General features: G+C 44.6%; 6 protein-coding genes across 6 annotated transcripts; 4 read left to right on the top strand and 2 right to left on the bottom strand.

Moving 5' to 3' along the window:
- Positions 1–15,445: 15,445 nt before the first annotated feature.
- On the bottom strand, positions 15,446–20,260 carry PtA15_12A44 (uncharacterized protein; the record flags this gene model as incomplete). Its single annotated transcript, XM_053162060.1, has 2 exons — positions 15,446–15,846; positions 15,877–20,260. The coding sequence occupies 2 exons, from the start codon at positions 20,258–20,260 to the stop codon at positions 15,446–15,448; spliced, it is 4,785 nt and encodes a 1,594-aa protein (XP_053025614.1).
- Positions 20,261–21,134: 874 nt separating this feature from the next.
- PtA15_12A43 (uncharacterized protein) lies at positions 21,135–21,623 on the top strand (the record flags this gene model as incomplete). The annotated part of the gene is made up of 3 exons (XM_053162049.1): positions 21,135–21,186; positions 21,270–21,365; positions 21,496–21,623. The coding sequence occupies 3 exons, from the start codon at positions 21,135–21,137 to the stop codon at positions 21,621–21,623; spliced, it is 276 nt and encodes a 91-aa protein (XP_053025613.1).
- Positions 21,624–41,341: 19,718 nt separating this feature from the next.
- Positions 41,342–42,082, top strand: PtA15_12A42 (uncharacterized protein; the record flags this gene model as incomplete). The annotated part of the gene is made up of 3 exons (XM_053162038.1): positions 41,342–41,607; positions 41,676–41,844; positions 41,909–42,082. 3 exons carry the CDS (start codon positions 41,342–41,344, stop codon positions 42,080–42,082), a joined length of 609 nt encoding a protein of 202 aa, XP_053025612.1.
- Positions 42,083–46,991: 4,909 nt separating this feature from the next.
- On the top strand, positions 46,992–47,240 carry PtA15_12A41 (uncharacterized protein; the record flags this gene model as incomplete). Its single annotated transcript, XM_053162027.1, has 1 exon — positions 46,992–47,240. The coding sequence occupies one exon, from the start codon at positions 46,992–46,994 to the stop codon at positions 47,238–47,240; it is 249 nt and encodes an 82-aa protein (XP_053025611.1).
- Positions 47,241–47,748: 508 nt separating this feature from the next.
- Positions 47,749–48,450, bottom strand: PtA15_12A40 (uncharacterized protein; the record flags this gene model as incomplete). The annotated part of the gene is made up of 1 exon (XM_053162016.1): positions 47,749–48,450. The coding sequence occupies one exon, from the start codon at positions 48,448–48,450 to the stop codon at positions 47,749–47,751; it is 702 nt and encodes a 233-aa protein (XP_053025610.1).
- Positions 48,451–48,495: 45 nt separating this feature from the next.
- Positions 48,496–48,794, top strand: PtA15_12A39 (uncharacterized protein; the record flags this gene model as incomplete). Its single annotated transcript, XM_053162004.1, has 2 exons — positions 48,496–48,630; positions 48,708–48,794. The coding sequence occupies 2 exons, from the start codon at positions 48,496–48,498 to the stop codon at positions 48,792–48,794; spliced, it is 222 nt and encodes a 73-aa protein (XP_053025609.1).
- Positions 48,795–72,089: the final 23,295 nt, after the last annotated feature.

The raw sequence follows: 72,089 nt of genomic DNA, 5'->3' as shown, positions 1-72,089 counted from the left end.
GGCAGCACTTGCGCCTCTGGAAACTGTCCATGCGGACCTGGTCGGCCCGATCTCACCTCCATCAAACAGCGGGGCTCGATACTTCCTGACTATCGTCGACCAGTATTCCGGCTACATTCACACGGAAATTCTGAAGGAGAAGAGCGGTGCGACAGCGGCTATACTGGAATTCAAGAAATTTTTTGAGAACCAAACCGGCAAATCGATCAAGCGCTTAATAACCAATGGTGGCGGCGAGTTTGTCAGCAAGAATCTTGGCGAGATCCTGCAGGAGGCTGGTATTCAACATCATGTGTCGCCGCCTTACACACCTCAACACAACGGCTTCGCCGAAAGGGCTAACCGCACAGTCATAGAAATGACACGGACTCAGATGATGCAGGCCAATTTGGCCCTTAAATGGTGGGGTGAGGCGGTGAAGGCAGCCACAGCAACAATCAACAGCCTGCCCTCGTTGTCAAAGAGTCGAGCTTCACCCATCGAGCTCATGTTTCGAATGAAGCCAAATCTCAAGTTCTTCAGGCCGTTCGGTTGTCGCGCGTGGATCGTCAAGCCCAAGCAAAATCGAGGCCAGAAGTTTGGGCCTATTGCGTGGGACGGTGTCATGTTAGGCTATGACAACGATTTTTCGTCCTATCGGATATTCCGGCCTGATGACAGAGCCATTGTAACATCAAAGCAAGTACACTTCGACAAAACATCGTTTCCCCAATGTGCGGCTCTGCATAAAAGCCACAACGTGTACGGTATCGAGAAGCTGCCGTCTTTCAACTCCTCTGAGCCGCTGCCCTTTGCAGAGGACCAGGACTTAGTGGACCAGCAAAGAGCTGAAGATGACGAGCGCGAGGAAGAAGATGAAATCAACCAAATCCTAGGCGACACCCCACCAGGCCCTCATTTGGAAGAGCAAGACGAACTCACTGATGACGACGAGGCAGCTGTCCCTCGTCAGGAAGGTTCCTCCCTAGAGCCGCGACAACCCAGAATCATCAAGGTCATTGGTCCAAGGCATGCGACGCAGATCATTGGCGACATCGATCCGGCTAATATTTGTAACTACAGCCGCCGTCAAATGTTCCACACCACAGCTTCGACTGACCCGGCAAATCACAAGCAAGCCATGCGCTCGAGCGAATCACTGTGCTGGAAAGAGGCTGAGCTTAAGGAAGCTGCAAACATGATTCAGCACGACGTCTGGCTGCAGCGTGCTTGAGAGCCCGACGATGCTCCAATCCCGGCCACATGAGCGTTCCGAAAGAAACTCGGTCCTGACAATCAGGTCACGGAGTTTAAAGCACGCATTTGTGCGCAGGGCTTCCGGCAAACTCACGGCGTGAACTTTGAATCAAGATTCGCCCCAACCGGTCGTCCATGCGCGCTTTGTCTGTTCATCTCCTTTGCAGTGGACAATGATCTTGCGATACATCAACTGGATGTTTGCAGCGCATTTCTCACGTGTCCTCTCGAGGAAAAGGTAACTCTCTTACCTCCACCTGGACTCGACTTTCCCCCAAACACCGTCTTGAAGCTGAAGAAAGCGATATACGGTCTACGTCAAGCGCCCTTAGTCTGGTACAACCGATGTGGTGCTCCATTCCAAACCATAAGTAGTATTTTATTGCTTTCTTTTACATATATTCATCATTACATTGAACATTTCCCCATAACCCTTCACAAATACCTCATTATTATTGCATATTCAGATTCTACATCAAATTTCACATATAGTCCCTCATACATAGTATACCCTTATCTTCAATGGTTCAATAGTTATAGAGGATATAAGACTTACAGATAATCTACAGTCTTCATTAGTTACAATACTCAATTCATTAGTAACTTACTGGAATCATTACAGTACATCCCTTTTACATAATTACTTTCACATACTAAACCTTTTACATACATTCTTCATTATGTACTATGGCTATTGTACACATTACATCATTAGATCTGTGCTTACCTCTTTCAGTAGTGCTCATCATTACAAGTAGTTACTATGTTCTCATCACTTTTCCCCATTAGTACATTCTTTTATTCCCATAACCAGCATTCCCTTTTCAGCATTGCTCATCATTACATACTGTTACTATGTTCACATCACTCTTCCTCATTTGTACAACCTTCATTCTCATAGCCAGAACTCTTCATTGTCTGTGCTCATCCCTCCTTACTATAAGAATTGTCTTCCCCCCCCTCACTTGTACCTCATGCAGAGAAATATATACAGAATTTATAGATAATTTTGGATACAGAAATTATAAGTTCCCCACTCTCATCAATCCTCCATCTCTCTTACCCTCAGTAGTCAGTAGTTAAAGCTCATAGTACTAGCTCCTAAGATCAAGCAGAAATCAGCCACACCTTTTCTTCTTTTTTCTTACTGTTACTCTCATCCCCTCAGCATTAGTCAGGAAGGCAGCCTCATCAGCACCCTTGCATAGCTTACATTAGTACTAGTGTTGCTATCCATTTACCTTCCAAGCTCTATTCTCCCCTTTGAGTAGTTCCACAAGTGGTGTCCCAACAGTGGCCTTTCTATACTTCAGATATCTTCAGCTCTAGTAACACTTTTACCATCAGCTACATACTACTTCACCTACACTCCTCATACTCCTCTCTTTACAAATCAACTCCCTGCTTTTAGAATCAACTTCAACCAACAGTAACACTATCAGCACCTTCATTATCAATCTTCAGATTCAGATTCAACTTACCTGTTTCAATCATGTCTGCCCAAGGATCTCCCAACGCCAATGTTGCCCCCAGTCTTTACCCTCCAGTGGATCCTTCCAGTCACCAATCTTCTTCTACTGGTCCAGGTCCTCAGGCTCCTTCCAATGCTCCAGATCCACAGGGTTCTTCTATTCCACAGGCCAACTCCAGTTCTTGCAGACCTCCTCCTAGACCTCAGACTTCCAGTGCTCCTAGATTCACAGGATACAGGGATACCAATCAGCCATCAGATGATTCAGAGGATTTAAATGTTCCACCACCCCGCTTTTCCAGATTCCAGTGCCAAAGGGATCATTCAACTCACTCTACCAGGTCCAACACCCACTTCTTGAACAGAGAACCAGCCATGCCAAGGTACCAGGATCCAGTCAGCAGAGGAGTTAAGATCAAACCCATGGACAAAGAGCTCTTCTTTGATGGAACCAACATGCCTGTGGAGAAATTCATTAGAAGGTATGAAAGTGCTGGAAGAGATGATGGTGCTAACTCTAAGGAACTGGCTGGACAAATCATTGCTTTTATCAAAGGATTGGACCTAAAGGATGAAGTGGAAGACATGTCAGGCCATGAAAACTTGGATTGGGAAACCCTGAAGAAACAGCTACTCACCAGGTTTGGAACTTCTCAGCCATTGGTCAGATATACCAGGGAGGATCTCAGGAAACTAGTCTACAAATCTGCCCAGGATGGAGGAATCAGCACCTTGGAAACCTTCAACACATTCAGAAACAAGTTTGAAACCATCATTCACTACTTGGTAAGGATGGGGTACAGTACTAGCCTGGAGGAATTCAGACACCTACTTTTGGAAACTCTTCACAAGGATCTGGATCAAAGAGTTACTAGGAGCTTGATGAGGGACAATCAAATGCTAGCCTCAAAGGATGGAGGTGATATCTTGCCAGACACTGAAACTCTTCTTACCTACATTCACCAGGAAGTTTACTCAAGATCAGTGGTCAACAGAAGGACTGAATGGAGGGCAGAAGAGAAATTCACTTTGGACAACTCACCTAGGACCTCCAAACCTACACCTGCTACTCAGGGAACTGCTCCTACTGCTTCTATTTCTCTGGACAAACAAGTGGAACTCCTTACCAAACAACTTGCATCCCTTACTGCTGGCAAAGGACTACCTCCCCACATGGACAAACCTGCCAGGACCTGGCCATTCAAATGCTATTATTGTCATCAGGAAACCCATGGAACCAACAGCTGCTCTCAACTTGCCCAGGACATGTCTAGTGGTGCTGTTATCAAGGATGGAAGAGATTACAGACTTCCAGACAAATCAGTTATTCCCTGGATTCCAAGCAGACCAATCAGAACCCCAGTGGAAGAGTACTCTAAAACTAAGCTCACATCTTCTTTTGGCCAACTAGAGGAGGACCCAGTCTATTATCAAGCCCATAGTTATGAAGCAGACCTTGGAAAGAGGACTAGAAACAACTCTAAGGATCAGGATGAAGAGGAATCAGCCAAGGCAGACAAAAGGATCAGGAAGGAGAAACAGGACCTAATGGACATGGATACAGAGGACTTACTCCACATGACACAGCCCCCTACTCCTAGTGCTTCCAAATCCCCTACTTAAAAGGCTCCCCTCAAGTCAGATTCCAGGATAAGGACAAGGATTCAACTACTGCACCTAAGGACAAACCAATTAAGAAAACCTATTTGGAGAAGACTTTGGCCAAGGAGTACCCAGGAATTGAAGAGGAAGTGGCTAGTAGGATGTTGACTGCAGGAAAGATGGAGTTGGCTTTTGGAGAAATCTTTGCTATATCACCAGGAGTTACTGACTGTATTAGGAAGAAGATAACCAACAGAAGGGTCCCATTGGATGGTGTCAAATCAGCAAACTTCACAGACATGGAGGATGGAGAAGAACCAGCACAGGAGCAACCCACTACTCACTACTCCTGCCCCCTTGGATACATCACCATCACTATTGGAGGAGAGAAACATCAAGCACTCTTGGATACTGGTTCTATGGTCAACATTATTCCTGAAACTCTTGCACATAAACTTGGATTGGTACTCACTGCTAAATCTATGAAGCTCAAAGGAATTGGAGGCCACCTTACTGATATACCTGGAATTGCTGAAGATGTGGAGGTAACCATTGGGAAAGTAGTTAGGACAGTTCATTTCTGGGTAGCCAAAGGACCAGTTCAGATGATTATTGGAAAGCCTTTCTTGATGGATGTCTCAGCTAACATCAACTACAATGGAGCCAGAGGAGAAGCACTTTCAATCATGGATTCAGCTGGTCAGACTTTTTTGGTTCCAATCATACTCCCCAGTAATCAGAAGTGGGAAACCAGTATACCTTCCAATTCTGGACTGTTAAATTTTTTAGATTGAGACCAGGTTTTCAGTTCCCCTCTCTTACAACTGCAACCCTGGAAAACAACCAAAAGCAACAAACTGTAGTCACTCATTCAGCAAAATATAAATCAACTCTAAAAAAAATAAAACCAGTAAACCAACCAATGCCATTATCTCTCAATCCCCCATTGTCAAGGCCACCACTCTCAAGAGATCCTTACCTCACTCCTTTAAGCCCTTTTCCTCCACCATTCACTCCTACCTCCAAGATTACTCAAGAAAGGCTGGACCTCATCAATTTTGGACCTCCTGGATGGCTTTCTCCTCAAGAATATCTCCTGCTGGTATGGGTAATTGTGATTAGACAAGGTGCTTTGGCTTTTGTAGAAACAGAAAGAGGCCTTCTTAAACACACCTATGGACAGCCTTATATTATTCCAGTCATTCCTCATGAACCTTGGCAACAGAAACCAATTCCAATCCCTGCACCCATCAAAGACCAGGTTATAGAATTGGTAAGGGAAAGACTCAGCACTGGCCTCTATGAACAATCCTTTTCCAGTTATTCCAGCCCTATATTTTGTGTAAAGAAGCAGGATGGTAAGCTCAGAATTGTACATGACCTTCAGAAACTCAACAAAGTCACCATTAAGGACGCTGGACTACCACCAAAGACAGAGGAACTCATTGAATCATTCACTGGAAGGGCTTGCTATGGACTAGGTGATATTATGGGAGGATATGATGAAAGAGAATTAGGTCCAGAATCCAGACCTTTGACCAACTTTGAAACACCCCTTGGAAGATTTCAACTTACCAGATTACCCCAAGGAGCCACCAATTCAGTTGCAGTTTACCAGGCCCAAATGATGTGGATACTCCAGGATGAATTACCTCAACATATGGGAATCTTTGTGGATGATGGAGGTATAAAAGGACCAACCTCTGACTACAATGAAGAAACTCTAAAGGACAAACCCCAGATCAGAAGATTTATCTATGAATATGCCATTACTCTGGAAAGGATTCTTTTCAGGATTGAAGAAGCTGGACTCACCATCTCTGGGAAGAAATTTGCTTGCTGTGTACCTGCTCTGGATCTGGTAGGCCATGTGGTTTGTAAGGAAGGCAGAAGGATATCCATCAAGAAGCTCAACAAAATTGAAACCTGGCCAACTCCCACCACTCCTTCAGATGTCAGAGGATTCCTAGGTATCTGTGTATATGTTAGAATGTTCATTAAAAATTACTCAACCATTACTGCTCCACTCAGAAGACTCACCAGGAAGGACTCCTCTTGGGATTGGACTGAAGATTGCCAGGATGCCTTTGAGGACCTTAAAAGGATTGTTGGAACTGATATCACCCTGAAGAAATTGGACTATGGACCTAATGCTGGCTTAATCAAACTCTCAGTGGACTCCAGTGTTATTGCTGCAGGTGCTGTTCTTACTCAACAGGATTCTGATGGATTGGATAGGCCTGTGTTATATGAGTCAGTAGTCTTTTCACCCAGGGAATCAACATACTCACAATCCAAATTAGAACTCTGTGGTGTTGCCAAGATCCTCAAGAAACTTCAAACCAAACTGTGGGGCCAACATTTTCAACTCAGAGTGGATGCCCAGTGCCTTATTGGAATGATCAACAACCCTTCACTTCCCAATGCCCCTATGAACAGATGGATTGGATTTATTCAGTTATTCTCCTATGACCTTGTTCACACTCCTGGAAAAACTTTCACCTTACCTGATGGACTTTCAAGAAGGCCCCCTGATTCTGATGAAGATGACTGTCCTAGCTTTGATGAAGATGAAACCTGGATCAAACCTCACCCTGGATTTGGAACTAAACATTCTTCTTTTGGCCTGCTTCTGGGGACATCAGCTAAGTTGGGGGAGGGGGTAAGTAACTTGCAGCAAGGAATTTGGAAGCACCTCCAGGAATACCTTTCAACCATGAACAAACCTCCAGGATGCAGCAGCCTGGAATTCAAGAAAATTTTGCACAAATCAGCCAACTTCTTCCTTTCCAATGGAGTCTTGCACAGGATCAACATCTCTCAGTGGTTCTTGGACAACTGGATCTACAGATATGGAGCCCCTTGGTCAGTCACAGTGGATGGAGGATCTGAATTTGGACAACAATTTCAAAAATCCCTTCTGGAATCTGGAATCAAAATCAAAGTCACCACCCCTTATTATCCTGAAGCAAATGGTATGGTAGAAAGAGGACATCAGGCAATTAAGGATACCTTGGTCAAGCTCTGTGGAAAAGAAGGCAAGAAGTGGAGGAATTATTTACCTTTAGTTTTATTTGCAGACAGAATTTCCACCAAAAGATCAACTGGTTACTCACCTTATGAATTAGTTCTTGGACAGCCCCCCATCTTACCCATTGACCTAGAATTGGAAACCTTCTTTGGAGTGGATTGGTCAAAGGTAGAATCAACTCAGGATCTTTTATTGGCTAGGACTCAGCAGCTTGAAAACAGGGATACCATCTTGCAGCAAGCACACCAGCAGCTTATGGATTCCAGGAAGAACTCTGTGGACTATTGGAACAAGAAGAAAACATCAAGGCAGCCACTAAAGAAAGGTCAATTAGTAGTAGTGTATAACAAATCTTTGGACTCTCAGTTTGGCAAGCTCTTTGAAAATAAATGGAATGGCCCTTGCAGAATCAAAGCTCAAAACCCAGGAGGATCTTACATCTTGGAAGAATTGGATGGCACAGAATTAGCCAGAAGGTTTGCTGCAACTCATGTCAAGGAATACCACTCCAGGTAAAAACAAATAAGGAATAATCAATTCATCTCTTTTCTCTTTTCTCTTTCTCATCTTCTTACACAATAACATAACAACAAAATAAAATAAAATCTATAAACAAATCAGAAATAAATCAATATAAATCAGTCTCAAAAACACTCTCAAATAAAAATAACTAAATATAAAAATCAAAAGCTCACCTCTTCTTCTTTTATCACTACATCACCCTCTTCCATTTCACTTTTCTCCTTCTCTTTTCCCTTCTCCTTATCTAAAATCAAAAGACATCAAAAGAAAAATTAAAGCATAACATTAGTAAAAATCCTCAATAAAGAATAAAAATAGAACTTACCCTCAGCTCTTATCCTCTCCATTTCTGCTTCTACCCTCCAACCATCTTCCTCCTCTTCTACTTGGTCCCTCACCCTTAACAACCCCAGGGCATTCTTTTCCTCAGTTTCCTCTATCATGGCATCTATTATGGAATGAGTATCCATCTAAAAATCAAAATAGAAACAGGGAAAAATATCAGTATTATAATCAATCTTCTTTCTTTTCAAATTCTTATTCATCTACATACAGAATCCACTCGACATACATGTGCAAAGGCGTCGTGAAATCGGCTATACAACCTCAGACGTGCGTTTCGTGCGGCAACCGGGTCGTCGAGGTCCTCACGAGCAAAGGCGAGGAGTCCTTGCTGGATAAAGTGGCGCAAGGCGTAGATTTCTTCGGGTTTGAAACTGTCCCGCATGCCGGAGTTATATGCGTGGACGTTGTCTACGGCCGAGTGCGCTCGACGAATGGAAAACGGGATATCGTAAGAGGGGCTAATAACGGCTGCTTTGTCGAGTTGAGATGAAGTTATGGACGTGTTTGAAGAATAATCTAAGGAGTTATCGAGGTTTTCTTTCGGCGATGAGGGCGTTGTGAGAACTCCTTTTGGGACGGGTGGCAGTTCTGCGAGGGGGAAATAGCAGTTATAATATTTCAAGTATGTATGAAGCTTTTACAACTGTTACGGGTGGTTTGAAAGACCTGCCCCTCTATAATACTACACAAGAGTTATCACAACAAATTTATTTTTATTGTTGTGGCAAACTAATGATAGAGATAACTATATGTAGCAGTCTCTAATCAAACCTAGATCAAACTTGAATTCAGCGGAAATGTTGAGTGGATACAGGGGAAATGGAGTTGGTGGTGGAAATCAGTAGGAACGTAAGATATGTTTTATATGGTTTATATGTTTATTGAGTGAGAGAAGTATGTGCTGAGATATAGAATGTTGCGAAAAAAAAAAGACTAATGGAAGATGTGAACTATTCAAAGTGTCTTTTGCCCTCCTCCTCAACCTTCAGTTAAGAGTACAATGGGTTAAGATCACTTTGACTTGTTAAGAGCACAAGTGGTGATGCTTGCTACTTGACTACTTATATATCCTCTGAGGTATGAAAGATGTTGATGGGCAACTTGATTGAGATCACACTAGTGGATTTATGTTGATTTTAGCTTGTAGCTTCTGAGTGAGATGTGTGTTCTGATTAGGATTGCCTGAGTGGCATCCCCCACTGAGGAGGGAAGACATGCTCCTTATATAGTAAAATGTGAGGGATTTTTGCTGGTGGGGAAGTCAGTTGAGGGATTTATGCTGGTGTGACTTCTCCTGTGAGGGATTTTTGCTGCATGGAAGCTTCCATTGAGGGATTTTTGCTGCATGGAAGCTTCCGTTGAGGGAATTTAGCTAGTGAGCCTTCTGATAAACGTGTGATCCAACATGTGACTGATGATGTCATGCGAACATACAGGGGTACGTGTGTGCACCTGTATAAACTACACCCTAACTATGTACTTGTACCTGATTCTATACTATGTACTACCAAATATAATTCTATAGTATTTAATTGAGTTATGTCACAAACAGTTTAATCCAAACAACTTTTGACTGAGTGGAGCTAGCCTAGTGGTTCAAGTGAGTGACTAGGGTTTAAATGACCTGTAGAATCTAATCATGCAATAATACATCCAAGAATATGCCTCCTTCTCATACAGTGAACCAAGACTTTATGCAATTTGATACTTGAAACAGATTTGGCACACCACATCCACCCCCAACTTAATGCTGTCCGCAGCATTCCTGTTTCAAGTATCAAAAGCAAGAAAGGGTACAAAAGAAACAAAGAGTAAAAAAAAATCTACATCTACTTCAAAGTTCCTAGACATAAACCAGCACTTCTATCTTTCCTTTTAACACTGGAATCAAGTCCTGCACAATATCCATAACCAGTAGCTCAAACACTTAACACTTCTAACTTTGTAGATATATCTAATCCAATAGTTATATCCATTTACCCAATATCTCTAACCTAAACTCTAAACTCCAAAACTAATCCTCATATATTGTAGCTACTAGTGTATGAACCTTGCTTAAACTTCCCTTCCTTGTCAAATGAAAGTCTATCCGTCCCATGATATGTCTTCAGTCCTTATCCATGATACAGATCTTTACTTCTGTCTCCCGACTTTTCATTGCCTATTTTGATTTACCGTTGAGATTATTTATACTCTATGATTTCTGCTTAGATTCTCTTTGATTTTTTTTTTTTTTTTTTTTTTTTTTTTTTGAATGTACACTTAATCTATTCTTCCCTGTCTTCTGCATTTTCAATGTTCTCCTCCTCCTCTTCTTCTTCTTCTTCTTCTTCTTCTTCTTCTTCTTCTTCTTCTTCTTCTTCTATAGTGTCTTCTTCTTCATACAGCTCTCCTCGTGGATAAAACTTCTTCACCTGATTAGCAGCATATCTTCGTGCCAGCTTGGTCCCATCAAGTTCTTCAAGCTCGTAGGGCCCGTTCATTATCTGCTCTATTACCCTATAAGGTCCATTCCACCTGGGTTTGAACAGCAAACCCCACTGATTTTCCAAAGCTTTATTATACACTAAGACCATATCCCCCGGTTTAAGCGGTTCCCTTCTTCGATGTGCAAGTCTGCGGTCCCAGTATTTCACGGAATCTCTTCTAGCTTTTTCCAATGTTTCCTTGGCTTTCAGGATACTCTCATCTCTCTGAGCTAATTGATCTGCTCTTATATGAAGTAAGTCTGCTGTAGTTTTGATCTCTGTCCAATCCACACTGAGGTAGGTCTTAAGCTCCATATCCACTGGCAAGACTGCTGGCTGTCCAAATTGTAGTTCAAATGGGGTGTATCCAGTTGACCTCTTGGTTGAAATTCTATCAGCTAAAGTTACTAAGGGTAAGTATTCTTTCCATTTCCGGCCGTCTTCTCCACACATTTTTATTAGTGCATCTTTTATTTCTTTATGTCCTTGCTCCACCATCCCTTGAGCTTCTGGGTAATAAGGGGTCACAACTCTAAGCTTTATCCCAGTTTTCTTCATAGCCAACTGTAATTCTTTCTTAAATTCTGCCCCTCCATCAACGGTAACTTCCTTTGGTATTCCATACCGACACACCCACTCGGATACAAACCATTCTGCAATTGTTTTTGATTTGAGATTTGTTAGACCCACGGTTTCTGCCCATCCGGAGAAATCGTCTCTTGCAACTACAATGTATTTCCATTTACCAGCTTTGACATGTACTGCATCCATGCTTACTCTTTGGAACAAAGTTGAGGGGGCAGTAGATTTTCCTTCTTCCTTAGGTAAATCCTTGCTCCTCTTTTGACAGGATTCACATGATTGAACCCATTTCCTGGCCATCTTCTTCATTCCTTCCCACCAAAACCTTTCTCTCACTCTTCTGTAGGTTTCCAATACACCTCTATGCCCTAAGTCTTCATGTAAAGATTTTAGGACCTGAACCTGAATATGTGGATTTGAGACCACTATTTGATTGTAAGGTATCCGCCTCCTTTTTAGTTGACCCCCTTCCACAAAGAACATCACAGACCTACGCTTTATTTTGATGAATTCATTGTCTTCACAATTGGTGGGTCTTTTCCAAGTAGTCAAATATTCCTCCATTTTCCGCCAAAATTTTGTTTGTGTGTTGGCCTCTATTTCCACCCCAATAGTCGTCAGATTAATCTCCTTAGCTCCAAAGCCTGGATGAGGGGTTACCCAAGGTTCTTCTTCGTCAAATTCCTTCAATTCTTCATCATCATCTGGGGGCCTTCTTGACAAGCTATCTGGCATTGTAAATGTCTTCCCTGGTTTATGTACTAAATCGAACGAAAATAGTTGAATAAATGCAACCCATCTTGTCATAGGTGCCGCAGGAAGACTTGGAGTATTGATCATTTCTATAAGTGCCTTTGCATCAACTTGAAGCTCAAAATGTTGTCCCCAAAGGATAGTCTGTAATTTCTTTAGAATTTTTGCCACACCACACAACTCCAATTTTGCTTGGGAGTAATCTGATTCTCTTCTGGAAAAGCCTACTGATTCATAAATTACTGGTCTGTAAGTTTTCTCTTTGTCTTCTTGCATGAGAACTGCTCCTACTGCAATGTAACTGGAATCTACCGCCAATGTTACTCTTCCTGCCCCCTCCCCATATTCCAAATTCTTTAATATGATTTCCTCCCCAACAATTTTCTTCAACTCTTCAAAGGCATTTTGACATTTATTGTCCCATTCAAATTCCACGTCATCCCTGGTAAGTCTTCTGAGTGATGCAGCTATGGTTGAAAAATTTCTGATGAACATTCTAACATAAACACAGAGACCTAAGAAGCTACGGATGTCCTTTTTACTCCTAGGTATTGGCCAGCTTTGTATCTTGTTGACCTTCTGAGCTGACATGATTCTACCCTCCTGCGAAACAACGTGTCCTACTATGTCCAAAGCTGGAACACAGCAAGCAAACTTTTCTCCTGATATGGTGAGCCCTGCTTCTTCTATTCTAAATAAAACTCTCTCTAAGGTAATAGCATATTCCCAGACAAATCTCCGTATTCCCGGGTTCTCCTTCAAAGTCTCATTATTGTAGGTTGACTTTGGTCCCTTAATCCCTCCATCATCAATAAAGATCCCCACATGATCCGGTATCTCTTGCTGAAGGATCCAGGTCATCTGAGCTTGGTAAACTGCTACCGAATTAGTTGCACCCTGTGGAAGTCGGGTTAATTGTAGTCTGCCAAGGACCGTCTCAAAAGTTGTAAGTGGCCGAGATGTGGGATCAAGTTCTCTTTCATCGTAGCCACCCATTATATCCCCTAGGCCGTAACATGCTCTTCCTGAAAAAGAGTCAACAAACTCTTCAATCTTCGGGGGTAGCCCCGCATCTTTTATTGTTACTTTATTCAAGACTTGAAGGTCATGAACTATCCTGAGCTTCCCATTTGACTTGGTAACACAAAAAACTGGACTAGAATAGCTAGATGTGGATTGCTCATATAGTCCAGTTTTTATTCTCCTTCTTACTAATTCTACAAACTGTGGCAGAATAGGTTTTGGAATTGGTATTGGCTTTTTTTGCCATGGCTCATGCGCTACAACTGGGATTTTGTATGGCTGGCCGTATGAATGGTGCAATAGGCCTCTTTCTTCCTCATCAAATGCCACTGACTTTTCGTGTATCACAATGACGTGTTTTAAGAGATTTAATTCTTGCTCAGAAAGCCACTTGGGTGGTCCAAAATTCACCGCTTTCAACCTTTCATGAGTAATCCTGGCAGTAGGAATAAACTCAGGTGGATGAGGTGTGAGAGGTGTTTTGTAAGGATCCCTTGACAAGAGTGGGCGCTGAAGCGGGGGATTTATGTCTTGAGGCATGGGATGGTTAATTGGTCTGATTTTCTTATCCACCGTTTTGTACTTCGCTGCTAGAACTGATTTTGCCATGGTTTGAAAAGATTTTTGTAGTTTCTCAGTCTGTTTAGGACTTGCCGCAGTTTAAGGTCATACAGGACCAACTAAATCCCAGTGATTTTTTTTTTTTTGTATGGGTATACTTGACTTTTAATCCTGCCCTCCATTTGTTCCCTATTCCCTTCTGATCTGTTTACCCCCATAGCTTATTTCAAGTAAACCCATAAGTGTCTTATAGTGGTTATATTGGGTTCTTATGTACATAGTCTGGTACAGATGTGTCCGAAAGAAACTGCTGTACTAGGGTGCGCTTATGTAGATATATGCACTTGAGTGTAAACTTGCATGCGGGTTCTTCGAACTCGAGCAGCCGAGCTGACCCTTGTAATCAAGAGCATGCCGGTGTACCAGCCACCGACGCATTGATTCATGGCCTCGTAAGTCCCATAAGTCTCGTCATCTCCCCAAAATCTCTGCGTGCGGTTAATGCAGTATAGCCTAGACACGCTGCCGACTGACTGGAGCAATTGCTTTACTTCTATGAACATTTCTTCTGTAGACGCCTCACAGAATGCCGCTTCTATGGACGCCACTAATTGTAGTTCGTGATCTTTCCTGTACTTCATTCGCCGCCAGCTCCATTACTTTCACGAAGGTGATCTTTCCGGACTATCGCCGCTTCAGTTCCTCTCTCCCTGCTTGTCACCTTCGCCAATTCGCCGGTCGCCGTTCAGAATAATGATGGGCTCCAAAGTACGTACATACTCGCCACAATTTTCTTCCTCCCTGTACGTGAAACTCTAATTGACCCTCTTTCCGCCTCCTGAGGTACATATGCTGTTGTCCAGTGTGTATGCGACTGGGCTGAATGCATCCCACAAAAAAAAATGATCTGCCAACGCCGTTGCCGCCTCCGTTCCCCCTCCAAACGCCGATCCGACTCCAAAGTTTTAAGGTTATTGGCTTCGCCATATGACGAATGCAAGCTGATGTGTTTTGCCTTCATTCCCTTCATTTACTTATGCTTCAGAAAAGAATAAGCCGTGCCGTTGGTGCCAACAATGGATACAGAAGACCTTATTGAGTCCGCTTCTATCGTGCAAATAACTTGAAGCACCTTTGCTGCTGACTGGTTCTTCTTCTTTTTTTTTTACAGATCAGTCTTGTCTATAAAAGGGTGAGCTTTCCTCTCACTTTCCTCTTTGTTTTCCAGCATCATTTCCCGTCATGTCTGAGGTTCCTCCCCACTCTCCCAACCGCTCCGTCTACTCTATCTCTTCTGATCGATTGACTCCCAACCCTTTTGATGAGGATGGTGACTCTTTTACTTCTTTTGGATCTATCCATACCCCTCCTCGTTTGAGATCTGCGATCCAGCAAATATTTGATGGTAGCCTCCGTCGTACGTGTCTACCATTTATCCTACCCTGTTCTCAAGACCCAAAAGTCCCTAATTTTTTTTTTTTTTTTTTTTTTGTCTTTGTTCCCCTCAGCTACAGGTGATGCCTCTTCTGAAGTTGGTTCCTCCAACCCAGGCTCTCAGCACGAGCCCATGTCAAATTTTGGTACGCATCCTACCGCTGCTTCCTCTGGACTCGTGTCTTGTTGTGAGTGTAGCTCGCAATAATCGATACTTTTCTTCACAAGAGAGAGGAAAAGGAGATAAATAGTCTATGTACACAACCTGTGACAGGTGTCGCCGTCGAGATCTAATCTAATGTCACAACATCCCCCCCCTCGACAAGAAACCTGTACTAGGATATAGATAAAAGAAATAAATAAAAGGATAAAACAAAGACAAAAAAATAAGGAAAAAGAAAGAAAGAGAAAAAAAAACTAGTGAATAAAACCTTGAATAACAGCGCCGCATTTCAGATGTGCTGATTTACCCAGTGCCTTGGTCAGGACATCCGCTATTTGATCTGTGCCGGGAATCCATTTGATGTTGGTCTTCTTCTCATACATTGCTTGATTGGTAATGTAAAATTCCCGTTCAATATGGTGAGTGCGCTTGTTTGACGAATCTTCACAGCCGATTTTAACCGCCGACTGGTTGTCGCACAGAATAGTTATCGGAAAATTGCAACCGATGATGTCGAATAGCAGATTCCGGATCCAGAGAGAGTGTCGTGTGGCGTGTCCAAGGGCCATGTATTCAGCCTGACACGTTGAACTAGCCACCGTAACTAGTCTGCGTGAGACCCACATCACGGGTGCGCCATAGAGACGAATCATAACTCCGTATGTCGATCAAGAGTTCGGCCCACCCCAGTTTGCGTCGACAAAACATTCCACAGGCGTCTCATCTTCCTGTGTTGGATGTATCCGGAGGGGGGTCGTCTTCGTTTCTGCAAGATAACCAAGCAGATGGCGTAGGCCCTTCCAGTGTAACTGTGAGGGTCTGCTGGAAAATCGTGCCAAATAGTTTACGCTGTAGGCTATATCCGGACGCGTTCCAACCGCGACATAGCTGAGACCTCCGATTGTTGAGAGATAATCAGAGCTGTTGATCCCAGGTGTGGTCATGTCGGTGTTAGCCGTGTAACCTTCGGGTAGCGGCGTAGGGTGGACAGTGACACCGTCCCATCTTTCGCGGAGGATCTTCTCAATGAGCTGTGGTTGAGTCAATTCAAAGCCTGCCTTGCTTCTAGAGATTTTCACCCCCACCATGCTGGTCAGTCCCTCGTTCCACTTGATTTCTAGACTACCTTTAAGTTGAGTCTCTAGTAATTTGAGGGCTGTGTCGGAAGATCCCGTTACTATCCCGTCGTCGACATGAACCCAGATGATTGACTTGTCATTTTTGTTGCTTAGTGTGTAAACACTTGAGTCGTAGTAGCTTGACGTGTATCCTAAGTCTGCTAGGGTCCCACTCAGATGTTTCCACCAGCAACGTGCTGCCTGCTTGGTACCGTAGAGTGCGCGTCGTAACAAGCATGCTTCGCCTACATTGACGTCTAAACCCTCCGGAGCCTGGACCCAGACTTCTTCGTCAATCGGAGCGTTTAGGTATGCCGCCACAAAGTCGAAATTGTAAATTGGCCAATTATTCTTTGCTGCGATGGAGAGAAGAATCCGCATTGATGTGAAAGTGGCGGTAGGGGCGAACGTATGTGCGAAATCTGTGCCTTCTTTCTGGTTGAACCCCTTCGCTACATACCGGGCTTTGTATCTGAAAGAGCCGTCAGCATTCTCCTTCCTCGCAAATACCCATTTTGCCCCCAGCTTCCTCCGGTTTGCCGGTAGTTTACGTACACTCCAGACACTCTTCCGCTTGAGGTTGTCGAGTTCAGTGTTGACAGCTTGCTTCCAGTGGATCGCGTCTGGTGACTTCATTGCCGCTTTGAATGTCGAGGGGACCTCGTAGGATTCATTCGCGCAGTTCATTAGGCAGTCGTCAACCGATTTTTCTTGAGCCGCAACTAGTTTCTCTTGTGAAAAATCGTTCAGAAGTAACTGTTTAGCTTTGAGTGACGCGTCGACTCTTGGCTCCTTCGTTTGTGCATCGGTCACCGGACAGGGATTAGCGGCGTTGGGAGCTGCTGGCAAGGAATTTCTGCCGAAGTCGGCCCAGGCCGATGAAACCAATTTCTTCGTTTTTGGAATCCAAAATGTCCATCCTTTAGACTCCGGGAGATGTCCAACAACCAAACCTTCAATAGCTCTATCGTCCAGCTTTTTCCGCTTCTCAGGAGCCACCAAAACATATGCTCGTGAGCCAAAAACCCGTGTGCGGTCCAGCTGAGGTTTATCGCCAAAGAAAAACTCGTAGGGTGTCTTTTCTTTTGTGATTCGGTTTGGGATGCGGTTAATCGTCCAGGCCGCCCACATAAAGGCGTACCCCCAGAATTCCTTCCCTAGTTCGCTGTCATAAAGGATGCTGCGACCCATGTCGGATACCGTACGATTGTACCGTTCAGCCGCTCCATTCTGGAAGTGGTGGTATGGCAATGACCGTTCTGCTACAATACCCTTGTCAGTGAGGAACTTAGCAAAAACTTTCGAGTCGAATTCGCCTCCGTTGTCCGAACGCAGGATCTTGATTTTGCAACCCAGTTGTGTTTCCCATCTGGTCAGCGTCTGCATCAACATATCCGCGGCTTCACTCTTTGCTTTCAAAATTCGGACCTCACTGTAGGACGTGAAAACATCGCGAATTGTAAGTGCAAATTTTCCTCCAGTCATAGTTGGTGTGTCAAAAGGACCCATAAGGTCTACACATACCACCGATAGTCTATCGATGCATCTCTTGGTGGGGCCAAGTGCCGAGGTGCGCGTTGCTTTGCATATGGAACAAACCGGGCACTTGATTGATCCGGTCGGCATTGTCGTCGGCAGTCCATATCCCAGTTGAAGTTTCACTAGACGCCTGATTTTTCTCAAACTTGCATGCCCAAACAGGCGGTGCCAAAAAAGAAGTGTCTTCTCATCACTGGTCAGCTCCTCTGGATTCCAGGTGAACTGGCTATGTTCAACTAGGTTTGGGGACTTGAATACTGAATTTGCATTGACAGAAGATGAAATGAAGGTACAAGAAGGTGATTCAAGACTGTCTGGAATGGAGGAAACATTCGCCCGAAGGGGTATTGGGAGCGGCCAGGTGTTGCGCTTTGAGTCGAACTTGCTGTGTAGAAGGACACTTCCCGTGCGTGAGACTAGGTCGATCGAGTCAAAGTTTCCATTCACGTTGAACAGAGCGTCAGATTTCTTGAAGGCCGCAATTGATAAAAGCGTAGAACGGGCACGCTCACAGTAGTAAACCTTTTTAACTACGATGATCGCCCCGTTCGTCCCGACAAATCTCAAGGTACCCATGCCTGTAATGTAATCACAGGCTGAGTCAGTCGCAACTTTGACGGCGATAGGACGGTCGAGCAATTTGAAGTCATGTAACGCATACCTATCCCCAGTCACATTGTCAGAGGCACCGGAATCCCATATGACTTCTTGCCCGTCACGATCGATGATCATTTCGCGCAGGTTGAATTGGTGTCCAGATGGTTCAGCCGAGAGATCTTCATTGTCGAAAACGTACTCGGTTGGATCTTTGTCTTCTTCGGCAAAGAGATTTGGATTGACTTGACAAGATTTGAAGGATTTCGGCTGGACTTTGGTTATATCCGGCTTTGATGGCAAGTTGTTGGGTGGTCGATGAGAGGTGTTGGGCTTCTGTTCTGGTTGGATCGGCTTGATATAGGGGATCCGGTCAAAGTTGTATGTCACCGAGCATGGTGGGAAGCTCGGTGCGCCGGTGGGTCGTTGAGGCACAGGTCTGGCATTCAGATTGTTCTTACGGCTGGAGGGGCAGCTGGAAGACATATGTCCTACTTGTTTGCAGATGTAGCATGTCGGTGGCTTGCTCACCGCTAGTGCCGAGATTTCGTGTTCATCGTGAGCGGTGGGAGTGGTTCCTGAAACGGATCCTGGGGCGCTAGTCTTCTCTCGGCTAGCTAGCTGGACGGATAGAGCCGAAGAATCCGAACGTCCCGTCTCAGTGGCTAGTCGGTGTTCCGTCCTCGCCGCCTCCCAGAATCGCAGTATATCGCCGGACGTCGGTAATTCATGTTCATGAGTCTCCATGAACAAGTCCACCTTTCTATCAACCGTTGAGCCCAGGTGGTCTCGGAGGTTTCCCTGGAAGATGAAGCTGATGATGTTGTCCCAAGTAAGATCAACGCCTTGCTCCCGAAATGACCTTGCGCACCGGTCTACGGCAGCAATTGCTTCCGCCGAACTACTGTAATCGGACAGTGAAATCTTTTTCAGGGACTCCCACGTGTGTAGTTGCTTGGCCCGATTGATTATCCGAAATTTCGAAAGGAGGTGCTCGTAAACAGCTGCCGAATTGTCGTAGTCAACTAGATCGTACGAGAGGTCGGCATGAACGGACGAGTGGATGATGCCTCGCGCTATCGCTTCATAGTAGGGGTCGACAACCATGCCTTCTCGAGGTGTAAAGAAGTGTTGATCGTGGAAGCGCTCAAAAGCCGTGAGTCTGAGGGCGTCTTCCCATCTCCGCACGTTCGATCCGTCCGGCTTGAGTATGTCCTCGGCATCGAGCTTGTTGATCGCCGAGTTGACTATCGATGAGATCTTGGACTGTTCATCGAGTTCTCGACGTCGGTGGGTGATGTTTTCTTCAGCCAATCGGCGGGCCCGGTCTTCTTCTCGTCGTGCGCGATCTTCATCCAGCCGAGCACTGTCCAGTTCACGTCTGAATCTCATTTCCTCAACAAGGCTGGCGATATCGGATTGTCCGAGCTGTTGAGGCGGCGGTGGGGCGGGTTGGGGAGCATCTTTCTCGGCAAGATGAGGAGCAGACTCTGTACGGCGCCAGTTTTGCGACGACGAACCAATGACACGGCCGGTGAGTCGAGGTTGGAAAGTGGTTTCCTCGGGTACGTTGTCTGACATGTCCGGCCCTTTTCCTTTGTTGCCGCGGAAATTCGACGGGCCTTCATCGTGTGAGTTGTCAGATACAATTCGGCCAAGTCTTCTCGTGAAGAAGTCGTTGGAAGACAGTTGCGGGCCTAACACAGTTTTCATTGTCGGGTTTTTTGGTGTCGACCGATCGATCGTTCTCAGGCCGGGTATCGCTCCGAGACGAGGTTTAGGTTGGAGTCGTCCAGAAGGTGGTTTGTTGTCTGACATGGTGGGAAGGGTCAGAGATGATGGTCGGAAATAGAAGGGGGAAGAAGGAAGAAAAAAAAGTAAGAATGATTGAGGTCGGATCTTGCTGGACAAACAAACTCAGACCAGATTTTCAGACAATATCGTCAAGCTTTGAGTTTCAATAAACTGTGCCCCGTTCTTACGGTTATGGATGATCAGTCCAACCTAAGTGCCTGCAAAGCACTAGCCGTAAGATACAGAGTTAGGAAAATTTGGCTCTAGCCCGACTCAAGCTCTTAAACTGGGTATTATAGAGTTTGTTTGTTGTCGGAGTGTGATATCGGAAGTTTTGTTGTCTGATTGATCGTCGGACGAAAGAGGTGATAGACACGAGGGAGAAAAGAAGAAAGAAAGAAAAAAAAAATAGCCGGCGGACTACTGGTGCTCGTCGATGAAAGACAACGATGGGGAGGCTCGTCTGTGGTGAGGCAGACTACTGATGTTGTTCTCGTCCTATGGCCGGCTTGTGAATTTGTTGCGAAAGAATTTGAGCTACTCCAACGAGAGGCTCATAACCTGTTGTGAGTGTAGCTCGCAATAATCGATACTTTTCTTCACAAGAGAGAGGAAAAGGAGATAAATAGTCTATGTACACAACCTGTGACAGGTGTCGCCGTCGAGATCTAATCTAATGTCACAACATGTCTGGCATCCTGCTCATTTTTATTTATTTTTAGTCCCACCATCAATCATTGACGACAGCCTCCAGCCAGGTAAGTAGCTGAGCAAAAATCCTCTTCTAATCCGTATACACTAATGCTTGCTGCTCTCAGTCGCTTCCTGGCTAGGCGAAACATTTGGCGAACGACGGGAACGCTTGATAGCGGCAGCTCGGCCATGTGACCAAAGGGCTATGTCCGCCGTTGCACTATCTGATCAGGACGGAGAGTACGAACTCGACGACTGTATGCTGCATTCCCTTCTGTTTGACTGTTACCTTATCCTTCCACTGCTGACGACAGCGCCCAACACTACCTTCTTTAAAAAGGTATTGATTCGCGCAAAGATACTCCTGACCCGGTGGAACCCATGGTTACAGTCGACACCACCGTCGCGACTGGACTAATCGAGGCTTATGAGCTAGGTATCCACCTTTTTTACAACGTTTTTCGTCCCCTGTTTGCTGACTGGTTCCTCCTCCCTCTCTTGCAGGTGATAAGGAACCATCCGAAGGCCCCTTTCAGCCAACCCTTGGATATAAATCCATGACTGAGCTTCCAAGCTCCTGCTCAAGTATCAACGACGACCCCAGCGATCCAACCTACCACCCATCCAAATCCCTTCGCAGAAGATCCAGGCCGAGATCCCGCCGAGCTCGCTTTTCCGGGCAAATTCAGGCTAAACCCAAGCCCCCTCAGGCCCGTCTTAGAGACGCGAAGGGCCGCTTCGTGGCGGCGCAATCTGAAAGTAGGTTTACTCGTGATGCCAGTATAGTCTCCTTCCTGTTTGCTCTATCTGACCGTTTTCTTTTCTTCTTCTTCCTTTTTTTTTTCTGGTAGGAGTTTGCAAAGCTCCTGTTGAGGCTTCTCCCTCGTCGGACGTCTTATTGCCGCGACCAAGCACCCCTTGCTTCTCCGATCACAGTGAACTCCAACGGACCGCTCTAGAGACTGCTACCAATACGTTCCTCAACACTGTCCTCCGCTCTCCCAACAACAACAACCCCTTAACCTTTGAATTTCACGACCCCTTCCAAGCTCACTTCCGCCTCGCCTCGCCGCCTCCTCCTGCAATCGATCCTCTTCTGTTCCGCGCTCCTACCGTGAACCTGCCCCCGACCGATCCTCGCGTCCGGTTCCGGGCCGCTTTTCTCCAACTCCTTCAAGTCCTTGAACCTTTTCTCACTGGTTTCAGCCCCCTTCGCGACGAATGGGGAGCTATTGGTGAGATTACCAATGCAATGTATGCCGCGGAAGACTGGTACATTAAATCTGTTTATTTCTAGTAAGTTCTATCTTATTTCTATACACACTCTACAACTTGCTAACTTAATATATTTCCCCCTTTTTTTTTTTATGCACCCTCTTCCAGTCCTGATGTGATGGAGCAGACTGGCGGATTCTGAAATTTAACTGGTACAGTAAAGTAATGGACAACACACAAAAAAAAAAATGAGTGGTTGATGCTACCGTCTCCAGTAGTCAACCCCCCTTTTTTTTTTTTTTTTTTTTTTTTTTTTTTTTATCTTTTCCTCTCTCCCTTAATAACACAGAAAGCTTGTTTCCTCCTCTGCCTATCTCTAACTCTAATCATATTCATAGAAATTCAAAGAAAGGGAAAAAAAAAACATTGCTTATTTGTTTTTTTGTTTAACAAACATCTGCCCCCCCAAGAGTGGCAGGATAAAACTTGTGTTTCCTCCATTTATCTATTTTAGGATTTTGACTAGAGACATGAGTCCTATACCACTTCTTACCACCACCGGAATACAAGCTCTGTCGTGTTTTGCTACTGACAAAACCAAAACGTGAAGTCCAAGTGCCGTGCCTAACAAAAGCTTCCCCAGCTGAGAAGTTCAAAAGCTGCAAAAAATCCAGTGAGTCGGTGAACCCTCCTGGTAACTCCCGGAGCCATTCTTGCCCCTTTCTTCCCCTCTTTGGCCTGTTTCTTTCGTCAAAAACATCCCTGAACCGGCGGGGAATATAGTGCTCAATCCAGTACCACTCCAAACCCAGTTCTATGGTATATCTGTGGGGTTCTGATGCCCATGCTACTTCTGCCTCTGCAAGTTGTAAATCTGTGCGCCTTTGTTCATCCTCTGTGAGACTAGCAGCGCCCATCTCATTGGCCCAATTTACTGGTTCTGACAGGTAAACTCTCCATGGGTCTTCCTTTGTTATATTTTGATCAGGAATGGAGCTACATGGTATATCTGTTTGATGTGGGCTTTCTTCCTCCCTAATTTGATTTAAAGGGTTTTGAAGACGTTCCAAATCTTCCAGCTGCTCCCAGTCAATTACAGGGATATTTTCTTCTTTTTTGTTTAGCATATTCTTTCCAAGCTGTCCCAAAAATCCCAATCAACCACTTGAAAGGAACAATTCTGTCGAAGCTTAGGAGGTTCCTTGTGCCAGCCTGGTGTGCTGGGTAAGCAGATAGGTATGCACATTCTTCTACCTTCTGAGTCAGGGAAACTCAAGACCTCCCCCTTCTGATTGGACAACTCTAATCTTATGTTATGATCTGCCAGGAATGGACGACCCAGGACTGTGTGGACGGAACCTCTGACAACAAAAAAATTGGCCAAATGGATGTAGCCAGGAAGCACGCTAACCGGTATATTTTCTGCTAATCCAACAATTGGTGTAAAATGGCCTCCAATCCCTCTAAGACGCATAAAAATCTCTGTTGTTACTAATCCTAACTGATCTGCCAGAGTGTCTGGGATGATGTTCATTTCTGCACCTGTATCAACTAAGGTCCTGATTTTCCTTTTGTTGATGGTCATATCTACCATCCCAACAGGGCAAGCGTAATTGAGACGTGTGTTTTCTTCCTCTTCGGGTTCAATTCCAATAGAACAATTCAATTGACCATTGTTTACTTCTTTCCCGGTTGTTTCAGATTCTGGTTGGGATTCCTGTAGACCCTTCAGGAAATGTGGAGCAATCTTTATGATTTCCTCTAACGTGAGTGTATATGTCTGCTTATAAAATTCGTTGCGTATGGTTTTGTCTAGTTTGCTGGTTAACTCCTCCTTCCTTCCTTGAGGTGTATCACTAGATTGTCTACCCTTTTTGAATGCAGATGGCTTATGCTGCGCTGCCTCTTCCTCTGCATTTTCTTCCTCCTCCAGCCAGGATCCTGGAAAGCTCTTTCTTCTAATGGGGGCTTTCAATGCTTCCTGATTGGGTGGTGGAGTCTTGCTGGTTGACTCTTGATTTTTGGTAGGTAATGGTTGACTGTTTGGTGGGTTGTTCTTCTCCTGAATCCTTTGTGATTTTCTGAGCCCAAATCCAATGTTGTTTTGTAGCTCTTCCTCATCAATGTGCATTTGTGGTGGAACCCAAGATCCCCACTCTTCTAACTCTATTACCGCAGATGTTGGTCCCTGGTTTTCTTTAGAGGGAGAACGTCCAGTATCTGGCTCCTCATGGAATCTCTGCACCATCTGCCGTACCGAAGAGTTGTTTTCTACTACAATGGGCTGCCTATTTGGATAGTAGTAAACCCCTTGATATCTGAACACCCTTCTAGTTTGTATGTCCTGGTTGTATGATTCACACTCAGATAAAGTGTGTCTCTCTTTACAGTAGTAGCACTCTAATGGTGTAAAACGGGGCCGTGTGTCTGAGAATCCTGGTCTTGATTCTGAAAATCCGGGTGATGAAGGCCTGCTAAGATGAGGAGGTGCAGCTCTAGTCTGGTATTCTAGTGCATTGGTGAGCTTCTTTACTTTCTCTTTCAACTCCTCTGTCTCAGTAGGATCTTGAATTGCAACCTTCTTTTTGGGCAATTCTTTAGTAGCTGATGTGGCCTCATCATCATCAAAATCAATGATTATTAGAGCCATGTCAACATATTTCTTTAAAGTATCTAGTTCTGGAATGATATTACGCCCATCTATGGTTTTCTTGAGCTCCTTGGCGTGAGCTAACTCTTTGGTGACTTCTTTCTTTAGCTCAGGGGAAAGAGCCCTCCAAAGAGGATTCCCGCTTTCTGGGTTCAAGTGACTGTATCCCATTCGAGCAAAATAATCTGTCATTTCTTCAAGCTCACCAACAAACTTTTTGTATTCAACTCTAGTTTTAATACCCTGACTTTCTTGAGCCTTCTGGATCAACTGTGGTATGGCATCCTCCCTATATTTCCTGAATGGAATAGCCCTTCCCCATTTCCTAATCATCTGTTTCTTTAGAAGCTCCCAATTGCCCGTCTCGTGTCCTTCCATCTGCTCCAAAGCTTCACTTATCTTCTTATTATTAATGATGAGTGGCAGTTGAAATGCAAGATCAATTGCACCAGCGCCTTGAATAGAAGCAACTTTCTCTACCCTCTGTATAAATGTTTCTACTTCTGTACCGTCAAAGTGAAGGTTCGTCTTTTTTACGTCTAGTATGACTCCTTTACGCTCGTCTGGCAAGGTGATTTTAGTACGGGGCCGGGCCTGACTTGATTCTGGTGATGGACCTCCTGCTGTAGGTAATGGCCCTGGGGACATTAAGAATGTTTCATCTCCTGCTCCAATAGTTGTGTCTAATCCTTGTGCCCTATCTGCGTAAGGGGTTGACATGGCAAATCTTAAGGCAGTCCGTTGTGCTGGGGCTGGTGTATTTTTAGGTGTGTGAAGTAAGGCCTGCATTCTTTCTCGTTCCTTGCGCATTTCCCTCATTTCCTGCATCATTTCTTCCAGCGAAGCTTGTAGCTGAGAAATCTCCTCTTCTTTGTCCTTGAGAGTCACTTCTGGGTTGTTACTTGATTCAGCCATTGTGTTGTTTCCTTGTAGCACACTTGCTAAGGTCTTGTGGATGTCCTTGTCGCCTCGGGGGACCGCGTCAATGTATTCGCTGACAAATTCTCTTTCCTGTTCCGACAAGCCAAGGTTGTGCCAAATCCTCTCCTCGTCTTGGTTTCCGTCTGTATTGTTATCCACTGTTTATTGATTTCGTGTTGCTGATAAATCTTTTTTTTTTTATCGTTGATCTTCTGAATTTGTAGGCCACTGTTGGGACACCAGATGTGAGAACTCCTTTTGGGACGGGTGGCAGTTCTGCGAGGGGGAAATAGCAGTTATAATATTTCAAGTATGTATGAAGCTTTTACAACTGTTACGGGTGGTTTGAAAGACCTGCCCCTCTATAATACTACACAAGAGTTATCACAACAAATTTATTTTTATTGTTGTGGCAAACTAATGATAGAGATAACTATATGTAGCAGTCTCTAATCAAACCTAGATCAAACTTGAATTCAGCGGAAATGTTGAGTGGATACAGGGGAAATGGAGTTGGTGGTGGAAATCAGTAGGAACGTAAGATATGTTTTATATGGTTTATATGTTTATTGAGTGAGAGAAGTATGTGCTGAGATATAGAATGTTGCGAAAAAAAAAAGACTAATGGAAGATGTGAACTATTCAAAGTGTCTTTTGCCCTCCTCCTCAACCTTCAGTTAAGAGTACAATGGGTTAAGATCACTTTGACTTGTTAAGAGCACAAGTGGTGATGCTTGCTACTTGACTACTTATATATCCTCTGAGGTATGAAAGATGTTGATGGGCAACTTGATTGAGATCACACTAGTGGATTTATGTTGATTTTAGCTTGTAGCTTCTGAGTGAGATGTGTGTTCTGATTAGGATTGCCTGAGTGGCATCCCCCACTGAGGAGGGAAGACATGCTCCTTATATAGTAAAATGTGAGGGATTTTTGCTGGTGGGGAAGTCAGTTGAGGGATTTATGCTGGTGTGACTTCTCCTGTGAGGGATTTTTGCTGCATGGAAGCTTCCATTGAGGGATTTTTGCTGCATGGAAGCTTCCGTTGAGGGAATTTAGCTAGTGAGCCTTCTGATAAACGTGTGATCCAACATGTGACTGATGATGTCATGCGAACATACAGGGGTACGTGTGTGCACCTGTATAAACTACACCCTAACTATGTACTTGTACCTGATTCTATACTATGTACTACCAAATATAATTCTATAGTATTTAATTGAGTTATGTCACAAACAGTTTAATCCAAATAACTTTTGACTGAGTGGAGCTAGCCTAGTGGTTCAAGTGAGTGACTAGGGTTTAAATGACCTGTAGAATCTAATCATGCAATAATACATCCCAGAATATGCCTCCTTCTCATACAGTGAACCAAGACTTTATGCAATTTGATACTTGAAACAGATTTGGCACACCACAGCGTGGAAGTGGCGCTGGAGGCAAACATTACGGATATTGAATGCGATAACGGAACTTTTCCGTTGGCCGACGACCTGGACCTTATAGATACTCATTTTTCTTCATTTTATGACGTCACTATGGACGCCTTTACCTTTCAGAATCGTGTGGCGCGGATTCTCTTTCATTTTCTTAATGTTGACTCTGGTGTTCGACCCAGTTTAATTAAATTCTTGGAACGCTTTCACGTCATTCTTTTCGCCTATAACTTTTTTCAATCAATTGGCCAGCTTCAGGAGTCTAATTGGACAGCTCCTTGGCGTTACCTTAAGAGTATTTCATCATGTATTCATCTCCCTTCAACTCCTATACGATGGAAACCGCGGAAAATCATAATAAAGCTTTAATCGCTCGAATAATCGGTCGGCCGGCTTCAAATTTAATATTGATCATTACAGTCTTCATAAATGCGATCTTGCCTTTCATTTGAACTCGGTTCTGGACGATTCTATCGAGCCGTTTAGAAGTTATAACCCCTCAAAGTTTCCCTAGGATTTACGCGGCCCCGCGGGTGCCATTCATTAAACGTTTACGGCGACCTATCGGCCGAAAGGAATCTCAATATCAATCTATTCTAGTTTCATCTCCTCCTTCTTGCCTTTCAAATGAGCTCGTAATTAGAAAATTTCATCGACGGGTTTTTGAGTTATATCTGGAGGAAGTGGTCTCTTAATCTGCACGGCTTTACTACTACGCGCGCCCGCGGGTCTTGCTTGGATCTTTAACCGGCCCTACACAATCGATACTCAACCCTTAAAAATAACCAGTATATACCATTTTAATCTGCAGAATCGCCTCTTTCGAATGAACTTGGTTTCAAGAATTTTCATCGAGCCGTTCCGGAGATACAGGTCGATCAATTTCTATTTTTCTTTTCGTCATTCCGCACGCGCGCCTCCCGCTTGGAGCCCCCGCTCAGACAACTGGACCCCTCTTTCGACAGCACGCGCGCATGGACACATGTTCCATTCCTCATCTGTACAAAAATTAACGCTTTTTTTCGTAGTGGACATGGGGAAATTAAAAGGAGTCAAGTACTCAAGAATAATGGAAGAGAAGGAAGGGAAAGAAAAGAATCATCATCATGGAGAAGAGAATGATGGATCATCAATGAATTCAATCCATCAATGAATCCATCCATCCATAATTATTTCTTACCATCTCATAGCAATTACTGGACAACCAACCACCACAATATTGGAATTTTCTTCATCATCTTCACCCTGTATTCTAGGAATTATTCAACCAACAAATCAATCACTCATTCATTCACCATTATAACCAATTTCTTCCAGCACATTGCAGCTCAGAAACCACCCAACTTAAGCAAGAATATTCTTTGGACAGCTTATCAACTTCTCTGGACTTCAAATTCTCTTCACTGAACTTTACATTATATACTCAGATACTCAGAAATTCAGTCATTCAACTCCAAATCATTCACAACCTTCAGAAACTACAATTATCAACCCCATCAATCAATCATCATCAATCATTGCATTCTTCCTTAGCCTCAGTTAGGCGGGAAAATTATTGTATTCTCCAGAGTGGAAATTAGTCTAATATGTGTCTGTCTCAAGGATATTGCCTTCAGCAGAGTTAGATCTTCTTAAACATTCACCCCTCATTGATAATTGGACCTTCTTTTGGATACTGGACTCTTTGGATTGGATACTGGACTATGGATACTCTGGATACATAGGACTATTGGACTTTGGATTGGACTTGGATACCTTGGACTCAGATATACTGGACTTGGATTATACTTGGATTCTAATTGGCTTTGGACGCTGGACTCTTTGGATTTGGATTACTACTCAGGACTTTGGATTTCACCTTTTGGAGGAAGAACACTGGACTTTGGACTTTGGACTCTTGGACTCAACATTCTTCAACTCTTTCTGGATCACTCTTCTCTTTGGTGCATTGCCTGGGGACAGACAATAAGTTGGGGGAGGATGTGGTGCTCCATTCCAAACCATAAGTAGTATTTTATTGCTTTCTTTTACATATATTCATCATTACATTGAACATTTCCCCATAACCCTTCACAAATACCTCATTATTATTGCATATTCAGATTCTACATCAAATTTCACATATAGTCCCTCATACATAGTATACCCTTATCTTCAATGGTTCAATAGTTATAGAGGATATAAGACTTACAGATAATCTACAGTCTTCATTAGTTACAATACTCAATTCATTAGTAACTTACTGGAATCATTACAGTACATCCCTTTTACATAATTACTTTCACATACTAAACCTTTTACATACATTCTTCATTATGTACTATGGCTATTGTACACATTACATCATTAGATCTGTGCTTACCTCTTTCAGTAGTGCTCATCATTACAAGTAGTTACTATGTTCTCATCACTTTTCCCCATTAGTACATTCTTTTATTCCCATAACCAGCATTCCCTTTTCAGCATTGCTCATCATTACATACTGTTACTATGTTCACATCACTCTTCCTCATTTGTACAACCTTCATTCTCATAGCCAGAACTCTTCATTGTCTGTGCTCATCCCTCCTTACTATAAGAATTGTCTTCCCCCCCCTCACTTGTACCTCATGCAGAGAAATATATACAGAATTTATAGATAATTTTGGATACAGAAATTATAAGTTCCCCACTCTCATCAATCCTCCATCTCTCTTACCCTCAGTAGTCAGTAGTTAAAGCTCATAGTACTAGCTCCTAAGATCAAGCAGAAATCAGCCACACCTTTTCTTCTTTTTTCTTAGTGTTACTCTCATCCCCTCAGCATTAGTAAGGAAGGCAGCCTCATCAGCACCCTTGCATAGCTTACATTGGTACTAGTGTTGCTATCCATTTACCTTCCAAGCTCTATTCTCCCCTTTGAGTAGTTCCACACCGACTGTCAACCTACCTGAAGTCTATTGGTTTCACGATATTGGTAGCTGACCCCTGCGTCTTCTATCAACGGGGCGTTCCCGGCAGAGAAGATACATATGTATTTGCCCATGTTGACGATCTTGTCTTTGTCAGTAAAGATCCCCTGAAATTCAAGGCCAAAATGGAGGCCGAATTCAAAATCAAATACATGGGGGAGGCAGAATTTCTCCTTGGCATGAATATCAAACGCTCAGCTGACGGCATCCAGATCAACCAATCTCAGTTTATCGATCACAAGTTAGAAGAATTTGGTTTTGAAAAGCTTCATCCAGCCACCTGTCCGCTCAACCCAAAAGCGTATCTCAGGAAGGCAACGCAGCAGGAAATCGCCGAGTTTCGCAAGACAGGCGTCAACTACAGAGCGCTCATCGGCTCGCTCAACTATCTCAGTGTTCTGACTCGCCCTGACATTGCCTATGCGGTGAGCTCACTATCGCAATATCTCGAATCGCCGGGCATGCCGCATTATCATGCAGCGGTTCAGGTTTACCGGTATCTTTCCGGCACCCGCAACTTAGGTGTAACTTACGTCAAGAACAAGGAAAGTGCGCTGAAGGCCTACGTTGACGCAGACTAGGGGAATTGCCCCGACACTTGTCGCTCATCTACCGGCTTCGCCATCATGTCGGGTACTCACTTGCTGGCCTGGAAATCATCCAAGCAGGCAACTGTCTCCTTGTCAACGACGGAGGCCGAGTACAAAGCACTCTCGGACCTAGGTCGGGAGCTTGCCTGGCTGTCAAACCTAATCTCTGAAGTGAAAATTCGTTCGGAAGAGCAGCAAATCCAGGTTCTAGTTGACAACAAAGGCGCGATTGACCTAGCGAAAAGTGAGACTTCGCAAAACAGTTTTAGGACCAAGCATATGTCGATCCGCTTGCACTTTTTTCGGGAACTCGTAGTTAGAAAGCTCATTCAACTCAGCTACATCAGATCCGAAGCCAATGCAGCCGACTTTCTCACCAAGCCCGTCGGTCGAGTCAACATCCGCAGAGCGTTGGACATCATAGGCATCAAATCCTTAACTCAGTCTGCTTCCAGCCTACCGGCTCGAAGCATGGCGGGATGTCAGGATTTGGGTACATCCCCGAATCAGAGGAAGCACAAGGCGGTTAGACCTAACCCTACTGGGGACCGAGGTGAGCCGGTGCGACCTCCAGGTGCATGCAATATGCATGTCGCCCCCAGGCGGATGAAGTTGGCTAAAGCTAATTCATCCGCTCCTAAACCTTTAGTCACGTCAGGAACCGACGAAGCGCCCAAGCGACCCAAACAGGACAAAACACCTACCAGGTATGTGAGTCTTTTGGGATAGCCTCAGCTAGGATAGATGGAGCTGACTTGAGCATCTTTATGATCTCGCAGCCCACTCGTATCCGACGCCCTTGACCGACGAGGTTCCAGCCTCAGCAATAGAATCACTAACCCCAATAACGGAGGTAAGATCATCGCTGCAGTGACATAAGTCATAAATGACCATAGGCTGACGGTTGTTCTTGTGCACAGCGACAGACAACCGCGGCCCGAAATCCCTCTTAGCTCGTCTCGGTGAATCTTGAGGAACAAGACCCACAAGCCTAAGTAAGATGAACCTCTCTTATCAGCGCATCCAACGGAGCGTGATTACTGACAAGATAAATCTTGTCAGCTCTCAGAACCCAAAGGTTTCTTCAGCTACACCGTAGCATTCTAGAGTTATACAACCTCATTCTCACTCAGTACTACTACCGAGCGGATCTGCTCTTAGGTACAAAATTGTTTTTCATTTCCTATCTCTGTCTCCAAGTTTGTTGGATTGACCTCTTACTCATAAGAAATGAAAAACATCTTAGTTGTGTGAAACTTAAAAGATTCATCATAGTATCTACATACCTGATTGAAGAATAATCAAAGAATTAATTTAATGTCATTTAGCAGTCAAGGCAATTTCCCATTGATGCTGCTTGACATTGTATTTTCAGATTGAGCATTGATGAGAAAATCCTAATGATACCTACAATTAGGGTGAGACAAATTTATAAAGGTACCTGATGTAATTTTTACATTGAGAAACTTCCCATCAAGATCTGAGGGCCTCCCAAAAGTAATCTGGAGCCCCAAAAGCTAGATTTCCCTGCAAAAATATAGACTTTTTGGTCTATATCCGCAACTATGAGGGTCCCAGATGTGACAGGAAGTCATCTATTGGTGCAGAACTGCATTACCAGTTAATAGCTCTAGGTAGGATTGTGGTAGCCTCAGCTTGTGCTTGATATAAGGTGTACAGCGGCGCAGCCGCCTTGGCCTCTAGTAGTTAATATAACCAAAACAGTGCATAGAACAAAAAGAGTCAATATAACCAAAGTGCCCACCCATACCCTCAGAAAACATAATTCAATGTTTTACTGAACTGAAGAGATATCTCTTCCTAGAAAATAATACAATGTGACTCATCTGATGAAAAAAAGACATGATGCTACAAGAAAAAAACCAAACTCATCAAAATTCTCAGGAAACTCAACTCTTGAGAGACTCCTCCCCCAATTTTTTTTTTTCTAAAACTATCATAAAAACTAAAAAAAAGTACCACTACCTATATCATACCTTAAAAAAAATCACCAACTAATATATATACAAGGCAAGAAAAAATATAAGCAGTTTACCCTCCCACTCAGGAGCTTGACAAAAATCTAGTTTTCCTCTTCTGAGACACCCTCTTGATCATCAATATCCATTTCATCTGACATTAAATCTTTAAGAGGTTTGCCTCTCACAAAATATCTTTTGATATGAGAAGCAGCGTACTTTCTTTTGGGTTCAACACCATCTAATTCTTCTAAAATGTAAGCACCTTTCTCAACTTGCCTCTTGATTCTGAATGGACCATTCCACCGATGCGAGAAGAGTTTTCCCCACTGATTTTCAAGACTTTTATTGTAGGTAAGAACTAATGTTCCAGGTTCCAGCGGATCCCTCAATTTTGACGCCAGCTTCCGATCCCAATATCTAACTGAATTTTCTCTTGATTTGAGTAACTTCTGGTGAGCTTCTTCTAGCATCTCGTCTCGCTGTTCCAATTGTCTTGTTCTTGCTACTAATAATTCATCAGTGGTTTTCACCTCCATCCAATCTATAGCAAGATATGTTTCTGCTTCCAAGTCAACTGGTAAAAAAGCCTTCTGTCCAAATACCATCTCATATGGTGAGTACCCAGTTGATCGTTTTGTTGAAATCCTGTCTGCAAATAAAACTAATGGTAACAAATCCTTCCATTTACCCCCAGATTCTCCACACATTTTGACAAGAGCATCTTTGATGGGTTTGTGACCCCTCTCAATCATCCCGTTTCCTTCCAGATAGTATGGTGTAGTCGGTCGTAAAGTTGCTCCAATTTTCTGAACTGCTTGAATAAACTTGTCCTTGAATTCCGCACCATTGTCTGTGGTTATTGTTTTGATTGATCCAAACTTGTAAGCCCAATTTTCCAAAAGAAACTTACCTACAGATGCTGAAGTGAGGTTTACTAAAGCAGCTGCTTCTACCCATCCTGAAAGATCGTCCCGGGCCACTATCAAATATTTGAATTTCCCTGCTTTAATATGACAGGCATCTAATGCTACTCTCCCAAAAAGAAAACTTTCTCCTGTTGGGTTGCGTACTTCACATGGTATGGTTGGATCACGCTTTTGGCAGGCAACACAGCTTTTGACCCAGTTACGTACATGTTTCTTCAAACTCGGCCACCAAAATCTACATACTAAGCGCTGATATGTTTCTTCCACTCCGCGGTGGCCTAGATCTTCGTGAACCATCTGAAGGAGTTTTTTGTGGAATTCAGGATTGGAGATAACTAATTGTGCTGTTGGGGTATGCCTTCTCATGAGTTTTGAATTCTTGACAAAATAATTTATTGACTTCCTTTTTAATTTTTGAAACTCTTCAGGCTCCATGGAATCAGGTTTCTTCAATTTTTGCAGGTAATTTTTCATATCCATCCAATATCCTGGGCTCTCCCATTCCTTCAACTGTTCCGTACTGATTTGAATTGAGTATATCTGAAAGCAGGGTTGAATTGGTGGTTCGTCCTCATCAAAATCTGGTGTATCCTCATAATATTCTTCTTCATCTTCCCCAATTGGTCTTCGTGATAATCCGTCCGGCATTGTGAATGTTTTTCCAGGCTTATGAACCAAATTAAATGAAAACAACTGAATAAAAGCTACCCATCTTGTCATTGGGGCATTGGGTAATGATGGCGAGTTTATCATTTGAATTAGCGACTTGGCATCAACCTGAAGCTCAAAAAGTTGACCCCAGAGAATTGTTTGAAGCTTCTTGAGAACTCTTGCGACTCCACACAATTCTAATTTTGGCTGAGAGTATCGAGATTCAACTGGTGAAACTACTATAGATTCATAAAGGACTGGCCTGTTCATTCCAGTATCCAACTCTTCTTGACTGAGCACCGCACCTGCAGCTATAAAACTTGAATCCACTGCTAATATTATTTGCCCGGCATCTGCTGAATATTCCAGCTTCTTCAGAACAATATCCTCACCTACTTTTTGCTTGAGGTCTTCAAAGGAAATCTGGCACCCTTCAGTCCATATCCATTCTTCATCCTTCCAAGTGAGTTTCCTAAGTGGTGCTGCAATTTCTGATAAATTCTTAATAAACATTCTAACATAAGTGATTATTCCCAAAAATCCTCTCAGGTCTGTAACATTACTTGGTGTTGGCCAGGTCAAAACCTTGTTCTTCTTTTGCTGAGAAATCTTTCTTCCTTCTTTGCAGACTACATGCCCAACAATATCCAATGAAGGAACGCAGCATGCAAACTTCTTTCCTGAAACTGTCAGACCTGCCTCCTCAATACGAAATAAGACTCGTTCCAATAATATTGCATACTCCCAAATGAACCGTTGTATTCCGGGGTTCTGTTCTAAAAATTCGCCGTTGTAATCTGTCCTAGGTCCCTTGATTCCTCCATTGTCAATGAATACTCCAACATTTTCCGGAATCTCATTTTGAAGTATCCACATCATTTGAGCTTGATAAACTGCCACTGAGTTAGTTGCACCTTGTGGTAATCGAGTGAGCTGAAATCTTCCTATTGGTGTGTCAAAAGTAGTCATTGGTCTTGATTCGTGAGCTGATTCTCTCTCGTCATATCCACCCATAATGTCGCCTAAACCATAGCAAGCCCTTCCGGAAAAAGATTCAACAAACTCCTCTGTTGCAGGCGGCAATCCAGCATCTCAAATTGTAACTTTGTTCATTTATTGAAGATCGTGAACTATCCTAAATTTACCATCATGTTTTGCCACACAAAATACTGGACTGGAATAGCTTGATGTAGACTGTTCATATAAACCGGTGTTGATTTGTTCCCTGACAAGCTCCGTAAATTCTTCTCTAATGGCTGCTGGAATTGGAATTGGTTTTTTCTGCCATGGCTAGTGTTCTACTACTGGGATGACATAAGGTAAGCAATATGAGTATTTAAGAAGCCCTCTTTCTTGTGGACAGAAAGCAAATGCTTTTTCCCGCAGAACAATGACATGCTTAAACAATTTGAGTTCTTCTGTTAGTAGCCATCCTGGGGGTCCAAAATTTACAACTTTCAATCTTTCTTCAGTGACTTTTAATGTTGGTTGAAATTCAGGGGGTGATGGCGTAAGTGGAGTTTGATAAGGATCTCTTGAAAGTGGTGGCCTCTGCAAAGGTGGATTGATTTTCTGAGGCATAGGTTCATTTACTGGTTTTACCTTCTTTCCCAAAGGCTTATACTTGGTGAAGCACCACAGGTTTCCATTTCTCCAGCGCTTGCACATATCTGCCTGAGTTCTAGATCCAATTCCATCTGCAAGTAAGTTCTTCATTTGCCGTTCTGGGTTGGAGCTCATATTGCCTTCTGCTGAAAAATCTGTAACCCTTGCTGAACTTGAGAATTGAATGGTATGACACTCCAATCCCAAGCTGGGGTTCCTTTGCTTGTATGATTTCTTTTTTATAGGAAAAAAATTCATCAGTTCACGCAACCTTTCTAAACAGCTAGACACACCTTTTCTTCCATTTTGTATGATTTCTCCTTTGACTTGGGAGCTAGCTGACTTTGTAAGACATCCAGTGGTAAGTGGTTCTTCCAAACACTGTTTCGTCCTTTCCCATATCCTTCATATGCCCTAGCTAATGTGACTTGAACTCTTCTTTCATTATGGCCCTGAAACGTTAGTATTTCTCCCCGGCGGAAGTATTCCAGCATACACTGGTTGTCAAATAAAAATGGTCGTCCTAGTATAGGCAATGTTGCTTTTATCGCGGTAAATAGATGAATTGGTCCTGTGAAGCTTCCAATTGTTAGAGGGCAAAACTCAACCACTCCTGTGATGTTGCACTGCTCCCCTCCTACTCCTGAAAGAGGTATTTCAATTTGGGTTATTTCCAATCCCAGGTGAAAGGCTAATCCTTCAGGGATCACATTTACCATTGAACCAGAGTCAACCAGGAAATTCACTTCTTGGCCTTCCATGAATGTTTTCACAAATCCCAGTGCGCAACTATAATAAGCTGTTCCTTCTAATGCTTTCTTTTGCTCATTTATTTTCATTGATGCTGAAAGAATCTGTGTCAGCCACAGAGTACATGTCACAGTACCTTACACGCACCAAGTACCTGCAATTGTTCACATTACATATAGTACATTCCTTTTTACGCCTTTATTACATATGTATATCATTAGATACAAGCTTAAGAATGTACTCCTGTTATACATTACATTACAGATAACCATAGTTAAATACAGTTACCATAATGTACTGCTGTTAAGAGAGTTAAGTTACGTGCAACAGTAAGATTACAATACATTGTAATATTACTGTACACGTGAAATACACCAAGACAGGTATCACTCATTTATCCCCTATTACGCCTCAGTACCTATTTACATAACATATTGGTTATGATATAAATACATAAACAATACATGAGGTAATCCAATTCAAAGAGCACTGAATGGAATCAATGATTGGTTATGATCAGCTAGTGTACACAGCTACTGATCCAGGATCAGTACTGATCATTACACTGCCCTGATCATTTCCAATGTTGATCCTCATGAGGATCTGCTTCCCTTGAGCGCTTCCAGTCCCCCCCTGGTCCTGAAGCGCCTCCAAGCGCCTCATGTTCCCTCCTGCTCATTCCCTTCTACATAAACACGCCCCCCAGGACTGTTTATCCCTCAGAATATTATTATAGCAAGGTTTAACACATACATAGTTAAACAGTGCCTTCATTCTCAACCATCATTCAATTCAGGAATACTCTCAACTCTTGATTACCCTTACCTTTCTGTAGGTAAAACCACGAACCCAAGTTGAGTTATTCCTTGGATGCCTATTAACACCCTGTGTTGATCTGGATGCGCCTTAATTGAGCAAGCCTCTCAGTCAAGATTACTGATAGAGTGAAACCTTTTACAGGTCTTACCACGAACCCATTGGCCCATCCTTGGCATCTTACACCATCATCTTGATAGTAACAACCCTCTCAGACACGGTTAGTTACCCACAGGCTGACAGAGGATCAAATAAATTTCTTGATAGCCGCCTTGGCTCAGAGCAGATGCTATGGCCTCCTATCCTCCAAGTTCGCCTGGAACTTGGATTCCTGGAGGCCTGTCACAAGCATGTCATCATCTCCTCGCGCGCCGTGCGCGCGCACACACCAAAAAACAACAGAAAAGAAGAAAGAAAACACAACACTCAAAAAAAAATGAAACCGAAAGCAGGCAAATATAGAAGACATGATAAATGGAAGAGTGAGAGGAGAAAATAATTCAGAAATAAGAACACTGACAGAGAAGAAAGAAGAGGGAAGCAGAGCTAGAAGAAACAAAACAAGCCAATCAAACAAACAAATAAACCCACAGATAAACTGTGTTAGGACCAAGAAATGTAAGGATAAGTGAATGAGAAGGGAGACAGTGGAAAAGATTTGAGAGAGGTGGATTGGAAATGAGAAATAGGATGGAGGAGGAGGAGGGAACTGAGAGGGCTTGAGAAGGTAATCTTGAGTCTTGAGCATCTTGGAACCGGGGTCTTGATCTTGAAGGTTGATCTTGACGATTGACTACAATTTTGACCACCACAACGTTTGATATTCTTTTGTGATTCCTTGGAGAATGCTGCCAAAAACAAGTAGACTACATCCTGTTGAGAGGTGATATGCTCATTTTTCACTAGATATTTGACAATCATCATGAACTTTGAGACAAATTCCCTATAATCGTGGATGTCTTTTAATCCACCCTTCTTTGCAATTCCCTCAGCCAAATCACGTAAGTCTTGAACTGTATACTTTATCTGGGTATAGTAATCTCCCCAAACTTCCGTCATACTCTCTTTCAAAAGATCCCAGTCCCGTTCTTCGTATCCTTCTAATGTTTCAAGTTCTTCTTTCAAGTCTTCGCCAATCACAAACCTGTTGATTTGCATAACCATGTCCCAGTCACTGGCTCCACATGCCTCTGCTGCCCTTTCATATCTCAATAAAAATGTTTTCAACCTTTCACCTTCAAATTTGAGAGTATCGTTTTCAATCTTCACAACCTTCTGTCTTACTTCGCGTATTGGGGCGTTTTGACCCATATCAAGGTTTCTTGCACATGTGGATTGGATGCTTCTTTCTGGTGCTTTGTGGGTGTTATTGTTTTGAAGAGTTTTTCAGCTTGGTCGGCTGCAGAAGTTGAAGGTGCTCCAGCAGTTGGAGGTGCTCCAGAACCTGTAGCTACTCCTAATCCACTTGCAGTTATTTGCCCAGTTTGGCCTAGGGCCCTTGTCTTGCTTGTTGAAGCTGTATTTTGTAACGGTAGGTTTGGTCTGACTTGTGGAAGGAGTGGATTGTCCAGGTTCATGCTGCTGTTTCCTTGTTCCGTTCCTGCTTCCAAATCCCCAGGTAAATTGAAAGACATGAAAGCTAAGTGATCTCTTTCCTACAAACTTAAACAAAAAAACTGTGATCAGTACTAAAAATAGAAGCTGTGTTAGTTTATTCCTCTTTCAAAAAACAGGTTGGATCCTATTGATCCCTATAATTTGATTTCTCTGGTATTCTGTGACCAGGGCTTTCTCAATTCTTGATACTTTGCTTACTATTCTTATTCACCAACCCAAACTCGGATTCTGGATGAATAAGATTAACTATAAAAATTTCTATCTGAGGTTGTTAACTCTTTGACAATTATTTTATGGCTGATTTTGGTTTCTGTTTTCCGTAATGTTGAAGGTTATCAATTGACTGATGAATTCTGTTACTTGCTAGATTTGAATTTGCAGTGGTCCTCAAAAAAACTTCAAGCCTCCTAATAATTCTTTTTTTAAAACTACTTCCAACTAACTGTGCCACTGTTGGGACACCAGTTGTGAGACTCCAAAAGTGGGTTGCACCCCTTTTGGCTGAATTTAGAAAAGTATGTGTGGGGAAACCCCTGCCTCTCTGAAAATCAGACTGACAACACCCCCCAAGCTAAGCTTGGAAGAAGAAGATGTGGACAGTGTAGTTGTTAATAGCATTACAAGGGATTATTTGGGACTCTTCTGGCGAAGTATTGGTTATTTGTAGGGTGTAACTGGTATATATATTGCGTAGTAAATATGTGCTGTCGTGTTTACAATTATTTGTTGGCTAGGTACTCTGTGTACTTTTGCCTGAGGAACCAGAAAAACAGTTGAGGAGAGCCTCCTTTTATAGACAAGAGTGAGGGATTTATGCCCCCTGGAGGATTACAATTTCCCTGCAAAAAGTGCAGGTAGCACAGCAATACAAGTATGGAATATTCTGGTAACTGTGGATACAGCAGAGGCTGTGCAACAATACAGCAGAGGCTGTGCAACAATACAGCAGAGGCTGTGCAACAATACAGCAGAGGCTGTGCAACAATACATGAAACCAAGAAGAAATAGAATTTTTCAAAATGGTCTATCAACTGTAATGGAAGTTTTGCCTTAGCAACAAGAAGGATTGGAATATTCTAGAGAAAAATAGTTGTCATGTTCAAAGAATTGCCCCAATAGCAACAAGATAAGGATCTGTACATACTTCTTATCAGGTTTTGAGGGTCAAAGCCTCCACTTGGACTTGGACTTTCATCCCTCCCATAATTAACTCCTGATCTCTGGTTATTCAAATATAGTGCAAAAGATGGTTTGTAACACTGCATACATTAGGAGTATGCAACAAGAAATGACTGTAAATATGCATGTATATGTAAAAATTACTATGTAGACTTGCTATGTATATGTAACTGAACTACGTAACTGTGAAACTTGTGTGTAAGCTAAAAATTTTGAATTTTTCCTTCCTATACAAGAGCGTCGACCACACCGGCGTCCGCGACCGGAGATTCATCAGAAGCCTGGACTCAGGCAAAACTTTGTACTCGAACCCAATCCCCGGGAAACCTATGGGTTACCGGGGCCCTCTAGGACATACCTACGGACGCGGGCGCCACAGCTTGCGTAGCCTCAAGTTAAACCCCTCAGGCGGCTTGGAACTCAAACCCGCAGCCGGAATACTACTCGACCACCAAACATGGCTACAGAACTGGCGCGCAATCTCATGCGTACTGCGCAGCGCTATAGCGCTACCTCGCCGCAAACCAGGACAAGACACTCACAGTTACACGACCCCATCAACAAAAGTCAAACAATAAACTAAATTACCCCCTCTCTCTTACCACTTTTTATATATGCTAAACATCAAATCCTCATTTAAGAAAATTCATTAAATCTAAGTTTATTAAAGACAGACAATCACAAAAACAAAGATCAAGGGTTTCCCCTACAAAATAATAACAAGAAAAAAAGTAAAGTCAAACAACAACACCAGAACCAATACCCATCCTCTTCTAGAGAGGTTGCAAGTATTGGACAGATAACCCCCAGCGCGCCGCATTTAAGGCAATTGCAAAGGGGGGTCATCGAGAATTAACCCTCAAACTGCGCAAGTGCAACATCGGAGGGGTTGAGGAGGAGCTGCCAGCTGGAAGTGCAGTGGCAGAGAACGTCCTGGGGTTAAAAAAATCCAAACCCCAGGTTTATATACCCCAACCAACTCACCCACCTTGAGTTTTTGGGTATTTATGTCCACAAGAACTGTGCGGGCAGTTGCAAGGCAGCAGCGTGGCGGTGGCGTTGCCCTCCATGCTGTATGTTGTGTGTACCATGGAGGGTTGAGTACTGGCTGTACCAGTCACTATGCTCCAAGGCAGCGGGTTGCCCCTACTACAAAGGTTTGCCACGATGGTTGCTACATGCCGCGCCACCCACTCCGCTTGCCTCGCGCATTTCATTTGCAACACAGCGGGGCAGAGTCCAAGCATTGCACATCTGACCAACTTCGATCTTCGTCTGCAGGCCGCACCCACCGAAATCAAATTTACCATGGAGGACATGATCAAGGATGCAATCAAGAACGACAAGGAAAACCTCCGGGGTGGCGTCAGTCGACCAGCCATCAAGAAGTAAGCCAATTTTCTGCCCCCACCGCGATCTTTACATGTTTTTTGACCCCATTACTCCACGTTCGCAGATATCTCGCTTTCCGCTTCAAGGTTCTTGACACCCCGGCCAACATTACTCGTCTGAACAAAGCCATTGCTCAAGGGGCCGAGAAAGGTGTTTTCGCTCTGCCCAAGGGCGCCAGCGGCAAGGTCAAACTAGCCAAACCCGTCAAACCCGTCTCGGAAGTCAAAGAGCCCGTAAGTCCATCCTCATCCTGAAGCTCCCATTGGTGCCGTTGTTGACTCCGCTTCCGTCTCGCAGAAACCAGCCCCCAAAGCCGCCAAGCCTGCCAGCAAGCCCGTCGCTAAGAAGCCCGCCACCGAGAAATTAAAGGCCCCAGCCGCTGCCAAGAAGGTAACCAAGAAGGTCCCCACCGCCCCCACAAAGAAAGTCGCCGCCGCTAAGGCAAGGGTGCCAGCGGCAAGGTCAAACTAGCCAAACCCGTCAAACCCATCTCGGAAGTCAAAGAGCCCGTAAGTCCATCCTCATCCTGCAGCTCCCACTGGTGCCGTTGTTGACTCCGCTTCCGTCTCGCAGAAACCAGCCCCCAAAGCCGCCAAGCCGGTCAGCAAGCCCGTCGCTAAGAAGCCCGCCGCCGAGATGGAGGCATGTGGCCGACTCCCGGGCGACCCCGGGGCCATAATCACCCCAAGGCGCCCCCCGTCCTGCCGGCGGCCAGCCTTGGCAACGCCATGATGAACCCCAAGGGTCTCTTCAAGGTGTTTCTGGGGGTTGTTGAATGCGCTGCCCGCATCCCACACCCCTCGGGGCTGCCCTCATGGCTCGCCCGATTCGAAGGCTCCGATGGGGCCTCTCTGGGCCTACGCCTCAACAGGCCGGCGGTACGGCCGTGGAGGCATGTGGCCAACTCTCGGGCGACCCCGGGGCCATACTCACCCCAAGGCGCCCTTCGTCCTACTCACACCTGATATGTTTGGGTCAACTCAGGCAAGTGAATGTCAGCAACTTGTGCGGGTTTGAACAAGCACCGCCAAAAAGTTTCCCTCTCATAACATCATGGCTTAAACGTGTTGGCTGGTGTTGTAAACAGTTTCTTGAGCAAGTACAAGTCAGTAGTACTCACATGTTGTGATTAAAGCGCCACGACAAACCTGACAGATGAATTTAACCTCCAACTTGAAAAATGTTTTAAATCAGCATCTCAACTGGATACGCTCTAAGGTCACACCTGGGGTGTTTGACACCAAAATTTCGTGGGGTAGAATAACAACTGAATTCTGGATACGCTCTAAGGTCACGCCTGGGGTGTTTGACACCAAAATTTTGTGGGGTAGAATAACAACTGAATTTGATCTAACTCCTCCATTCATGTTGAGTGATGTTGAAACCTGCATGATTCCACAATTGAGCAGATGACACCTAAATGGTATCTTTGTTGCACGGGTACCCAAACCTTTTTTCCTGATTTAAGACCTAAGCTCCATAGGTTATTGGCCCAAAGTCTTGAAGTGAGATCATGTGGTTACAAGCATGACTCTTGCAAACACATGATGATCTTTTAAGTTCCTAAAAACTAACAGTTGATCTATTTCCACTTGATGGATTTTTGTGTGCTTGTTATAAATCTTTGGACTCCCAATTTTTAGTATGGTTCAGTTGTGCATGTGTTTGCTTGAAAATTATCAAAGATGTCAGAAAAAAACTAAGGCTGCAAAATATCTGCTGTGATTGTAGCAGCCAAAAACCTACTTATTCATTTTATGATCTCAGAACCTGAAGCTCTGTTGCTCACCAAGCTAATTTGGCTGGGAAATTAATGAATTTCCAAAACCAACAGACAGCACTCCAGTACATACAAAAACCAGCAGCAGTTGCCATTACTAGATTTTAACTGTCCTAATAAAACCAAGATTGGGCCAGCTACACCAATGATATTAATAGTGTGTCCTAAAGTAGCAAAATTCTGATCTGACTTTGTAGTGTAGCAAATTTTTGCTTGATGTGTGCTAGCGCTACATGCACAGGCCACAAAATAGCAATAGCTCCCACTAAGCTGTGCTGTAGAGTTATTCAGTGGTTTTTCATCACTAAAGGTGCTTTAGAGTACCACAAAGCATCTTAGAAGCTCCAAAACTACAGACTCACATGGGGCTTTGCTATCACTACATGCCCCTGTAGCATATGTAGTGTAGTGTAGTGTAGAAGCCCAGTGGTGATACAATAAAATATTCCACATATTTTTGTGTTGGACTAGGAAATAAAATCCAGGGATATTGTCTTTTTTATTGGATAAAATACACCCATGTCAAGCTCTTGTGTATTGGTAAATCAATACAATACCAATAATTGGTCCAATATTTTGTTGTGTTGTGTTAGTTTTACAATTGAGTGTTGCAATTGAGCCTAGGATTTGCAGCGGCAAAGCCGCCTTGGCCTCTAGTACATACATAAAAACAAGAAACAAAACAAATAAAAAGAGAAAGCAATAATAAAAAAAAAAAAAAAAAAAGAAAAGACAATAAAAATACATTGACAAATTGAAACACATAAATAATCAACAACTTTTTTCTCTTCTTTTTTTTCCCTTTCTTTTCTCTATCAAACCTCAAGATTAACACCTCATACACGGACAACAATCAACAAACTTCAAGACATCAAGACACAACTCTACACCTTGGATAACAACAACAATCAAAACAGAATTTTGTCTGGGGAGAGACAATAAGTTGGGGGAGGATGTGGTATGCTTTATGGTTACCCATCTAGCCCATTTCAAAATTTTCCATTTTCTCATATGTACACTCACAAATTAACCAACACGGTGACACCATTGGATTCTACGGCCAAAACTACACAGGATACCATGGACAACACACCTTACACCCCTCTGGATCAGAAGATACAACCCCTTCAAGACACCATCAGCCAGTTTCATGCACACAAACACCATACTCAGGTCATGTAATCCGTTACATGAACCACCCTTACTCAGGACCATGTAACGGATTACATGGTCCGCTCTGACACTTGTCTACCCTTTACATATGCTTTACCTCATCAGCTGCACTCATTACATTGTGTTATGCACGTGTCATGCAGGCTTATGCAGGCTTATGCAGTCTTATGCAGTCTTATGCAGTCTTATGCAGGCTCATGCAGGTGCATGCAGACTAGTGTAATAGGCGCTGCAGTTCATGCAGGTGTCAAGCTAGCAAAAACCCCTCATGCAGCTTACACACGACATCAGTTGACAGCTCAGGCTAGCTAAATTCCCTTGTATGACATCATTTGACAGACAGGGGCAGTACAGATGATCAGATGACCCAATGACATCATACGTCAATGACATCATAGGCCAAACTCAAACCTCTCACCTCCACTTTCTCACCAGCTAAATTACCTCATCATTACATCATGTGACCTGTCAATCGGGCTAAATCCCCTCATCTAGGCTGTACCACCAGCCAAAATCCCTCATTTGACAGCTCAGGGCAGCTAAAATCCCTCATTCCCTGGTTCCCCTGGAGCTAAAATCCCTCACTCTTTTCTATTTAAGGAGGCTCTCCTCCCCCCAGTTGTAATTTCTCTCAGCAAACTACTTGCACTCAGCTTACCCCATAACAGTACAACACTTGCTCACTCTACAGTATTAGCCCCCACTATATTGTGGTTTTACCCTTATTACATAACAATTACATACATACAACAACACTATTACATCGCTCAATCATCATCAACCCCTCTGTCAGGGTGTTCCACAAACTCTTTGCGGCAACACACGGACCATATCAACTCGCGACTCGCTCAGCACCGGTTACATCACCCATATCCCCTAAGCCACTTGTTCGACGTAGGCTATCTTTTGATACACCTCCACTATCACTACATAAACCTTCCAATCGTAGATTGGGGGGCTTGTTTTAGTGTCTAGTGACCCAGGAAAGGCAGAGGTAACCTCATTCATCCCTTTCTGCACTCAGCAAAAGGTTCTCAGGAACACTTTTGAGCTTTACACCGGGGCTGGAGATGTAGTGCTAATCAAACTTAAAGGAGGGGACGGAGTTGGCGAGTGAGCGTTAGTTGAGGCCAAACAGCCGGCCCGGCAAGCCCATTGCCGACAGAATCGACCACCTCGCACTCCCCATCTTTGACCGCACTGCCGACGAGGCGCCTTTTTGCCCAGAACTGCTGTGATCCGACGGCGGCGGAGAGACTGGAGGTGAAATTTGGGCGGTTCGTGCAAGCACATGGAGGAGGGTTGGAAGGATTCAGCCCAACATGGTGCTCGGACCAGCCCCACTTGGTGGTCTCCCAGAGCTGGGCATGGGTGGAGGGGAAGAAAGTGTGTATGATGGTGATCACCAAGCCAGCAAAAAGGGGGAGGGGTGTATCAGAGGCAACAAATACAGCCAGATTGAACTCGCAGGTATGTGGCTGTCCTTGGTGTGGGATTTCTTGCAGGCTGAAACGGAGGGGTTGATGGATGTGGCTGGTGGGCGGGGTGATGTGTCATGTGCTTGGAAACGGTGAGTATGGTTGAGTTGTGAGGGAAGGGGCCTGACAAGGCTATATAACACAGCCACAAAGCAGTGGCAAATGTCCTTCAGGGCATCCCCTGTTGCACTTGCGCGGGTTGATGGCCTCACAGCCCCGACTTTTGCTTCTCACACTTGTGCCAGGCTGAGCGGGTTAACTCCGGTCTTGTTTCACCTGTGGCATGTCACAGGCTGGGAGTTTGTTAAATCTTTGGGACTGCTTGTAAATACTTACTTTTATAATTTGTATTTTTTGTTGGGGGTTACTAAACGTACCCGGTTTTTCCGCGTTTGTACCCGGTTTTTGCGTACCCCCTTTTCCGGGTGCGTACACGGTTTTTTTTTCTACTCATTTCTACGCAACGCAAATAGGCTTAAAATCCAAGTATATTAAAGTCTCAGGTTCATAGAAAAAAAATTCAAGGGTTCTCCCTACAATTTGCCAAAATACAAAAAAAAAGATCAAAGGTTCTCCCTTTTATGAAACATGCTCCAAAAGGCCGTGAGTTGGCCCACAAACAGACTAAATACAAAAAAAAGTGCCCACAAAAGCCCCAAAGAACCCCCCCAGCCACCTAGCGCAGCAAGCTGACACACCGTGGCCCAACGCCCATCCCTGTCTAGCAGGGTTAAAAAGCGTTGGGAAGAGGACCCCCAGCCCTAAAGCACAAGGGGGGCCCACGAATATCCCCCGCCGGACTGCGCAATTGCAACAGCGGACGGGGGTGAGACGACCCAGGGGCTGGAATTACAGCTTGTGAGTCGCCTGAAGTAAACCTACTCCTAAATCACCCCCCCCTTTTATAGTCAACTCCCTAGCTCGCACCCGACAATAACCACCCCAAACCATGACCCCCCACATCACCTGCTACCGCGGTCCTGATACAGACGAGCGTTGCCCCACCAAGCGCCACAACGCCATCACCCTCCAATCGCCACGGGCCCCCGCCGCCGTTACCGTTCAGACGACCGCGGCCTCACCTACCGCCATGACGATCCCACCGTCACCCACTGTTATGAATTTTAAACGCCATCGCCACCCCCCAAGCCCCACAACCTGCCGCCCAACGTCCATATTTCCTCATCCCAACGCCTAGATCCTCCTGCCGTTGCCTTTGATACGACCGCGGCCTCGGCTACCGCCACGTCGCTCCCACCCCTACCCAATGCTATGACTCAAAACCGTCCTCGCCACCCCCCAGCTTTGCAACCCATCACCCAACGGCCCAACGCTTTTACCTCAATTCTCACTGCTGATACCCATCTCAAGTTTTCCCTTCTTGTTTCCTGCTGATAAAGAGTCAAACTTTGTGATACTGAGAAGGAAAGAAGCAATGGAGCTGATGCTTTTGAGGGAAGCCTTCAATATGTTTGAAGACTTGCTATCAGACCTTGGCCGGCTAGCGAGGTGGGCATCGTCAGAAAAATTGATTTTGTGGGGTGATTGAGCGGGCTCCGGTTGGGTTTGATTTTTCAAGGTACTGATAACCTTATAATCATTCTGCTTCAGATCGTCCTCATAGTTGCTACTGAGGCCCGATGAAAGGGAAGGCGCAATCGGGGACGATACGGGTACAGGAAATTCAAGCTGGATGCTGTCAATGCTTAATTTGGTGGAATAGAAGAAGCTTGAGATGGGCTGCGAGACACCGGGTGGCCGCTTCGACCATCCTCACTAGCGGAACAGAAGCTGTTTGACTTCTGATTAACAGTAGTGACTGTGCGCTCGGGGTTTGGTTTGCTTTCACGATGGATCTTGGGTTGTTTGTCAGCAACCCAAAAACTCTTCTCCTCCATAAATTCATCATAGGTAGTGCCTCTATGCTTGCGTTTCCAAGATGAAAGTCCGGGAAAGCATCCGTTCTTCTTCCAAGCCAATATGGGGAGAATCAGACGAATTCCAACAAGACCCAGACTTCCGGCGACGATCGAAACGACAAGGGTGGTAGCCCCGGGGTGCACAGGCATCACATGCGCTTGAGGTGCATGTGACATGGCAGGTGAAAAGGCCTTGTTGTCGTACATCAATGGCAAAAAGCTTCCAGGGGCATCGCGGAGGTTGGGAGAATGTGATGGGAAAGCTGGGGATGATGGCAGCTCAAGCGGCGAGTCGTTCTTTCCACTGGAATATGCGTCTTGAGATGGGGCTATAAATGAGCCGGCATCGCTGCCGCCTCTTGTTGGAAGGACTGGTGATGCCCGAGTAACCTGAGCCGAGTCCGGGTTGTCAATCCCACGCAGCTTCATCCAATGGCGTAGCGTGCTCAAAATTCTTCCCAGCGGGCTAAATTTCATCGAGAGGGGCATTGGTCCGGATGATGAATCATCACACCTGCCCCAAACGAGCCCGGCATGCACGCATTCTCCATCCTGGACAGCGCCAACCTCAGCCTATGTGGAGGGACCGGCCAAACCTTCAACTGGGACTCGGTCAAAACCCACCTGGCTTCCTCCACAACCACCCACCATAACCTGGTGATTGCTGGCGTATTGAACGCCCAAACGTCGTGAAGTGCATCAAGACTTCTGATCCAATCATTCTTGATATCTGTTCGGGAGTCAAGGTTGAGATCTGCAATAGTCAAGTGGCCAAGAATAAAGATTTCAAGAAGATTTCCCAAGTCATCGACCTCATCAAATCCCATTCTTGATCATCCGTCTTTCCTTTGCTGCACATCATCATCTTTATCCACTTTTGCTTGTATTCTGCTTTTTTCCCCTCTTGTTCATCAAAAGCAGCATGTTTCTTTTTGTACAATCATCATGCCCGTATCTTATCCATGCAACACCACCATTGTTTGATTACAGACCAAACCAATCTCCCAACTGTCCCCCGCCACACATATAACATCAAATTTTTGTTGATAAATCTTGATCTTACCACAATAAACCCAACAAAGTCGTGGTGGCAAGTGGGAACGCTTGTGGCAAAACATAAGATTAATGATTCATGGGTTGTTATCAGCTGTTTCTGCTATACAGTATTCTTTGAAGTTGAAACTCCACGGAATTGCTAGGTTTGAGCCATTGTTTTAAGGCAATCACTCAAAAAATTGGACGGCCTTGTCACCTTGCCGGTCTTATTCCGTATTCAAACTTAACTCAAGGTGAGCATAATTATGATAAATTGGAGAAGACAACTTAGACAATTGGTGTTGGCTAATGAAGCTCACATAAATTGGCCTTAACTATAAGGTGGAAGGCTCCTGACAAAATGATTTTAACCCCGGTTTTCATTGAGGCAGGCTTGCCAGGACGGGAAGAGTCTCACCCGATTGGCAAAGGTGGCGGGCATCAAGGCTTGCATCAGCATAGATTGTGCTTGCAGAAGACCCAGGCTGTGATAGGCTTGGCTCACGCTTGATTTCATAATCATGGGGGTGGTGTCAAAAATAAACAGAAAAACAATCAACACGCGCGCAAGCAAGTCTCCATGTGGGGCCGGAGGTAGTGGGGTGATAAATTGTATTTATGAAAAATCCCTACGCGACATGGTCAATTATAGCGTTCCTGGAACTCTCTGGTTGTCCCCGGACAAGTGCAGTGGCTGCGGTTCAGTTCACTGGAAAGACAAGGTGGGGGTTGGTGGTGGGCATCAAGGCTTGCATCAGGATATATTGTGCTTGCAGAAGACCCAGGCTGTGATAGGCTTGGCTCCGGCTTGATTTCATAATTATGGGGGTGGCGTCAATGGTTTACTTGATATGAAGGATAAAGGTCAGGTCCCCCTGGGCTCTTATTTGTAGCGTGGATTGACATGTGTCAAATAAATAGAAATGATTAAGTTCAAGACTTTGCCCTGGTTGGTTGAATGGTGGTCCACTGGCATCTTCGGGGGCAGGGTTGGGTAGTCCAAAGATGGTGCGCAAGGTTTGAAAGATGGTTTCTTGTTCATGTGCTGGAAGATGAACTGGCCGCAACCAAGTGTATGAGCTTGGCTTGGCCTGTGTGATTGATAGCTCAATCACATTCTCATAGCCTGGATTGGGAAGGAAAATAGTTGTGTGATTATTGGGCATATTATTGGGCAAATATGTTTACAAGAATGTTAATTATTGCAGGAGGATTGACAAAATAATTTGCAGGATTTGTGGTTGAAAGTATGAGTCATTGTGGCTTTCTGTGGATGTGGGGTACTCTTGGTATCATCCTAGGTTGACCATCAGGGTGACTGGGGTCTAGCAATATAAATAAAAATTCAGGTCATGTCAATGGTCTGGGTGATGTACGAGCGCCTGCCTGCTGGGTTGATGCTGAGGGCATCCCTGCAGCGGCAAAGCCGCTTGGCCTCTAGTTCATCTAAAATCCTGAAAAGAATTATGATACATTCAAAATTCCAAAAAAGAAACTTTAAATGGTTTAATTAATTTTTTGCATACCCCCTTTTCCCAAGTGTGTACTAAGGGAATATCTTTTTTGTTACATGTACCAGGGTTCCAAAAAAATTGAGGGAACATTTAAACATGCATTAGAAGCTTCCTTTGAAATTTTTGAGAGAAAAAAATAGGTACGTGGTGGGTACGTGGTGTGCTTAGTGGAAAAATGACCGCTACAGGTATAACTTTTTTTTTACACATTTAAAGAGTTTAAAAATTTCAAAAATGTTTCTATGGTGTATATTCTGTGCGCCATTAAATTTATAGCAATGGGGTAAAAACCAAACATGAGATATAGGGGGGCCGGGCAGCCTTAATAGGAACAATCTGGCTAATTATTGAATATCTTTTTTGATAAATTTCCCAGAAGTCTAAGGACTGCAGGGGTTATAGAATGATGCATAGTCTCTGCGCTCTGAAACTTTTGGCAATATTGGTACCTCAGAACATCAGATATAAGGGGTGCGCAGTAAGGCAATATGACTACCACACACCCCTTATATTTCATGTTCTGAGGTACCAATATTACCAAAGGTTTCAGAGCGCAGAGAATATGCATCATTATGTAACCACTTAAGTCCTTAGACTTCTGGGAAATTTATTAAAAAAGATATTCAATAATTAGCCAGATTGTTCCTATTAAGGCTGCCCGGCCCCCCATATCTCATGTTTGGTGTTTACCCCATTGCTATCCAAGTTTATTAAAGACACAGTTTTTCAAAACTAAAAAAATCAAGATCAAGTGTCTTCCCTTACAATTACACAAAATGAAGAAAAAAAAAATCATGGGTTTCCCCATTAACAAAATCTCAAAAAATAATGCTGGGTTTCCCCATCACAAAAAAGACACAAGCAATTTCTCAAGCTAGCCTTCCAACAGCGGCAAAGCCGTGCCCACAGGCTCAACACCCAGCCCGTGACAAGCGCACAGGTCAAAAGTGATGGACGTGAAGGCCCCCGGCCCGCAGCAAAGGCTGCAGACCCGTGGGGGGCCCACTCTTTGCCCCTCAGACTGCGCACGCGCAACAGTGGAGGGGTTGAGGACAACAGATAGCTGGAAGTGCAGCATCTCACGTTGCCTGGGGATTCAACTCACCGCCAAACTATCTGCCTTTTAAGCACTCCCCTCACAACCCCTGGACTTGAATTTTGACCTACTCAGGCTAGAAGGCTCGCTCCCCCCACGCAAACGCCAAGCCGCGGCCCCGTAACCGTAATGGATTCCTCAGCAACGGCGCAAGCCATTGAGCCTTTCAGGATGCCTGTATGCTCTATTCTCCGCCATTTGGCCTCACCTCAATCCAACCCACCCCGCGGCCCTCGCAACTGTCTGCAATTACTTTTGATCCCCTCACAACGGGTATCCCCAGCCATGTCAGAACTCTTCTTGCCACCTGAAGCCACTTGATCTTGGGAGCCGACCTGGTGATTGCCAAACCCATGGCCAAGTTCCTTGCCCCCCCTCCGGACATCAGCGTCCGACTGGCGCGCTCTGTCAGCCACAGAGTACATGTCACAGTACCTTACACGCACCAAGTACCTGCAATTGTTCACATTACATATAGTACATTCCTTTTACACCTTTATTACATATGTATATCATTTGATACAAGCTTAAGAATGTACTCTTGTTATACATTACATTACAGATAACCATAGTTAAATACAGTTACCATAATGTACTGTTGTTATGAGAGTTAAGTTACGTGCAACAGTAAGATTACAATACATTGTAATATTACTGTACACGTGAAATACCCCAAGACAGGTATCACTCATTTATCCCCTGTTACGCCTCAGTCCCCATTTACATAATATATTGGTTATGATATAATTACATAAACAATACATGATGTAATCCAATTCAAAGAGCACTGAATGGAATCAATGATTGGTTATGATCAGCTAGTGTGCACAGCTACTGATCCAGGATCAGTACTGATCATTACACTGCCCTGATCATTTCCAATGTTGATCCTCATGAGGATCTGCTTCCCTTGAGCGCTTCCAGTTCCCCCCTGGTCCTGAAGCGCCTCCAAGCGCCTCATATTCCCTCCTGCTCTTTCCCCTCTATATAAACACGCCCCTCAGGACTGTTTATCCCTCAGAATATTATTATAACAAGGTTTAACACATACATAGTTAAACAGTGCCTTCATTCTCACCCATCTTTCAATTCAGGAATACTCTCAACTCTTGATTACCCTTACCTTTCTGTAGGTAAAACCACGAACCCAAGTTGAGTTATTCCTTGGATGCCTATTAACACCCTGTGTTGATCTGGATGCGCCTTAATTGAGCAAGCCTCTCAGTCAAGATTACTGATAGAGTGAAACCTTTTACAGGTCTTACCACGAACCCATTGGCCCATCCTTGGCATCTTACACCATCATCTTGATAGTAACAATCCTCTCAGACACGGTTAGTTACATACAGGCTGACACGCTCCGTGCGCTCAACCACCTTCTCATTCCTTGACAAGTTCTTTATCACCCTGCCTACCGCATCGGTGTGGTGATCAATTCGGTACAGGCGTAGTCAGTTCTCAAAATGGCGCGGCGCGTGGAGGATAAACTCTCAAGCGCGCTATGGTGCGCAGGAACCCTTTCTTCCTATGTAGTGCTGTCTTCTTATTCTTTCTCCCTCTTCCTTCTCTTTTCTTTTCTTCTTGGTCTTTTTTTTTGTTTTGTTTCTTCCCTGCGCGTGTTGGATGGTTTGGCTTTGTGGTGGGTTGGTTTTGTCTGAGTTCTGTTGGTTTTGTTTTGGTTTTGTCCTTTTCGTTTGTTTCTTCTTTCTGTTGAGTTTGTAGCGCGCGTGAGTGTATGATGAAGGTCCCGCTGCGTGCTGCGCCCGGAGTCTAAGTTCTGTTCGAACTTAGATGATGGGACAGCATGGGAGACTCTGAACCATATTTTCCATCAAAATTTTATTGATCCTCATTATCCATTGCTGTCTGGAGCTTCTTTTGAGCCTTATCTGTCCCGACGATCTGGGATACCTTCTTATCACGCACGTGGCGTTCTCTGTCGATCCCCCTCACTCTGATCCCGCCTTCCGGCGCCCCTCGACGATCTTCTCTTCGCGAATCTTTCCCATCCTTCTCAGTTCCTTTCATCTCCCTCTTCAATAAATACAACCCCGCCGACGCGCGCTCAACGCCGTCGTAAATCAAAACCCCTCATACCTCATCGCTCTCAGATCCTCACCTCATTCTGCGACCATCCCCGGAGGGCATACCCCCAAAACTTTTCCCCTCGAACAACTGCCGCCGCCTGGCACGGACAGAGTTCCAAATCGGCCTCCGAAGTCGCCGTCTACACTCATCTCGTCAAGTCCAAGGAACTTGTCATGTCGGCAATTATTATTGGTCTTGATTCTTCCCGGTTCACCGAGGTCTGCGAGATTGTGGTGCCCGGGAACTGCATCAATTTGCAATAGAAACTGCTCCTTGATTCGACGCCCAGACGAAGAATCTTGTGACGCTGACGGCGGCGGCGGCTGAGGCCCATCTGGTGGCCGCCATCAACACCCGCACCGGTCTGTTCCTGCGCGACCACATGAGCCTGATCTGCTCCTCAGGTCTGCTTGACACACACTTCTCCCCTCACCCCCCCTCCTCCTCGAGCCCGGGCCCGCCCCCTGCTCCTTCTCCTGCTCGCCCCCCTGCTCCTCCTCCTGCTCGCGAAACCTTGCACATCAAGACACTCAGCGCCGACTCCTCCGTTCACGCTCATCAGCCCGCTTGCAACGCTCAAGCCTCCCTTGTCAAGCTCAACGTCCTGCTCGAGCAGGAGCTTCAAATCAAGTGATTCCTCGCCACCGCCCGTGCCAAGCGCCAGCCTCTTCGCATGCCTCATCAACATGTATGTCGCCTCCTCCTCCTTGGGTACCCAACCAAACAAACAAACAATGAAAACCTAATCCGCTCCCTTCCTCAACCTGAACAAGTTTTTATCAGCAGTTGATGTCCTGTCTTACACCACCTGCTCTGTATTGTTCACAATATCACCACTCACCACCTCATCCCTCCTCATTCCATTTGCCTGCTCATCATCAACTCCATTTTTTGCATGGCCTCCTTCCTTTTGGTTTGTTTTGATCTTCCATGTATTTGTTGTGTATCTTTCCTTGATTACTATTTTATGGCTTTATAATATTCCTGCACTACTTTGGCTCTCTCCCTCTCTGTTTTGCTCTCTTTTTTTCCCATCCTGCTTGTCATTTTTTTGCTTCTTTTTCTTCTGATTGGAAATCCTTGTATCATGAAATCAATCAACTGAAGATGCTGATACACACCAGCTAAATATCCAGCTAAATATATATATGTCCATATTTATGTATAGGCAGATTCCTTGGAGTAATTTCATCCAGTCTACACTGTACTGCTGACAATTGATCAATCATAATTCCTCATGTGTTTTCTTGCTACATCAGACATTTGCCTACTTGGTACACTCTGCTCACCTTGCCTTCAACTGATCCATGGTTTCTTGGATCCTGGATCAATACTGCCTTTCTAAATTCTTTGTTGTGTGTTGGTTGGCTAAAGTGTCTCTTACTCTTTTTATGGGACATCACCCTTGCCATCATCATGATGGTCTGGCATTTATGTTGTAGTCCAGTTGGATCAACATAGCACAAATTTGGGGCATAGGTGACGAGATGATGAACTTCTTTCCATGCTTGAAATTGTGCTATGATTGGATGAGCAAAAGGCCATCAGTTTCAGCAGTATTTTCAGGTAGACATGATTTAGTCATAGACATCAACATAAATCTTATGAGTTCAAGTGATCCATAGGAATGTTAATTGTTCTACTTGATCTTTTACTTTGGGTAGATTTAATTGAATTTGGGGATGAAAAGAACAACTGGTCAACAGAACCCCAAGCATTTCAACAACTGTTTTCATCAAAAAAAACCTAAGCCAATAAACAGGGGTCATAGCAACAACAATAATCAACTGATTTTTTTGTATCTATTAGCCTAAGTGTGCCTGGCTGTAGAGGTCCTAATTCTCACTTTTGTGTGTCAATGGAGAATTGAAGGCAGAGCTCAACATCAATGTTTCAAGTTTTCCTGAGCATTATGAGCCAAGCTGACCTGGCTACCTGTAATGTAGCTAAATCACCTGTTTGCCCTGTTACAAATGGAGATTTGGTTTAGGAGTAGCTGCCTGGAAGTGGGGATTAGCTTGGGCAACCTGGTGGTGGAGAGATGGGTGCTTGCAGCGGCGGAGCCGCTTTGGCCTCTAGTAAATTTAATGGCGCACAGAATATACACCATAGAAACATTTTCGAAATTTTTAGACTCTTTAAATGTGTAACAAAAAAGTTATACCTGTAGCAGTCATTTTTCCACTAAGCACACCACGTACCCGCCACGTACCTATTTTTTTCTCTCCAAAATTTTAAAGGAAGCTTCTAATGCATGTTTAAATGTTCCCTCAATTTTTTGGAACCCTGGTACATGTAACAAAAAAGATATTCCCTTAGTACACACTGGGGAAAAGGGGGTATGCAAAAATTAATTAAATCATTTAAAGTTGCTTTTTTGAAATTTTGAATGGGTCATAATTATTTTCAGTATTTTAGATGAATTTTAAGCCTATTTTCGTCGCGTAGAAATGAATAGAAAAAAACCAGGTATGTACGCTGTGGTGGCCATTTACGTGGCGCCCGTAGCGCGGCGGATTCCTCAAGTTTTCAGGCGTCAAGACAGCAGCTCACGGGTCGTCAAGATCAATCAGCGCGCGTCGCGCGCGGCGGAATCATCAAGGCGTTTCAGGACCAGCGGTTTCCTTCCGGCGGATTTTCTTTTCTTTGGCTCTTTGATCTTATTTTCTTAAGATGTTTGTTACTCTTCCTTTTTTTTATCTTCTCTCCTCTTTTGTTTCATACTGCGCGCGTTGGATGGTTAGAGTGTGGTGGGTTGGTTTTGTTCTTAGCCTCTTAGTTGTTGTGTCTTTCCCTTTTCAGTTGTGGCGCGCGGGTGGTTGTGATGACCTGTCACGAGATGGTCATCATCCCTGAAGTTTAAGTTCTTTGGAGCTTAGGCGGAAGGGGCGGCATGAGACTTTGTCTGAACCCAAATTTTATCAGATCATCTCGTCACTTCAAATCTAAAGCTTATTGATCCTAGTCCAGATATACTCGCGGAGCTTCTGAGTCAATCCTCTCAGCCCGCGACGATCCCTTCTCCTCCGTCTTTTTTATTGTTTTAGATCACTTTCCCCGGTCCAGTTCGCCGGCTGCTCCCCTAAATCCTCAACAAAACAAACTACCGCCAACGGGAATCTACCCCCCGTCGTCTCAGAACAAATCCCCCCCCCACTTCTGCTATTAACTTTGAATCCTAGAATCTCCGGACCACCTTGAAGGCAGCGCTCAACAGCGCACATTCCCTTCCAGTAACTGCCGCCGGCCCAGCACCGGTCGGAGTTCCACATTTGGTCCCCCAAGCCGGGATCGAACCAGCAACCTCAAGATTTACAGTCTCGCCTCAGGATTTCGAGACGGCTGGCGGTTTTAGGCGCTTTCTTTTTTTAGAATCACTGTTTTATCTCATTGTTTCCTTCGGGCTCTTCTTCCGGGGTTCTCTTCTTTTTTCTCTTTTCAAGGATCTTATTTCAGGCGGCTCTTTCGGGCGTCATAGGCATTTGGTTTATCTCGCGGAGGTTTGGAGGAACAAAAGTAAGTTCCATCCAATAGTGCACCTCCGAGGGTATCTACTACGTGTTGAAAGCATTACAATTTGCCACGTGCTGTGAGCCTTCCCCGACTCGTCTCTTTTCATCAACAGATTTCTCCGCCTTTTTCCTCCTTGGATTCATTGAGACGAGATGGCAGAAGCGGCGGCGTCAGTCGGGTCGAAGATGGTGAAGATCAAGCCCCAAGACAGGGAGCTGAAATTCAACGGCAAGCGTGTGGAGGTTTTCATTAACGGAGTGTTACCAGTTCCGGTTTGTTGTTAATTTGCCAGGTTCTGGACGAATTCCTGCATCTCAGGCTTGGCAGTCTCTGTGGCTACTACAGATCGTATGGGCCTTGAAGGTATAAATGGTATCTGTTGCCCATTTGGTAGAAAGTAATCTCGACCCTGACGACTGACTAAACCTTGACCCTCATCTTTTGCCAATTCAGGGCACTGGTAAGTGGTGTGACCATCTCGGGAACAATAAAAACAGGACTGATTTCACTACAAACATGGATGAATTTGGGAAGGCATATATTGATCAATATGGCATATATTGATCAAATTATATTGATCTTTTTTTTTTTTTTTGAAATTTCTCTTTAATTTTTTGCCTTCCTGCAACATCATAATCCTTCTATCATCCCTCTTCCTCTTGATTTCCCCCTGTCTTAGTTTTCAACAATAGTAAAAGCTTCATTTTGTTGCCAGATTGAATAGGTCATTTTTACATACTCATCTAAGTTTATTAAAACCACAGATTCACAAAAAAAAAAATCAAGGGTTTCCCCTGTACATGAGTTTCTTCAGAAACACAAAAGAGGTTTTCCCTACAAGCTAAATAGAAAGCCAAACCAAAGTAACAATTTCAAAATTTCTAATGTACATGATGAAAAGCAACAGATTTAACAAACTCCCAGCCTGTGACATGCCACAGGTGAAAAGAGACCGGTGTTAACCCGCTCAGCCTGGCGCAAGTGCGTGGGGCAAAAGTCGGGGCTGAGGACATCAACCCGCGCAAGTGCAACGGGGGATGCCCTGAGGAAGTTTCACCATTGCTTTGAGGGACAGATATTTATATCCTTGCCACGGCCTCCGAACGCTTTGACTCCACTGGCTGTTGTCAAGTACACCATGAATCACCCCCACCGCCACGGTCAACCATCTCATTCAACACCCAATTTCACCATTGCTCTGACAACCGACTATGTAAACTCTGACAAGACTGCCTTTGGCATACAGTTGATAATATCACCTTTGAGTTGGATACATACACACTATCTCCACAGTCGTGGTGTTTTCACCGTAACACAACCTGATTGCCTCCCAGTCCCACGACGGGTCTGCTCTGACTACCTCAGCATGTAAATATGTATCATTTGTCTGAACTTCGACGAAAGACCTTTGCATGAATTACTGCTTTAAAATGAAACACTTCACCCTAACACTCCTTGTAACCTGTCATGTAGGCATCTCACCAGGTGTAAACTTGTCCTGCTTGATCCGCCCCTCAAGAGTCTGTTGAGGCCCATGACCCCTCCACCATCCAGTCGCTTGCACCTATACCACATTGTAGCATCTCTCAGAGATCATGTCTTTGGTTCTTGGTGCTCTTCCCTCCTTCATTAGAAGAGAAAAAACGGACTCGTTGCATCACGCGCTGGGAGAGATTGCGGAGGAGTCACCAGGTGCTTGGGATCAACAATTCAAATTTCAACCCGTGATGAAAATAGCAATCTCCAGCACAGGTGGTCTATGACTTGCGGCAGGGAGTCTTGCCTGCTTTCTCTTCGTCAATTTAATTCTACTCTGTCTCCTCGCTCAATACGCCTGGCCTACGTGGCCTTCAATCTGAGGAAGCCTTCGACCACAGCCTCTCCAATGCAAGCGGCGCCCGCGACCATTTCCCTCTGCCACCAGTTCCAAATCGGTCACTCACCCTGTTCTCGTCAAGATATCTCACTGGGTATCAAGCAAATTTCTAGCGCTCCTTTGACCACCCGCTTAGTATCCCCACGAAAAACCGACCCGACTCATCAATATGGCTTTGGGTTGTCTGCCGCCGGCCTTGCCACTGAGGAGGACATTAGCCTTCTCTTGGCTGTTCAACTTTTGCGTGATCTCTCTTGGTCCCTGCGGACACCGAGCAGTGCTGAAATTGGATGCCAACACCGGAGCCCAGGCTATTGCCGGCTGGCTCACCTGTTGGTATCCATCTGACTTTCCTCCTCCCCCTCAAAGTCTAGCTGATTGAAAAAATGTCTCTGTAAATCACAGCTTGTAACTTCACCAATTACATCATCGGATCCTCCAAGGAACCCCGTCATACATCAACATTCCTGTGACCGGGCATTTGACACCAATGTCTCATTGACCTTTGTCAATGTTGTGATCCCAATCAAAAACAAGGAAAATCACTCGGTTGGATTGAACTGGTCGCTCTTATGCCAAGAGTTCTTTGATCTCCAAGGGACCGCTGCCGCTGAAGCCACAATTGATTGGGGTCAGTGTTGCAAGGACGTTTGGTATCTCTTGACAGGCAGGCAATATATGTCTTACTAATTCAAACTCTTATCTGTGCAAATTTTTTTAGCTTCCACTGACACCGGTGACACCCAGTGGAGCGCCTCAGCTTCCGCTGGTGAAGCCTTGGTCAGCATGCACAACTTTCTCATCCTCCCCTTGCTCTGAAAGTGATTTGTTGGATTCCTTGCACGCAGGGCTGTTAAAAAACTTAACAACCCGGACCTTATAATATTGTCACTAATAAATTAATGTTTGCCCCATGTTGTCCCTGCACAAATGAAATTCAATGTTCAACCAAACTCCCCCTGCCCCAATCCAATTCTCTGTTTGGATTCATTGAGGTTTAAAAAAACAAAGCCATTTTGTGAGAGAGCATTGCACAATTTGCACCTGACTCAATCTGGGCCTGAGGGGCAGCTTTGACTTGAAGAACCCTCCCTTTTTTACATACCTGCTTGCTGCTGCTGTGATTAGTTATGGCTGTCCTGAAATGCCATATGACCAAAAGCCTGTCAAAACTATTGATGGCTCACAAATGCAACTTAGTATGTTTTAAAGTAGAACTGGCAAGGCTAAAGGCTTCCTGAAGCAATGAAACCAATGCTTAAATCCATCCCCCTTTTTATGCATGATCCAATGAAGTTAATAAGCAACCTGTATTTTTGTCAATAAAATATTAGTCAGCCCAATGTTTAGATCATTATTTGTTTTACAACAATCATCAATGATTGGTCATAACTCTTTGTTTGCATACAATCTGACATTGTTAGAACCACAAGTAATACTCTCCATATTACAAAAGCACTCATATTTATTTTGTCAACTCAGTTGGTAAACACCTTAATAACGGGGTGGGTGAATTTTACAAAGTGTTTTTTACAAGGTACAAGGCCCTGTAAAAAAATTCTTTGTAAAAGTACACATTAAGGGGGTGTATGTGTGATTTTACAATGTGTTGGCTAGATTCCCACCTTGTAATGTAAAAGCAACCTTTCAAAATTGTACCTGAAGTCTTCCATGTGGAATTTTACTTGGTGTTTTTTTACAAAATGCCACCTTGTAAAAAAAGTACCTTGCAAAATTGCATATTTGCAGCGGCAAAAAATTGTAAGAAATTCTGCGAAAGTAATTCACTTGGGCTGGTGCAAGGTTTGGCGTAATAAGAAAGTTTCTTCTGAATGGTGGTTGCAAAGGCCTGAATTTCACAAGACAAATTTTGAGGAAGCAGTACACCAAGCAAAACATGTGTTGCAAAAATCAATAAAATTGACTACCAGTTTCAAATTTACAAGGTGTTGTGGAGATTTTACAGGGTGTTTTTACTCCTTCCTCCTTTGGAAAATTGACTTCCCCAAACTGCACATTGTCCAATATGCACTCCTTCTGAAATTATTGAAGGTGCAGGGGCAATAAGAGAATTCACTCCACTGACATAAACCTTGACCAAGGGTTATGTGGTGATTCATGACTCCCAGAAACTTCATAATTCCAGCAGAAGTTCATATTTTCCAAGTGCAGTTGGTAGTAGTGGGTTTTCCAAAAAAAAAAAAAAAACTGCCTTGTAAATTTCCCACAGCAAGTTGTAAATTTGAGCTTTTTAATCACTTTTACTGACTTTTACAAGGTAGATTTTGTGCAGTGTACCAAAACCACCTTGTAAAATTTACACAACACCTTGTAATTTCAAACCTGGTTGCCATTATTATTGATTTTTACAAGGTACATTTTGCATGGTGTACTGCTTCCTCAAAATTTGCCTTGTAAAATTCAGGTTTTTGCTGCAAATATGCAATTTTGCAAGGTACTTTTTTTACAAGGTGGCATTTTGTAAAAAAAACACCAAGTAAAATTCCACATGGAAGACTTCAGGTACAATTTTACAAGGTTGCTTTTACATTACAAGGTGGGAATCTAGCCAACACATTGTAAAATTACACATTCTCCCCCTTGATGTGTACTTTTACAAAGATATTTTTTACAGGGCCTTGTACCTTGTAAAAAACACTTTGTAAAATTCAATATCCCCCTTAATAACTGAGTGTGTTGTTTATAAGTGTTCAAGTCCCAAAGTTTATGTTGGTACCTCTGGCCAGTTTAATTTTTTGTCACAGTTGAGTCTTTGATAATGTATATCTCCGGTGTTTGGCAGGGCTACCTCATCTCTTTGGTCAAATAGAGTTTCACTGTTTTAAAGTAACCAAATGGGCCCACCTGAAGTGGTGTTTTGTTTCTTAGGAGATGATGTAGAAAATCCAATGATTAATGGAATTCTTATTGAGGAAAATGTACCACACAGGATCTTGATGATGATTGAAGCTCAAATTTCAGGGGAGAGGAGATGTTAATTTGTGAACCCCTGGAAGTGCAGCGGCGTAGCCGCCTTGAACTCTAGTATGAATTATTCCTGAGAAAAAATAGTCTGTTAAGTCAGGCAGGGAGGGGGAGGGGGGAGGAGGCATGGGGAGGCATGAATTATTGTCACTTGAACCTGGCAGAAGTGTTGAAATCTACTTTCCAAAAAAAAAAAAAAAAAAAACCAATCAGTCTCAATATATCATGCTACATCAATTTTGTTCAAATTTAATGGCTTGTTTATATGACTCATCATATCCAATATCCTAAATTTCTACTAGGCCTGAGATTGATTTAACGTTGTAAGACTCAAAAGTGTTCCTGAGAACCTTTTGCTGAATGGAGAAGGGGATGATGGAGGTGCAAACTCTGCCCTTCTATACTATCAGATAACAAGACCCACCAAGGTAAGCTTGGCAAGTTTTAATGAAGTGATAGGGTTGGTTGGTTCAAGATGAGCTTGTTGATGACACTGAATAAATTGTTGTTATTGTTAATGTAAGGGTTGTTATGTAGGTTGTTTAAGTATATATATAAGGCTGAACTGTAAATGTTGGGGTGACTGTGATTGGTGAGTAATGAACTGAGGAGCTGACAACTGGGGAGGAGGGAGCTCCTTATATAGACAAAAGTGGAGCCCCAGAGGGCTTGTGGGTTAGGGTTTTGACTAATCTAGACAACAGTGTGAGGGATTTTAGCTGGTGGGAGTAGATACAAATGATGTCATAATGTGTCAGGGGTACATAAATGATGTCATAAGAATGCAGTAGGGCCACATGAAGGCTGCGTAAAGTGACAGTAGACTGCATGAGTTGACAGGTGGATGCAGGGGGTGCATAAATGAAGTCCGAGGCTGCAGAGTCAGTGTGTGATGACATCATAATATGGAAATAGAAGAGTACTTGATAATATGTAATGACTGCAGTCTGATGGGGAGATGTATGTTTGTATCCTGTGATTTGTATAAGCATAATGCTGTGATCCTTGAATTGAGGCTGGTGACAGGCTGGTGACTGGGTATGTTGAACGTGTGATGGGTGTCCAGTGTCCAAAGAAGTGTAGGTTCCAATCCAGCGGGGTTCAGGTGATGCTTTCAGTGGTGACTAGGGGTAAAATTGGCCGTAGAATCCATTTCTGAGGTCTGTTTGATGGTATCTTGGGGCGTATTGTGAGTAAATATATGTATGCGAAAAAACTTTTGATTTTTCACTTTTCCGTCTACCACATCCTCCCCCAACTTATTGTCTGTCCCCAGACAATTCCACCGGAAAAGTGCCGTATCTTGAATTTTGGAAGCTTGAGGCTTGAGTTTTTTACTGGGTGACATGAAGAATCCTTGGGAATTTGGCCGTTGGATGTCTTCTGGGTACTGTGTCAGAGAGGCTGGGTGGGGTGAATTTTGGTCAAAAATTCAACTTTTGTCGTTTTTCTGACTTTTCTTGAAGGGAAATTTTTAAGGTGTCTGGGAGTCGAAGTGCTGCGCGCAGTCCGCAGTCCGCAGTTGCGCAGTTGCGCAATGGTGCTGCTTGTGCTATGGTGGCGGCCGCAGCTGCTGCTCCAGCGCCTCAGGGTGCGCGCTGTCGAGGCCGCGGGCCTCGAGTGTCGAGTAGTGATTGGGGACTCGTACCCGTTCTTGATGGTTGACTGATCGGGCTTTGGGCCCGGGTACTTAGTGTTGGTCGTACCCGTCCAATAGCTATCCCGACCCCGCATTCGGGTCTTGAGTGTGTATGTGTGTCGGTCGTACCCCCTTCGGGGGTATGGCTTATTCAGGAGTTCAAGGCGTATGGGTTTGGGGTTCAAGACCCATACACAACTTCGCCGACCTTCCGATTCCCTCGGATACATCACCGCCGCCAATGGTCAACCGCCGCCGTCGAGGTCTCGCACCATCCAAGCCTGCAGCTAGACTGAACCCTGCTAGTGAGCAGGGTTCATTTTCGAAGTAAGTGCGTTCGTGTTCTTCCTCAACAGCTGAGTGGCCGTTACGTTGGCTGATGCAGCCGTCAGATTTATTACCAGCCCCACTCGCACCACCGAATCTGACAGGTCTTCGGGGTTTCTGATTGGGCTGCCTTCGCCGGCAAGGTTGGTTTCCAGCCGGCGATCTCATAGCGGCCGGCCCTAAGACGGTAAGACTAATTGCCGCATTCTTTCCGCTTCCTACAACAGCCGGCTTCTCAAGACCTGGCCGTGGGTTCGAGTACGTATCGTTCCGGAGGGAGAGATGGCCCCGCACGCCGTCCGGCTCGACTCTATCTGGGGTTCCTATTTGGTCGAGTCGAACGATCCAACCTCTAGTTACCAATGGTCTGTGGCCTCCGTTCAGAGCCCGCGCATGGGGCAAAAGGACTACGGGTCCTTAAGTCCCTATGAGTCCTCACAGAATCCGAGGTGAGTATAAAAAAGGTTCCCCTCGCCTCCTCCCACCTCATCATCCACCTCACTCCTCCCCAGTACTACTTTTCTAGGCTTATTACTTTCGTCTGCTGCCATGTTCAACAGACCCTACTATCGTACCTACTTTTCCCCGTCCCCTTACCCGTTACGAGCCCGCGGGGCCTCTGCTAGCGCTTCAACTCGAGTGCGTCCATTTTGTTCCTCATACCAGTAGCTTGCGGTCCTGTCGCACTGCTGACCCGTGTTGGTTGTTCTGCTACTAGCCAGGTTCCTCTGTACACAACCCTATCCTTATCATGGACGGGCCTATGTACAGAGGCGGGGTGATTCGTCCTTCATGGTTCCAATGGTCCCGCCAGCGTTTGGAAGCGTTCAACCGCCCCAATCGACCTCGAACCCGAGTCAATCGCTCAGCTGATGGCCCGGCTTCTCCGGATCATCGGCCTTTTGTCGTTGCCGGATCGGCGATGGCCCAAGTGGCTTCGGTGAGTTGTATATCCGGACCGCTGTAAGCTATCCGATCCGATACTGACTCCATTCTTCGGTTACTTCAGATTATCGCATCCAGTGATCGTCCGGATTCCCCGTCCGAACTCCGGACCCCGTCGCCCTCCCCGTCGCGGGTTCCCCCCGGGTTGGTGGGCCTCCACCCCCGCTTTCAGGGTGCGGATGCAGCCAGTCCCGGCCAGGCGTCTCCAGTATACCAACCTCGCCTCCCGGGTGAGAGATCGCATCCCAACTCGCCCGTTTATCGACCCGCTTCCGACGAAGCCGACAATCCAGTGAGTCAATCTTTCTCTTCCCTTTTTTTTCCATGCGAGTTCCTGACCACCAATCTTCGCCACACAGTTCTTAGTATCCAACCGAGTTGTCATAGGCGACGAGTGGCTGGTACCGGCTGCTCCTCGTCCCAGCAACCTCACTTCGCCGGCTATCAGCTGTCGAAACTCAATCGCAGATTCGTCCGAGTACGGGTCTCATTCCTCGGCCGAGTATGGGGATCGTTCCCAGGGTTCGGGTGCGTCAGGCTCATCTCAATCCGGGGAAGCTACTGCCGAGACCGATCGCGCCGATGATGGGATGGACCTCCTTATTGAGTGGTCGGGTGGTGTACGTCCTTCTCCTTACTCTATCACCCGACTGGCTTAACCAGCCCGCGCCTACTGGTAACGAGCCCAACGGTCATCAACCCATCGAGGTTGATGCCGTTGATCCTGAAGGTGGTGCCGATGCCGACGGCGTTGATGATGCCAATGGTGATGCCGATGGTGAGGCCGATGCCGATGGTGTCACCGAGACTGATCTGGCGGACGACGTCAGCATGAGTAGCATTTCTCGTGCTTCCACCCCCTCCATCATTGGTCAACCCCCGATCGAGGATTACCCCTTCTTAAGCGACCTCCAAGTCCAAGCTCTCCTGGAGCCCCATCGTCCCTTAGCTATCGAGCATCGTGCTCGTTTCGCAATCGACTCCGAGGCCTATACTAGGCTCTATCACACTTTTGCTCAAGCCTTCGTACCCTACTGCCAGCAGATTCCCAACGAGGTTGTCAACGGTCGAATCCAGCGAGTTCACATCTTCCAGGTCGTATCCGAAGAGTTTCGATCTACCATGCGTCAAGCTGGCTACAATGACTAGTTCCTTCGTGAGTTTCCTCCTCTTTTTACACCTGCTTACACCCACAATACTGATCCTCTGGCTTGTTTCTTTCCTAGTTTTCTGTTTTTACTAATCTTTTGTCCAGAGTACCCGGGGTAAAACGTATCCTTCTCAAAAAAATCGATAGATAATCCTAAAAAACTCAAAAAAAAAAAAAAAAAAATTGTAAAACCCCCAGAACCCTAAGGATAAAGATGATTAGTTATTTTTATTTTATTGTTGTCTTTTGTTCTTTTCATTTTTGAAATTAATCCATCCCAGACCCCCCTCCCCCAACTTAAACAGGTTGTCCCCAACCTTCCCTGTAAGCATACCACTGAGAGAGAAAGAGAGAGAAAAAAGATAAGAGAAATGGAGAAGAAGGAACAGTATAGAAGCTGTGTGAGGTTTTTTTTTTTTTTTTTTTTTTTTTTTTTGTTGTTGTTGTTTTATGTTGAGTTTTTGCTTTGGTTTGAAAAGATGGTCCTGATATCCACTGAACTGACAATTGAAATTATTTAAAGAGTGACTTTGTCAGGAGCAGGTCTTTTTTCCTCCCCCAACTTAAACAACAACCCTGGTAGGTGTGATCCAGCTCAGTCAGAGCCATCTGATGATCCACCATCCGAACTGTTGCCAGATACTTCCTCCATTTCGTCGTCTGCAGGCTCCGGCTGAGATGGATCCTCATCCTCCTGAATGTCTGCTAGTTCACGTCCTCGAGGGTAAAACCGTTTGATATGTGAAGCTGCATAAGCCCTCTTGAGTTCAGTCCCATCCAATTCTTCCAAGATATAGGAACCCTTGGGTAGTTGTTGCTTGATCCGAAAAGGTCCGTTCCATCGATTTGCAAACAACTTTCCCCACTGATCCTCCAGGCTTTTGTTGTAGACCAAAACTAGTTCTCCTGGATCTAACGGCTTCCGAAGTCTTGCTGCCATTCGTCAATCCCAGTATCGAACAGATGAATTTCTGACCTTCATCAACTTTTCGTGAGCTATCCCTAGAATTTCTTCTCGATGTTCCAGTTGCATAGTCCTTGCCTCCAAGAGTTGTTCCGTGGTGCTGACTTCAGTCCAATCAATCCCCAGATAAGTGTCCATTTCCAAGTCAACCGGGAGAACCGCTTTCTGGCCGAACACCAGCTCGTAAGGTGAATATCCCGTTGTGCGTTTTGTCGAAATTCTGTCAGCAAAGAGTACTAAAGGCAGATATTCCCTCCATTTCCCACCAGATTCGCCACACATCTTGATTAGGGTGTCTTTAATGGGTCGGTGTCCTCTTTCAATCATACCATTGGCTTCAGGATAATAAGGTGTAGGAGGCCTAAATACTGCTCCAATCTTTTCGACTGCTTTGATGAATTCATTCTTGAATTCCGGTCCATTGTCTGCCGTCACCGCTTTGATTACGCCATATCGATAGACCCATTCTTCAAGGAGAAATTTTCCAATAGTTGCGGCTGTCAGTTTCACCAGAGGAGCTGCTTCAACCCATCCAGACAAATCATCCCGTGCTACTAGCAAGTACTTGTACCGTCCAGCTTTGATATGACAGACGTCCAAAGCTACTCGTCCGAATAAGCTACTCTCTCCTGTGGGGTGCCGTATTTCTCGTGGAACTAATGGGTCCCTCTTTTGACAAGGTTCGCAGCTATGTACCCATAATTTGACTTTTTTCTTCAAACTTGGCCACCAAAATCGGCAGACTAATCGCTGGTATGTTTCCTCAAGTCCCCGGTGTCCTAGATCTTCGTGAACCATTCGTAATAACTTGCTCTGGTAGGATATCTTGGAGATCACTAGTTGTGGCATGGGTGAATGTCTTCTCATGAGTCGTCCATTCTGGATAAAATAGTTAACCGATTTTCGTTTAAGTTTCTGAAAGTCCTCCAGATCCATAGAACAAGGTCTCTGCAGTGTTTGTAGATAATATTTGAGGTCTGTCCAGAAACCAGAAGTCTCCCACTCCAATAGTTCCGTTGAGGCTGAAATTATGTTATACCATGAGCAGGCTTTGATTAGGGGTTCTTCCTCGTCAAAGTCTTCCGTATCATTGTAGAATTCTTCCTCTTCGTCGCTTATTGGACGTCTGGACAAGGCGTCTGGCATCGTGAACGTTTTCCCTGGCTTATGCACCATTTCGAACGAAAAAAGTTGGATGAATGCTACCCATCTTGTCATGGGGGCATTTGGAAGTGAAGGTGAGTTGATCATTTGAATTAGGGACTGCGCGTCCACTTGGAGTTCGAAATGTTGACCCCATAAGAGCGTTTGTAGTTTTTTCAGGATTCGTGCCACCCCACAGAGTTCCAGTTTAGGCTGTGAATATTTCGATTCGACTGGCGAAAACACAATTGATTCGTACAATACTGGTCGATTTAATCCGGTTTCAAGCTCCTGTTGTGAGAGTACTGCACCGGCCGCAATGAAACTGGAGTCCACTGCTAAAACAATAAGCCCTGCGTCTTTCGAATAATCAAGGTTCTTCAGGGTGATATCTTCTCCAATTATCTCTTTTAGCTGATTGAAGGCATCGTCACAGCTTTTGTCCCAGAGCCATTATAAGTTACGATTCCCATGAAGCCTCGGAGTTCCGTGACGTTATTGGGAGTTGGCCATGTCGTTATCTTATTCTTCTTCTGATCTGAAACCCTTTGTCCTTCTTTGCAGACCACATGACCCACAATATCCAAAGCAGGTACGCAGCATGCAAATTTCTTTCCTGAGATAGTGAGTCCCGCCTCTTCAATTCGGAATAAGATTCTTTCCAGCGTTTGAGCGTATTCCCAGATAAAACGTCGAATTCCGGGATTCTCTTCTAAAACTTCATCATTGTATGTGGAACTTGGCCCTTTGATACTGCCATCGTCAATAAATACGCCTACGTGGTCGGGTATCTCATCCTGGAGAATCCACATCATTTGTGCTTGATAGACTGCTACTGAATTGGTTGCGCCCTGCGGAAGTCTGGTGAGTTGAAATCTTCCTAACGGAGTATCAAAGGTGGTGAGAGGTCTTGATTCCGGGGCCAATTCCCTTTCGTCATATCCACCCATAATATCACCTAATCCATAACAGGCTCGTCCGGCAAAGGATTCCACAAACTCTTCTGTTGCTGGTGGTAGCCCTGCGTCTTTGATGGTGACTTTATTCATTTCTTGTAAGTCGTGAACTATCCTTAACTTCCCGTCATGTTTGAGTACGCAAAAAACCGGACTAGAGTAACTTGACGTTGATTGCTCGTAGAGTTTATTCCGTACCCGTTCCCGTACTTGCTCCACGTATTCGTCTTTGATTGCTGCTGGGATTGGAATCGGTTTCTTCTGCCATGGTACATGATCAATTACCGGTATGACATATGGTAAACCATATGAATGTTTCAAGAGTCCTCTTTCCTCCGGCGTGAAGGCCACAGCTTTTTCTCGAATCACGATTAAATGCTTGAACAATTTTAATTCCTCCTCCCACAGCCATCCGTCGGGTCCAAAGTTTACTACCTTCAAGCGTTCTTCCGTAATCCTAGCGGTAGGCTTAAAGTCTGGTGGATGAGGCGTAAGAGGTGTTTGGTAGGGATCTCGTGATAGCGGTGGTCTTTGAAGAGGTGGATTCAGTGCTTGTGGAATTGGTTGATTGATTGGTCTGATTTTCTTTGCTACAGGTTTATACTTTGTCATGCACCACAAGCTTCCGTCCCTCCAACTCTGGCACAATCCATCTTGAAACCTTGATCCCAAACCTTTAGTAAGTAAGGATCCAAGAAGCTGTTGTGAGTTGCTGTCCGGTTTCGGTATTCTAGTGGTGTTGACTGAAGGAGTTAATCCAAAAATGCCGGGTTTTTCCGAAGGCACTGTTTCTGGAACTGGTAGTGAGTCTTTTCTAATGTTACAGATTTTCAATAGCGTAAAGAAAATGATAAGAATATTCCCTATGAGTGATAGGATTTTAGAAAAAAATATTTTTGTCTGTTTTGATGTTTGTTGAAAGTTTTTTAGGAGAAATGATTTAGGCCAGTCGAGAGAACCCGGCGTCCGAGATATAACCTGCTTGACTAGCTGAAGCAAATTACTCCCTAGCTGGATTCCGGTAGTTAAAAAATGCTGATTCGGCTTCTTCTTAAACATTCGATGTTCTTCGTTATCGCTAGGTTCTGATGCTGGGACTGATTTCATACTATTGGTACTGAGATCCTTTCGATTATCCCATCCTTGTCCTTGTCCGGTTCGAGCCAATGGTACCGAAATTCGCCGACCCTTGTTTCCTTGAAACGTGAGAGTCTCCCCTGTTTCGTGGTATTCTAAAGTGCAATCGTAATCAAATAGAAAAGGTTGCCCTAAAATACAATCTTGAGCCTTTGGTGATATAAAGAGGTGAGCGGGTCCGGAAAATCGGCCGATCTGTATTGGGCAGTTCTCGACTACGCCGGTAATGTCGCATCTGGCTCCACCAACACCTTGCATGGGTATGTTCACTATCACAGATTCTAGCTCCAAGTCCTCCGCTACTGATCGGGGTATGACGTTGACCATAGAACCGGAATCCACCATAAAGTCGACTTTTTCTCCCCCAACTTGCGCGGTTACGTATCCCAGGGCACAACTGTAGTAGCATGGATCTGAAGGTCCTTCTTCCTCTGGTAAGGTGGTTATTGGTGCAGCTACTTTGGCCGCTTCAGTTGCGATGTAGGTGGTGGAGGTATTCTTGCCTGACAGACGTCCCTGTAATTTTGCTATGATCTGTTCTGTGTATGAAGGCGATATTGTAGTGAGTTGTGCAAACGTTGTGGGAATCTTGACATTGTCCAAGTCCTGTAGTAGGGCTTCCTCTGGTGAGTCTCTTTTCAGGATTGTCGGTACTCGTTCCCGGCTCCAGACTTTCTCAGGCGCCTTTTTCGGAGTTTCTTTTGGTGATCTGTCCACTTCTTCTTCACAATCAATATCCATGGCATCTTTTTCTGGTTCCTGGATCCTAACTTCGCGTCGGCCTTCTTGAGCTTCTGACCTAGTGACAGGATGAGATCTCATGAAGTTTTCCGCGCCTAAGGTAGGAGGGCTCCAATGGATGGTTTGTACTGAGGCTTTCATGAAGGCCGTGTTCCCATTTTCAGTTTGCTGTGAGTCCGCCAATTGCTTGATGGCTTCTTGCATTCGAGGTTCGGCTGATGCTCCTGCAACCACTGATCGTATTGGTCTCGAAGGTACCCACGGTATTTGCTGGCCGTCAGGTAAATACCATTCTTTACCAATTCGCTTCACCAAGCCTTGTTTCATGTCTTTTGCTGCTTCTGGGCATTGATAGGTAGGGTGTCCTTCTCTCTTGCAATAAAAGCAGTTCTGGGCTTCATATAGCGGGGTTGACGGCCGAGCATTTCCGCGGTTGAATTCTTGTTTTTCTGATGGTCCTTGCCGATTATAGCCGGTGGGTGCTCCATTCTTGATCTGTTGTTTAAGCGTGGCAAGCTCCTGCTGTACTTCTTGTAGTTTCTGTTCTACCTCCTTATTGCTTGGGCTTTCCTTTAGCATCTGCTCTCGTCGCTTTCCGTCGCCTTTCTTAAGATCCAAATCCTTCTGCATGATGCGCGTGGATTCGGAGAAACTGGAGAAATTTGTGTAACCTTCGTCAACTTGTACCTCTGTTTCCGCGGCCTTTGTTAAGTCTTCCCATTTTGGTGCCTTGTTACTTCCATCCTTGGCCTTCGGAAGCTGATTTTTATTGATGAGTGTGCGTTTAATGCTTCGTTGGCTTTCTGTCGAGAAGGCACTTACGAATAGTAAACCGGCGTCATCGTCTTTGTTGATATGTTCGTTCTTTACTAGATACTTGAGGATCGGGGTGAATTTTGCAAGGTACGCTTTATAATCCCGATAGCTTGAAATTCCTTCTTTAGCTTGCTGCTTAGCTACTTTGATAAGGTCGTCCACAGTATACATGATCGTATTATCGAGGTCACCCCAGGCTTTGA

The sequence above is a fragment of the Puccinia triticina genome, chromosome 12A (assembly GCF_026914185.1).
Source record: "Puccinia triticina chromosome 12A, complete sequence".
Taxonomy (NCBI): domain Eukaryota; kingdom Fungi; phylum Basidiomycota; class Pucciniomycetes; order Pucciniales; family Pucciniaceae; genus Puccinia; species Puccinia triticina.
The sequence above is the reverse complement of the archived record's forward strand: the minus strand, read 5'-3'. Positions and strand labels throughout refer to the sequence as shown.